The sequence below is a fragment of the Cryptomeria japonica genome, chromosome 3 (assembly GCF_030272615.1).
Source record: "Cryptomeria japonica chromosome 3, Sugi_1.0, whole genome shotgun sequence".
Taxonomy (NCBI): Eukaryota; Viridiplantae; Streptophyta; class Pinopsida; order Cupressales; family Cupressaceae; genus Cryptomeria; species Cryptomeria japonica.
Window position 1 is genome coordinate 135,680,239 of NC_081407.1, and position 72,089 is coordinate 135,752,327.

Here is a 72,089-nt window from a genome sequence, read left to right on the forward strand (position 1 = left end):
TAATAGAACATCGACCTTTGCAAGAACCTCAACTTAACATGGATCAAAGGAGGTCTAATAGTGGAGGCAATAGAGGACCACATTTTGTGTCTGAATCACCGTCATCTTTGTTTTAAAAACCTGAGGTCCCACTTACACATGGTCAAGCTTATGATACTCACCTTCGCAGACCATTATGGAAGTCTTACACAGAAAAATATACTCAAATCACATACCAATGCTAAGGACCAACCACCAAAGCAATTGGATATCCAAAGGCATGCTCAAAATTTGGACACAAGGAAACCCCGTGTCAAATTTAGGGGCAACACACTAGAAAAAACTCATGACATGCCTGTAGAGTATGGTATACATGAACAAAATAGATATTCCATTCCTCATCATGACCCTATACCAAGTGGTCCCTATACGTAGCATCACTATAGACCTCCTCCATATGAAAATATTTATGATCAATACCATCCATATATGCAACATGCTCCTCTTCGACCTAATGCCTAAGGTATGGGATATGGCCCAAGAAGTCGGTCTCCACCTAAGACCAATTTGGAGCAGCAAATTAAGGACTTACAAATGAAAATGGAGGACATAATTACACCAAAGATAGCTTACAAAATGAGAGACATATGTCCCTATCCATTTGACAAAATCATTCTAATTCCTCCTTTTCCTACACATTTCATGACACCTAAGTTCGACAAGTACAGAGGCAAAGGAGACCCTAAGGCACATATAAGACAATTTTTTATGGCTTGCATTCAGGTAGCAGCAGAAGAGACATATTTGATGAGATTATTCCCACAAAGCTTAGGTGATCAATCTATGGAATGATTCTCCCAACTCCCACCTAGAATTAAGTCATGGGGTGATTTAGCAAAGGCTTTTAACCAACATTCCTCATACAACATAGAGATAGATATATCAGTCACCACTCCGTGCAACACCAAGAAAAAGGATGGAGAATGTTTTTCATCATTTTTACAAAGATGGAGAAATCTAGCCAGTAGATGCTCTTGTGAAATTCCATAAAAACAAATGGTATAGATGTTCACCCAGAATGTCAACAAAGACATTGGTTATGATTTAAGGAAAGCTTGCTTGTCCACTCTCAAGGACGTCATTGAAAAAGGCTTAGCAATAGAGAAGGTCCTAATTGAACAAGGAGTAATTAAGGTATTCAAAGAAAACAAAGAGGACTTTAAAGGAAAAGACAAGCCAAGATTTTGGAACAAAAAACAAAAATACAGTAAATGATGGTGTTGTTGATGCTAACATAGTGAGACCCAAAATCATTCTTTCTGGATCAAGTTCTACAAACAACCAAGTGAATACTTAAACAACTTCAAAACCATGAAGGAAATATACCCCATTGGGAGAACCACTTGAATCAACTTTCAAGAAGCTAGTGGAAAACAAGATAATAACAATTCCAGACAATCCTCCATATGAGACAAAGGTCAAACCAAATTGGTGGAATGACTATGAGTACTATGAAGATCACAAGAGCAAGGGACATAAAATAGGAAATTGTCATCGACTGACAAATATTATACAAGATCTTATTGATAGAGGTGACATTGAGATCGAAGGACATTCATCCAATCAAGAACATGAGATTTTTAAGGAACCATTCCCTAAACATGACAAGGGAAAATCCAAAGCCACAGATGAGAAAGCCAACTATACCAAAGTATCATATAACTATGATTCAACTGTTAATCACATTTCGATGGACAATTATGTTTCTACTAATATCATAAAGGACAAAATGCCTGAAAATTCTACCCAAAGACCCAAAGTTGTCCTAAAAGAAATTGGACCTTCTTTTGAATCTACCTCTGAATGTAAAGTCACAACTCGTTGAGGTAAAGTCACCCTGCAAGGTGCTCCAACTAAAACCACTGCTTCCTCAGCAACCAACCCTGAGTACGATCTAGTAGAACAATTAGGGAAGACACCCGCCCTTATCTCAATCCTAGAACTATTGCATATCTCTCCTTCGCATAAAGCCATACTTGACAAAGACCTAAGAGAAACTTCTGTACCCACTGATTTGAACATGGACCAGTTTCAAGCTATGGTGGGATACCTTTCCATTCCACATTCTCTTACATTCACCAAAGCTAACAACGCCTCTATAAGCCAACCACATAATGCGCCTTTACACATTTAAGCCTTCCTACACAAACATCTAATAAAACAAGTCCTGATAGATGGAGGAGTAGGTCTGAACATTTGTACATTGAGCACTATTAAACGATTGGGATATTCTGAAAAAGTTGTGAATTTCTACACATGCAATAACCATTAAGGCATATGATGATGAAGAGTGTTCATCCAAAGGAATTGTCACCTTACCTCTCAGAGTTGGGCCAGTTATGAAGGATGTGGTTTGTCAAGTCCTTGATTTAGATCTCACATACAATATACTCTTGGGACGTCCATGGATTCATGAAATGAGAGTTCTTCCTTCAACATATCATCGATGTATCAAGTTTCCACACAATGGAGTTGAAGTAACCATCAAAGCGGATCCAAACCCATTCATATATTGCAACAATCTACGACCTAGATCAGAAATAACAATCCCAGTCAATCGAGAAGTTGTTCCTTCATCAGCATATGTTGATCCAGAATCCTTGAAAGCTTCTACATCAAAGCAAGGAGAATGAAAAGAAAACTTCAAGGTTAAAGACATGGGATGTGGTGAGTATATCTTTCATATTGATCAACTCCCACTATCTCCTAAGATATTTAGTCAACAAGAACAACCTACAAACAATTTGCAATGCCAAGGAATTGGGTACGAAGCACCTAGTGTTGTGGCTACTAAGTCTAAATGTAAATCTCCTCTAGTGGTGCAAGCAACTCTTGATATCAATAGTCATAAGAGTGGTTCCAACAAAGAATCTATTGAATATATCGCTAGTCGTCTTGAAAACTCACATAGGCTTACCATTTCATCCACTCATTCCATTTCCACTCCTCTCCTAGACTTGGATCAATAGGAATCACAAAAACCCTTACTCATTTGGGATAAAAAAATCAAGCTATGAAAAAAAAAATCTAAAAGTAAAAAATAAAGAGAAGTCCTTAAGTCCAAATCAAAATCAAAACCTATTGGACTCTGTAAAAATCAAAGTCAAGGATAAAAATCCAATGAAGAAAAAAGAACAAGATTTGATCTCCCCTATTATCAAAATAACTAGGGGCAAAAGTTATACAATTTTAAGTCAAAAAGAATACTTGTTGATCCTAAGTCTCCATCATGTCATGATACTTTCACTTCTTTTTGCAATCATAAGCCTTCATAACTCATCCACTTGTTCTGCACATCCATTCCCTTCTGGTGATACATCATGGACCTTTAATGGAGCTTCCTCGAAGGACTTTGTTACCAAGGATGCCCAAACTTCTTTAGGTGACATGCATATGGGACTGTGTAGTCCACATACTAGTAATTTTATTTTCAATTCCTTTATCAAGGAAGATAGTCACTTGAGCTACACATCATTCATTCAAGGAATGACACAACTACAATCATAAGGTAAAGCCTCATACATTTGAGGTGGGCAACTTAGTTCTCAAGGATAATCCAAGAAATCAACAGGACCAAGAGAAGAAAGGAAAATTTGAGCCCAATTGGCTTGGTCCTTACATCATCACAACAATATATGGAACAGATGCATATCATCTTTCGACACTAGAGGGAGAACCTTTGGAAGATCCTATCAACAACATGCACCTTCCCAGGGTTTACACATAGCTCTTCAGAACATCCTAATTCAAAATATATATATATATATATATAATAAAAAATAAAAAATATCATAAAAATAAAAAATCGTTACTTGGTGAAAACCTGGCAAACAGGTGCCTTGTGACACAAAAAAATTAATTTTTTTTGAAAAATTCAAAAAAGTAAAGAGAAATAAATCCGTCCAATGGTGAAAACCACTTCGGTGGTGCCCTGGGCAAGTACCATGGTGAAAACCGGGTCACTGGCACCATGTGTAGAGACATTGCTCCTCTCTCCTTCAGGATTCAATCTCATCCTTTCACTTTGCACACACTCACAACCTATCCATCCATAATAAACTTACCCATTCCCATCATGGCTTGTTATTGATCTTCCTAAGATTGGTTAGTCATTCATAATACTCCCTCCTTTTCACCCTTTACATCCATAATAAATCAACTCCTATCTATGGCTAAGGCAAATCCTACATATAGTGATGGGTGTGGAACTGAGAACATCACACGTTTTGAAAAGCACAGTTTCTTCCAGCTTTCTTTAGTCTATCCATGCACAATCCATAATAAAGAAACACTTGCATCGCCAATCCACAATAAATTTTCATCTTCTCTACAATAAAGTATCAGTTTCATGGATTCAGTCAGTTTCAGAAGAGACATGGTAGCAACAATGGGCTTCAACAAATCAAATCTTTCAACAGACTCAGACAACATTATGGTTCAGTACTATCTATCCTTTTGTGAAAGTAAACATTGTGACCACAATCAAATAAGACTTATACAAGTGACAAGAGACACTAAACTTGAGGCTACAGTGGATGTTGGTGTCGAGTCTTGATTTTCTTTTGATTTTTTCTTTTGGTGACATGTCTTTTAGCCTTTCCGGGATGTCTCTGACTAGATATTTTATCTCTAGGATGTCTTTGACTAGAAAGGCAAGGATGGGGTATCGTCACCTATTTTTCTTTGTTGTCTGTGGATTGTCTCTTAGTAATGATATGACTTGTCCAAGGATATGATAACACTGAGAGTCTAGTGTGAACTAGGGCATTCCTTGTTTGCAACTATTTGATCTCCATGAAAATAGGTACAATGACTTTCCGGGTCGAACATATACCTCGATTGTCATAACCTATTTGCCATAATAAAGCTCAATGATGATAATAGCACAAGAAGCTCTTTCACTTCTATATCTTCTATCTTTCATCCCCCTTTCTTGATTGACATCCATTGTCCTTCCCAAGTCTGTGTAGCCCGCTATCACATGACTGAGAATAATGACATGCCAAAAAAATTTGCATTTCATGTAGTTTTGACCTACATTACCACATGTTAGCATTTCATACATACATATAAATATCACAATTGTACCATATCCTGCACACAACACATGTTAGCACATTTTACATTCTCATCATATTCATCTGCATTTCATACATTCACATTTGGATTTACATAACATATAAAACACAAAAGAACAAAAAAATATTGCATTTTATCATGTATATATTTGCATCCATATCATAAGCATCATATAGAAACATGCATCACATAGGTACACATGCATATAGCTTCCGCAAGGATGAATCATCTTATATATATATATATATATATATATATATATATATATATATATATATATATATATATATATATATATATATATATATCATAAGTGTCATGATACAATGATGTCAAAAACCATATGGCTACAATCACCCAAAGGTGTCATCATACAAAAGGGTACAACACTGATACATAGGGAGCCCTCTAAGGCTATGATGAACTCCCTCCCTCGGAGTCAGCTGGCCTTGATGGAGTCTGAGCCCTAGAAGGACCCACCCTAGGATCATCTCTCCTTCCTCCTCTATCTGGTGGTGGTGGAGGACCCATGACCCCACCACTAGATTCTTGTCTCTTGTCTCTCCCTCCAGTGATCGTTGTCATCCACGATGGTCTTTGGAAGCTCCTAGCCCGCTGATCTGGTGGCATGACTCCATAGTACAGGTCTCGCTAGTAAGTTATCTCCTTCCCTGCGCACAAAACATAGGCGTATATGGCCCCTGTGTCCTCTATTTACTACCTCCATGCCCTTAGTGTTGTCTTAGCCTCTGTATAGTGCTGAATAGCATGATCCCTCTCCTGCTCAGTGTCCCTCAGCTATCTCCTAAGCCTACTCATATCCCTCTCCAGATCCTGGATCTCATCTGCCTATCCATGGTAGATCTCCCTCAAGGATAGTAGCTCATCCTCCTCCTCTCTCCCCTCACTCTATCCTTATGGCTTCTCATGTCCCTGTCGTCATCCCTATACCTATCTGGGAACCTCTGCTACTGGCACCTATAATGACAATCCACCTCTACCCCTCACTACATGCACCTGTCTCTCATATCCTCCATCTCTACTCTAAAACACTCTCCTCTCTACCACTGCGCCCTGCCTCTGCCATCGACCTTTGCCTCCATCATCCCCACTATCATCTCCATCACCTCCACTGTCTCCCTCTATTGGTTCTCCTAGAATCGTTAGTCATGGAAATGGATGCTCTACCCAATATGCAGTATACTCTACGTCCATCCTTGCATCCTCTACATCTTCCCATATGTCCCAAGGCATGGGAACCACTCTAGCAGCTATGTCACTACCCGATCATACAATAATAATGGCCCCAAATGCACCTGATCCCTCATGGTCCACGCATAGATCCCCGATCCTTGTTGCATCCGTTGTATCCTGCCAAAATTCTTGCATATCATGTCTATCAACTGCCTCTCAATGACATATGGTGTCCTCCCTATCAGATACCTACTCCTGAACACATATGGCAGCTCCACTACATCATCCTCCCACTCCTCATAATCCCAGTAAGGCCTCCATATCACATTGTCTATCTCATCGATCACTCGACGCCAATACTCCAACCTCCCAATCCGTGGCTGGGAAGTAATCATATCATACAGGTGTACATAACTACGTTGATGTTCTCTACCTCTAAAGTGTATCGGTCGTGTAATAAGAAGATTCTCGTATGCCCATACCTGCAACAATGTTACTCCACATCCCAATCCTATCAATCCATGATACACAAATTGATGCAGCTCATAATACAAGTGTGCCAACAGACACGGCCCCCATGCAAACCTGGTGTGCTCTATCACCAATTTCTCCAGAGTCTTGCCCCATCCCAAAGCCAACCCTCGTGTCACCCTGTCTAGATAGAGGAATCCATTGATAACTCCTACTAGCACCGCCGGTAGAGCCAATCTTGTAGCTGTCATGGTATCCCAAGCCATATGTCCCACCCTCATCTCTAGTCCTAGATCTTGAAACACTCATCTAAGTGCATCCATGTCCCCCTCTCTATCATAAGGAACTAACTCCCCAACGATCGGTATCCTTGGTATCCTGTATACATCCTCTAAGGTGACTATCATCTCACTCATTGACAAATGAAAAGTGCATGTCTCTGAGTGCCATCTCTTAGCTAAAGTAGTCAGCAATCCCATGTTCGCCTGAAACTCAGGCACATACATAATATATCGCAAGCCCATAGCCTCAACTTCTACCCTATCCTTGAATGTCAGCTCTGGTCATAAACTCTGAGTTGAAGGGAATCTCTCCCGTGACTCTAGAATAGGTAGTTCCTCTTGCACTCAAGCAAATCAACTGTGTCAATCTTAGTAGTACTCCCTTTTCATCACAAAGTGTTGGTTTTTATCCTAGTGCTTATATCTATCATATGACATTCTAGTCTAGTAGTACTCCCTATTCATCACAAAGTGCTGCTTTTATCCTATCTTTTAGGGTACCTACTTGAGTGTATCCTCTTGAGTAGCTTATCCAATTGACAACGTATTCTCTATCACATAATTATCAATTTCAGCCTTATCCAATTGACAACGTATGTTCTATAACAGAATTGTCAATTTCTTTGGTACTTCTTGTTCATCACAAAGTGCCTCGCCCTATCATATCCTGGGGCCTTTGCTTGAGTATATCCTCTTGAGTAGTTTCCTGATTGGCAACGTATGTTCTATCACAAAATTGTCAATCCTAGCCCTATCTGCTATCTCAGTCTTCCCTAGAGGACCTATTTGAGTGTATCCTCTCAACAACTTATCCAATCGACAATGTGTTTATCACAAAATTGCTGATTAGACCTTGAAGACATAAGCGCACATTCGACATAGATGCGCCTGGCACCAGTGCAGACGCACCTTCCCGTCTTTTGACCCACTTGACATTTTTGCAACATACCTAATATGCATTTATTACCCTACCTAGCATGCATTTATGACAAAAATTAATGCACCAAGGTACAAGGAGGTTTTGCGGTAGTTACCGGCTCTCCTGCATCTGCTGGCCTCTAATATCGGCGAACGCGATCAAATCTATGCACCAATGCCATCGTTGTTGACTGCTCTCTGCTCTCTCTGCACTCTGATCTCTTAGGTGTGTGGATGATAATGAGGATGTTTTCCCTTGTAGTCTATCTTATAGACTACCGTAGCCCTCATTTCCCAAGTTAATCTTCTTTATCCCGTGACTCTGTCGCTCTATCTTGTCAATCCTTTCTAGCCTTTCTTACTTATCGATAGATTGTGTGTGATCTTTTCAGACATTTTCATCCAATCTCTAGAGGGGGCATATCATTCCCATCTTGGGCAACTTTGTATCAGTTCATCTTATCTTCTTTGAAACAATGCGACAAGTTGCATTGTCTCAAAGAGGGGCAAAATGTTGACACCTAAAATTGTCCTGTCTAATTAAATAAATATCTTTATTTATTTAATTATTTAAGCCTAATTCTTCTATTAATTAAATAAATCTTTATTTATTTAATTAATTCATTTATCCTCTTCTAGCCTTATTTCTCATTTAAATAAATACTTTTATTTATTTAAATTACCCTTTTCCTAAATTAAATAAATACTTTTATTTATTTAATTGATCCCACTTCCTCTATTAATTAAATAAATCTTTATTTATTTAATTAATTCATTAGCCTTTTCTACTCATGACACATGTCATTCATCTCTTAATTCCTACACTACCTACCCTCTCATTGATTTCTTATTTCCTCTACCTACCCTCTAATCCTATCCGACCATTTATCTTTTACACCTCTTAATCTTATCCCTCAATTTCTTATAGTGTCTTCTATATAAGGAGATACTTCCTTCATTATCAACCCTAATCACTCTAATCCTCCCAAGCATTCTAGCATTCAAACTTTCATATGCGATCAAACCTACTTACAACCATATTTCCATTCTTTGTTGAGCTCTTGTGCACACATAAAATCTGAGAGCAAATATATCAAGCAAGATCAATGAAGATAGGAAGAATGGAGATTCAAACCCTATTAGACATGTGATGGTATAATCTTTGTGATTTTGTTGATTTTGCATTGTCTTAGGTAATCTTCATATGTTATGGTGGATCTTTTGTTGTTGTTAGGCTAGGGTTTCGTGGTTGAATCTATTCAATCTTTCAATATTGTTGTTTCCATTTTTACCATAAACACTTATCATGTGTGATAATACAAGTGTTATAAATATTTCCAAGAATTCACTAATGCATTCAAGGACTAAGCACATTTCTACTTGATATCACTTTTTAAGAGAGAAGGTTGCAAAGCAAGAAGTCAGATTGGAATGTTCCTACAAAGGATTAGATTTGGTGCAGTCATGGTTAGGACAGACTTCAATGAGATCTATTTGAACCATGTAGAAAGAGTAAACACAATGAAAGCAAGACAAGATGATGGAGGAAATGAAAAACTGATTAATTATACCATGAAAATTGTTTATAATCTGCCGACAATATATGGGCTACAAGATTAGGCCCTCTTGCTTGATACAAACATGCTCAATTACAGTCTCAGTCTATACCAAACCTCTTAACCTCAAGATAGATCTTCCTGGTTATCAAAACTTACTACTACAAGCTAAATTATGTTTATTTATATGTTCTAAAGGGATCCACTCAGCCCAAGAAGAATCAAACAATGATGAACATGATGAAATGTGCAAAATCATCAAGGTTGGCCTCCACCAATGAAAATCCTCCAAAAAATCCAAAGGAAGAAGTGCGGATCAAGAGGAAGGTCGGCCACATGCCAAGGAATGTTGGAACAATGAACTGGGGTTCCGCAAGCTACAAAAAGAATCTACAAGATTCACCAATACAAAATAGGTCCAAGCGACTCTAGAGTTCTAATCCTAAAAAACTATTTCAGAATCCAGAAGCGATAACTTACCGGAAAGAGACCCAAACGTCTCACGGTTCAAGAATAAGGAAGATAATCAGGATTATAAGAAAAATCCAACCCCACAAAATCCAATGAGTAAATGCAAGAAAGTGCAGATAGAAATGTTGAAACTGCAAAACAGAAAACAAACTGAAAATAAATGTTTTTTTTGGTTGATGCAAGATTGCCAAGAATCGATAATGCTCCTGCATCAAACATACAAGGTTGTTGAAAAAAAGTGTGTCTCTCACTTTGTTGGACTCATAGGAAAACCAAGGCGCTCCACCTTTGCCTGAGAAATCCAAGATGAATCTTAAACTAGTTTGTCCTTCCATTTCACAAGATACTCCTTGTACTGACTTCTTCAGGTACTACGCCCAATCTCACTATCCAAAATGTCTTCAATCTAATCCAGTTCCTTTCGATGTAGCTATTTTTCCAAGTCTATAATATTGCCTTCACTGAATTTTGATTCATGACATGTTGGTATTATGGATGTGTTGTATTGGTTTTGTCATTGATGTCAACACTTGTCAACACTTATCAACACCTATCTTTTTGGAGATCTTTGGTTATGTTCATCAGTATGTTCAGTGACTTATGCATAGTCACTGATATCTTGTTCACTGGCAGGTTATATTGTTCACTGACACTGAGGATGATCTGTTATCATTGAGAGATTACTTGGTTATGTCAAAGACATGGTTTGGACACTTGGTTTTGGTGATTTGGTTATTGATCTAATTGAGTTGGCATATTTTCTATTACCGGCAAATTGGTCTAGGTTATGGACTGACATGCGTTATCTATTCCAGATCAGCATGACACGTTATGGAGATGATTTATTGATTGGTTATTATTGTAAATGCATTGAGCCGACATGATGCATCGCATATTGATTCATTTGTAATTGATTTATTTGTAATATTCTTAGTGAGATGACCTACACATTTGGTCTTAGGTTTTGGTATATATGTAAGATCTCATTTGTGAGATTAGCATGGTAGTGGTAGAGGAATGTAACAAGGTATATGCGAATATAAGCAGAGATACTCATGCGGACATCATTTGAATATTCAAGGAAGGTATGAAGGAGATAATCTGAGCCTAACCGGTACTGAATCCAGCATATGAAGATGCTATTTTGAGCAGTACATTACCTAGGATTTAACCATCCTATTGTAGTCAGTGTGACTCTCATTTTGTGATTGAGAAGTGAGCTCTAGGCAGTTGGCCTTTCTGCATGTGCAGACCCCATTTGTACACACATACTATCTACAGTAGTATCATCTGATTGTGGGTAAGGTTTCTCACTGTGGTTTTTCCCCTTACAGGGTTTCCATGTACAAATATATGTGTTGTGTGTTGTGGATGTTATTTCTCTTTCTGTTTCATGCATTAAGCTTCACCAGTATTGTTATTAACTGTTAAACTGTCAACCAACATTAAGTTTGGTTTACCGGTATTATGCATCAAGTTTGATTAAGTTAGATTTGGGTTGATATTAATAGACAACTGATTCACCCCCCCCCTCTCAGTTGCCTTTGGGTCCTAACATGACACTGATGTAGATCTGCAATATTGAATATAGGTGAAATACTCAAACTATCTGTTAGCTCCATTTCATATGCATTTCTAGAATTGAATCTCCTCAAGATCTTGCAAGGTCCAAACTTCCTCATCTGCAATTTGTTATAGGTTCCAATTGGAAATCTTTCTTTTCTTAGGTATCATCACTTCATCGCCAACTTCAAATTCCTTATGTCATATATTCTCATCTTCTTTCTCCTTATACTTGTTCATTTCCTCTAAATGTTTCTTAACCTGAATATGTAAGGCCTTCATATGATCTGCAAATTCTTCTGCATCTGCACTCCTCTTGTCTTCATGACTGATATCTCTCAATTTTGATATACCCCTAGGGTGTGCTCCTGTAACAATCTCAAAAGGTTTTCTTCGGGTACTCTTGTTCACTAAATTGTTATGGGCAAACTCTGCTTATGCAAGGATCAAATCCCAACTTCCGGTCTTCGCTCCAACTAAGAATCTCAACAAATTTCCCAAACTCTTGTTTACTACCTCTATTTGTCCATCACTCTGTGGGTGAAAAGTAGAATTGAACTTCAAATATGTCTTCATCTTCTCCCAAAGTGTCCTCCAAAAATAACCAATACACTTAGTGTCTCTATTTGAAACTATGCTCTTAGTTAATCCATTTGTCTCTTTTTGCAAAACTTTAATAGCTTGAGGAGATTCTATGGCAACTAACTATTTCAGGAAAGACAATTTGAAACTTGATGGAACTAACTATGGTATATGGAAGATCACAATGGAGACACATATGAATTGCATTGGAAGAGACATATGGGATGTTACAAAGAATGCCTATGTTGGTCCTACATAGAGTCAACCTAATCCACCAAACTTGGCTAAAGATCAGGAGAATGATTGCAAAGCAAGAGAAGCACTTCTTAGCGCATTGTCAGATTAGCAAATCATGGGATTATCATACCGATCTCCTACTAAAGCTATTTGGGATAAATTGGAGACATTGAATGAAGGTGATACCACTATCAAAATTGCAAAACTGGAATGCTTCAGGGTCAAGTATGAAAATTTGAAAATGGAAGAAGATGAAAGAATTTCTGCTTTTATGGAAAGAGTTGATGAAATTGTTTTGGGTATACAATGTTGTGGAGGATCCTTAAATGAAGATGAGATTGTTTCTAAATTTTTAAGAGCATTTCTACCAGCATACAAAATGAAAGTAACTGCTATCAATGAATTAAGAACAATGCCTAATACATCAGTATCTAGAGATACCTTGGTTGGAAAACTTTCAGCTTTTGAACTTGAAGAATTTGGTCTTGTTGCTACAATTAAAATAGATTTAGGTTTCAAAGAATCATCATCATCATCATCATCTGAGAAATCTGATCGGAAAGCACTTTATGCAAGAGAACTTGAAGACATCAAAAGAGAAAATGAAGAACTTGAAGAGCTTGAAGCACTATTTGCAAGGAAAATGCCTAAAGGTCCAGTTGGAAGTAAGTATGAAGGTAAAGCACCTTTTAAATGTTTTAAATGCAATACAATTGGTCATATGGCATCTCAATGTCCTGATAGACATGCAAGACTGAGAGAAGAAGCTAAAAGAGCATATAGGCCTAACCCTGAATATCAGAGATACCGATTTAAGAAGAATAAAGACAAATCATGTTACTATGTTGATGAAGGAGTTACTAATGATTCTGATGAGGAACCAACAGGCAATGGATGGGCTTTTGTTGGAATAATAGAAGATCAATCGGCACCTACTATACAACCGGTAGAGCAGGCCCTGAAAGCTAAAATTGAAGAAAAAGATGAATGAATCATTGATTCTAGATGTTCACATCATATGACTAGTGATAAAAGTAAATTCTTAACTTTTCAGGAATACAGTGGAGGTCTAGTAAGATTTGGGGATGATAAAGCTTGTTTGATCAGAGGAAAAGGCACTATATCTTTTGATGGTAAGCACAATACTGACAACTTTTATTATGTTGAAGGTTTGAAGCATAATCTTTTGAGTGTTGGTCAATTAGTTGAAAAGGGATTTCAGTTACAATTCAAGAATGGTAAATACAAAATCATGAATAGAACTAGTTTGGAAATTGCAACCGGTAATCAAACTAGAGGTAATATCTTTCACTTGAATAACAATGATAAAACATGCTTGATTGCACATATTGATGAAAGTTGGTTATGGCATAAGAGACTTTGTCATGTGAATTTTGATTGCATTGTAAAGATTAGTACAACTAAGGCAATAAGGGATTTACCTAAGATTATAAAACCTCACAATCCGATATGTAAGGAATGTCAACTTGGAAAGAAAGTTAGAACAAATTTCAAGAGTATTCCAGAGAAATCCAATAATATTCTTGATTTAATTCATACTGACTTATGTGGTCTGGAAAGAACTAGAAGTCTACAAGGAGATAGATATTTTATGCTAATCATTGGTGATTATTCTAGAATGTGTTGGGTTACTTTTCTTAGGGAGAAATCAAAAGCTTTTGGGAAATTCAAACTATTCAAGGCAATGGTAGAGAATGAAACCGGTAAGAAAATCAAATGTTTAAGATCATATCAAGGAGGTGAATTCACATCTAAGGAATTTAATATATTGTGAAGTGAATGGAATTAGAAGACAACTATCAGCACCTCAGACACCCAATCAGAATGGATTTGTGGAAAGGAAGAACAGAACTATTCTGGATGCGGCTAGAAGCATGATATCAGAAGCAAACCTACATCATATGTATTGGAGAGAAGCAGTGAATATAGTGGTTTACACATTCAACAGAGTTGGCATCAAAGGTGAAACCAGTAAGACCCCTCATGATCTATGGTTTGGTAATACTCCTACTCTTAAATATTTCAGAATATTTGGAAGAATATGTTATATTAGGAGAGATGAGTATATTGGTAAATTCTATCCTAGAAGTGATGAAGGAATATTTCTTGGTTATTCATCTAAGAGCAAGGCATATAGATGTTTTAATAAAAGATTACAGAAAATCATTTAGACTGTAAATGTGAAGATTGATGAACACTTTAGAAGAGATTCAAGGTCTATGGACTCTGAAGTGACAGTTGAGATAATCACAAATGCACCGATACAAAATGTTGATCCAGTCAAATCGGCATCATTAGATAATTCCACGGTGACTGAAGAACAACAACAAGTGAATACACCCAGGTATGTAAGATTGAATCACTCTGAAAGTTAGATAATTGGGAACAAGTATCAAGGAGTTATGACAAGAGGAAGATTGGAAAATAAAGAGGTATGTTTAATTTCTCAGATTGAACCAGCATCAGTTAATGAGGCATGTGAAGATAAACATTGGATTAAAGCTATGGAAGATGAATTGGAACAAATTGAAAAGAATAAAACATGGACATTGGTTCCCCAGCCTAAAAAAAAAATGTAATTGGAACTAAATGGGTATTCAGAAATAAACTTAATGAAGATGGTTAAGGTAATCAGAAACAAAGCAAGATTAGTGTGTAAGCAATATTCACAGAAAGAGGGAATTGATAACAATGGAAGCTTTGCACTATTAGCTAGAATTGAGGCAATCAGACTATTCCTAGCATTTGCAACACACAAGAACTATAAAGTATATCAAATGGATGTTAAATGTGCATTTCTAAATGGTGATCTTGAAGAGGAAGTTTACATTGAACAACCTGATGGATTTTCTTTGACAAATGACAAAGATATGGTTTGCAGGTTAAGGAAAGCTTTATATGGATTGAACCAAGCTCCTAGAGCTTGGTATGCTAGATTGGACAAATATCTTTTGAAGCTTGGTTACACTAAAGGTAATACTGACAACAACCTATATTTCAAAGTGACTAATGATGACATCTTGGTTATTGAAGTTTTTGTTGATGATATTATTTGGAGAAGATGGATTGTGTAAAGACTTTTCTAATAAGATGCAGGAAGAATTTGAAATGTCTATGATTGGGGAGATAAAATTCTTTTTAGGATTGTAGATTTCACAGACTAATAAAGGTATATTCATATGTCAATCTAAGTACTTGAAGAAACTACTAAATAAATTTGGTATGGAAAACTCTAAACCGGTAAGCACTCCTATGACTACAACTGACAAACTATCATTGAAGGATGATTCAGCACCTGTTAATCTGACAAGATATAAATCTATGACTGGAGGTTTACTCTATTTGACACAAACAAGACCTGATATTATGAATGTAGTATGTATTGTTTCAAGATTTCAGAGCAATCCTAAGGAAAATCATGAATCAACAGTGAAAAGGATTTTCCGGTATCTACAAGGCACAACAAATATTGGTTTATGGTATCCTAAGATGAAAATTTTGATTTATGTGCATACACGGATGCAAATTGGGCAGGGGATGTAGATGATAGAAAGAGCACCACTAGCGAAGAAACCTTTCTTGGTAACAGATTGATTTTATGGTTGAGAAAGAAACAGAGTTGTACATCATTATCAATAGCAGAATCAGAATATGTTGTAGCAACAACTATTTGTACTTAGGTATTATGGTTTAAACAAATGTTTAAGGACATAAAGGTAAAATGCAAAGAACCTATAATCATTTACTATGATAATATGGCAGCAATTGATATATCTTAGAATCTGGTATTTCACTCTAAAACTAAACATGTTTCTATCAAATTCAATTTTCTGAAAGAGAATGTTGAAGCAAAAGAAGTGAAACTGGTTTATGTGAATACTAAAGAGCATATTGAAGATATCTTTACTAAGCCTTTGCCTAAGGAAAATTTTGAATATCTCAGAGAGCAGCTTGGGGTAATACCCTCACCGGTAGAGACTTAGACAGTTGGAGAATGGCATCAGACCGATAGGAATTAACAGAGAAACCTTTTTCTGGATTTGATGGAGGAGGGCTACTTCTCAGGGGGAGAAGTTGGTTATAACAATTATTATTTTTAATTAGTTCTATGAACTGGTTGTATCCAATTTTTTTATTACTTTGGCATTTGATGTCAAAGGGGGAGAGATATCTATGGAAAAACACATGATCTTTTGGGGAGAGATTATTCATTAGGGGAGAGATATTCTGTATTTTGATTTATGTTTATTGATCTCTTTGGGAGATTGTTGGTTTTTGGTTTATTGGCATTTCTTCTTTGGCACTTAGATGGCTTTTCCATCTTGTGTTGCCATCAATGCCAAAGGGGGAGATTGTTGGTATTATGGATGTGTTGTATTGGTTTTTTCATTGATGTCAACACTTGTCAACACTTATCAGCACTTATCTTTCTGGAGATCTTTGGTTATGTTCACTGGTATGTTCAGTGACTTATGCACAGTCACTGATATCTGGTTCACCGGCAGGTTATATTGTTCACCGGCACTGAGGATGATCTATTATCATCTAGAGATTACTTGGTTATGTCAAATACATGGTTTGGACACTTGGTTTTGGTGATTTGGTTATTGATATAATTGAGCTGGCATATTTGTTGTTACCAAAAAATTGGTCTAGGTTATGGACCAACATGCATTATCTATTCCAGATCAGCATGACACGTTATGGAGATGATTTATTGATTGGTTATTATTGTAAATGCATTGAGCCGACATGATTCATCGCATATTGATTTATTTATAATATTCTTAGTGAGCCGACCTACACATTTGGTCTTAGGTTTTGGTATATATGTAAGATCTCATTTGTGAGATTAACATGGTAGTGGTAGAGGAATGTAATAAGGTATATGTGAATATAAGAAGAGATACTCATGCAGACATCATTTGAAGATTCAAGGAAGGTATGAAGGAGATAATCTGAGCCTAACCGGTAATGAATCCAGCATATGAAGATGTTATTTTGAGCAATACATTATCTAGGATTTAACCATCCTATTGTAGTCATTGTGACTCTCATTTTGTGATTGAGCAGTGAGCTCTAGGTAGTTGGCTTTTCTGCATGTGCAGACCCCATTTGTACACACATACTATCTGCAGTAGTATCATCTGATTGTGGGTAAGTTTTCCCACCGTGGTTTTTCCCCTTACAGGGTTTCCATGTACAAATATCTGTGTTATGTATTGTGGATGTTATTTCTCTTTCTGTTTCATGCATTAAGCTTCACTGGTATTGTTATTAACTATTAAAATTTCAACTGGCATTAAGTTTGGTTTACTGGTATTATGCATCAAGTTTGATTAAGTTAGATTTGGTTTGATATTAATAGACAACTGATTCACGCCCCCCCTCTCAGTTGCCTTTGGGTCCTAACATGAAACTGATGTATATCTGCAATGTTGAATATAGGTGAAATACTCAAACTATCAAGTAGCTCCATTTCATATGCATTTCTGGAATTGAATCTCCTCAAGATATTGCAAGGTCCAAACTTCCTCATCTGCAATTTGTTATAGGTTCCAATTGGAAATCTTTCTTTTCTCAAGTATCATCACTTCATCACCAACTTCAAATTCCTTATGTCGTCTATTCTCATCTTCTTTCTCCTTATACTTGTTCATTTCCTCCAAATGTTGCTTAACCTGAATATGTAAGGCCTTCATATGATCTGCAAATTCTTTTGCATCTGCACTCCTCTTGTCTTCATGATTGATATCTCTCAATTTTGATATACCCCTAGGGTGTGCTCTAGTAACAATCTCAAAAGGTGTTCTTCCAGTACTCCTTTTCACTGAATTGTTATGACAAAACTCTGCTTGTGCAAGGATCAAATCCCAACTTCCGATCTTCGCTCCAACTAAGCATCTCAACAAATTTCCCAAACCCTTGTTTACTACCTCTATTTGTCCACCAATCTGTGGGTGAAAAGTAAAACTGAACTTCAAATATGTCTTCATCTTCTTCCAAAGTGTCCTCCAAAAATAACCAATACACTTAGTGTCTCTATCTGAAACTATGCTCCTAGGCAATCCATCTAATCTCCCTACTTCATTGAAAAATAAGTCAGCTACATGTATTGCATCTAATGTCTTCTTACAATGTATGAAATGAGACATCTTCGAGAATCTATCCACCACCATAAATATAGAATCATTTCCTCTTTGTGTCTTAGGCAATCCAAGTATGAAATCCATGCTTATGTCCTCCCAAGGTCTCTCCAGAACTGTCAAAGGTTTATACCGTCCCACATTCTGACTATTACCTTTTTCAACTTGACAAAGTCTACAACTCTGCACAAATTTCCTGACATCCTTATGAATCTGAGGCCAAAATTAATGTTCACTTACCAATGTAACTATTTTGTCAACACCAAAGTGTTTGACTAATCCTCCACCATGCTTCTCCTTTATTAGATTCTCCCTCATAGAGATCTTAGGTATACACAACTAAACTCCTTTGAATAAAATTCCATCCTGAATGAAATAATCCAACCACTTACTTCTATCTACAATAACTGGTGCTCTACATGCTTTGGTTATGCAAAATCCAGGTCATCATCATACAAGGTCTTCAACTCCTCAAATCCTAATATTGTCACTCTCATCTCTATCAACAAATTACTTCTTCTAATCAATGCATCAACAACTTTGTTTGAATTCCCACTTCAATGCTTCAACACAAAGGTGTAACTCTGCAAAAACTCTACCCATCTCATATTTCTTTGATTCAAATTACTCCGACTGTTCAAATACTATAAGGCTTAATAATCAATATACAACACAAACTCCTTAGGTAACAACTAATATCTCCACTTCTTCAAGGCTTGAGCTATGGCATAAAATTCTTGATCATACATCGAATATCTCCTTCTTGCATCATTCAATTTTTCACTGAAATAAGCTACTGCTCTTCCTTCCCAACTTAACACAGCTCCAATTGCATTCCCACTTGCATCACAGTCCCCTTGAAATACTTTTTTTAAATCAAGTAAAGCCAACACAGGCTGCTCAATCACCTTCTTTTTCAACAATTCAAAACTCTTGTTTGCTCCAGTTATCCATTTAAATTCCTTCCTATCTCCTCACATTGTCTCGGTCATAGGGCTACAAACTAAACTGAAATTCCTGATAAACTTCTAGTAGAAACTTTCCAATCCATGAAATGATCTTACCTCCTTAATGATTTCTGGTGTAGGCCATTCAACAATTGATTTTACTTTCTCAGGGTCCACTTTTAATCCATCCGTAGATATCAAAAATCCCAAATAGACTAACTCTTCCTTCATGAAACTACACTTCTTAAGGTTTATCAACAACTTCTCTTCTCTCAACCTTTGCAAAACCTATCTTAAATGCAACAAATGCTCCTCTTTTGTCTTACTAAAAATCAAAATGTCATCCAATTATACAATAACAAACTTACCCAAGAATTTCTTCAATACCTCATTCATCAATCTCATGAAAGTACTTGGTGCACTGGTCAACCCAAAATGCATCACCAACCATTCATACAATCCTTCATTTGTCTTGAATGGCATCTTCCACTCATCTTCTTCTCTTATTCTGATCTAATGATATCGGCCTTTAAAGTCTATCTTTGTCTAGTATTTGGCTCCACTCAAACAATCCATTATGTCATCCATCCTAGGAAAAGGAAACTAGTACTTCACTATAATCATGTTTATTGCCCTGGAATTGGTATACGTCCTCCATTCTCCATTCTTCTTAGGTGCTAACATTGTGGGTACTATACAAGGACTCAAAATTTCTCAGATCAAACCCTTCTTCAACAATTCCTGCACTTGTCTATTCAACTCTTCATTCTCTATTGGTGTCATCCAGTGTGCAACTTTGTTAGGAAAACTAGCTCTGGGAATCAGGTCCATGCAATGGTTGATACTCCTTACAGGTGGTAATCCGTCAGGCAGATTATCTAAAATAATGTCTTCATATTCTATCAGCAACTCCTTTATCTCCTTTGGTTGTTCTTCATGCTCTTGGTTCTCAGTTTTCTAAGGAACTAAGGAAAAACACACGTTCTCATGTCTTATTCCATCCAGGAATTTCCTTTCATCCACCAAACGGATTCTAGGATTCATACAAACTTCACTCTTTAGGGGCTCCTCCAAGGGTAACAAGGTTTGTTTCATCCCATTTGCTACAATAGTGTATATGTTATTTCTCCCATCATGTATTGCTTGTCTATCAAACTATCAAGGTCTACCCAACAAAATGTGACAAATATCCATAGGCATAATATCACACAAAACCTCATCATGATAATTTCCAATTTTTAATTTTACCAAGCACTAATCATTTACTAAGAACTTATGGTCATCTTGAATCCATGCTATCTGATAAGGCTTAGGGTGTCCTAACCTTTCCAACTTCAATTTATTCACCATCTCTTCTAAAACAAGATTATCCAAACTACCACTATCAATAACTACTTTACAACACTTACTGGATACCTTACATCTGGTCTTGAACAAATTTATCCTTTACAAGGTCTCTTCATCCTCTCCAGTATGACACAAGGCTCTCCTCATCATCAACAATTCTCCATCTTCCAGTTTGTTAGCTGATTTGGTATGGTCTTCTTCTACCAATGTTATTCTCCCAGTATTATTTGTCTTCTTGCATTCAAAAGCATGATGTCCTCCTCCACACTTAAAGAAAATTCCTCTAAACACTCTCTTATCTTTTCTTCTATCATCTTTTCCATAACTTTAATTTCGGTAACCATCAGGTTCTCTTATTTGATAGAAATTTTTGTCATCCTTCTAGTATGAACTACCATCTTTTATTACTTGTTTTTCCTTGTTCTGATCTATAAAGGTTCCTCTTCTTCCTTGAAATCTTCCTCTGAAAAACCTTCCACCTCTACCTCTCTATCTCTGCTCATGTCTTTTGTTGAACTTCTCTTCTTCTTTCAGGGCATATTGATAAGATTCTTCAACACTCTGCAACTTGATCAAACTGAGTTCATCTTGTATATACATCTGCAATCCATTCAAATATCTCACAACTTGTTTGATATCATCATCGACATGTTTGGATATGATATTCAACTTGTAGAATGCTTTGATATACTCCTTCACACTTGATTCTTTCTGCTTCAAGTTATGTAACTTTCAAAACATATTTACTTGGTAATCAGCTGGCATAAACTTTGATTTCAACTTGGCAACCATCCGCTCCCATGTTTTGATCTTCTCTTTGCCTCTTCTCTATCTATCAACCTGCAAATGGTCCCACCAAAGAGATGAATGACCTTTCAACCAAGTACATGCATACTTCACCTTTCTTTCTTCTAAGATGTACTCAAAATCAAAATACTTCTCCATCTCTGAGATCCAATCCATTAATTCATCCGAATCTAACTTTCCATCATACTCCAGTGGGGTAAAATGTGGTTTGGTGTTCACCCTACTCAAAACCCTTAAGAACCTCTCTTCATCTGATTCAATCGCCGATGGATTTGCTACTTATTCTACCAGTGCTTCTTCTTCTTCATCATCTTCACTCACATCTTCAATATGTCGACCTCTTTTCTGGGTTGTTTCAACAGCTTTCAACTAGGCTACAATTCCTCTCAACATTTCCATCACAACAGGGTCTGCATTCCCACATGCTCCATCATTCATACTTCCTCTTCACACCAATCCTTTGCATGTACATGTCAAATCCACAATCTTCCATCCTACAACAAAATATTCAAGACAACACAATCTTCGAAATGAAATGTCGCTCTGATACCACTTGGTGTAGTCACGGTTAGGAAGGACCTCGATGAGATTTATTTGGACCATGCAACAAGATTAAACACAATGAAAGCAAGACATAATTATGGAGGTAATGCATAACTGATTAATTACACCATGAAAATCATCTACAATCTGCTGACAACATGAGGGCTACAAGAATAGGCTCACTGGCCTAATACAAACATGCTCAATTATAGTCTCGGTCTATACCGAACCTCTTAACCTCAAGATAGATCTTCTCGGTTATCAAAACTTACTACTACAAGCTAAGTTATATTGATTTATATGGTCTAGAGGGATCCGGTCAGCCCAAGAAGAATCAAACAATGATGAACTGATGAAACATGCAAAACTATCAAGGTCGGCCTCCGCCAATGAAAATCCTCTGGAAAATCCAAAGGAAGAAGTGTGGATCAATAGGAAGGTCAGCCACATGCCAAGGAATACTAGAACAATGAACTGGGGCTCCTCAAGCTACAAAAAGGATCCACAAGATTAACCAATAGCAAATAGGTCCAAGTGGCTTCGAAGTTCTAAGCCAGAAAATTGTCTCAAAATCCAGAAGCGATAACTTGTCGAAAAAGATCCAAACATCCCATAGTTCAGGAATAAGGAAGATAATCAGGATTATAAGCAAAATCCAGCATCACAAGATCTAGTGAGAAAATGCAAGAAAGTGCAGAAAGAAATGTTGAAACTGCAAAATAGAAAACAAACTGAAAATAAATGTTTTTTTGTTTGATGCAATATTGCCAAGAACCGGGGATTCTCCTGCATCAAGATTGCAGATATTTTCACAAAGGCTCTTTCAAAATATATATTTGGGTATCTTGGGGAGAAGCTAGGGCTTATTTCCCCTTGTAAATAGATGCATAAAATGGTGCATTTGTCTAGGGGGAGATTCAAGGCATATCTTTTGTCTTCTGGATTGATGTGGTTTACCCCTCAGATGGAGTAGGTAGTTGGTTAGTTGTTGCTAACAAAATAAGTAGGTGTAAGGGGGACTAGGTATGACTATTTTGGGAAAGTGGAGATGAGAGAGTGCAAATAAATGGTAAGAAAGGGGGAGAGGACAAAACAAAGAGAAGAAATGAGAGTACAAGTGACTATCTTATTAGTTGAGAGAAAGTGCAAATTTTAGTGAAGACATTTTCCCTTTGTCCTTGATGTCAAAAGAGGAGAGAAAGTGCAGGAAGGTGTGTTAAATAATGAAGATGCACAATTTTGTATGCGTGTTTCCATTAATAACAAGGGGGATATGGTGGCAACTATTGTCATTGATGGCTAGGTGTAGTCATTTATGCCAACCCTCAGCTTGTGTGTTGTTATTGATGATATTCACAGTTTTGTGTTTATAATATTGTGGGGAGACTATTAGAAATTGTTAAAGAATGAAAATTAATGATGGTTGAAGATGTTATTTGGTTGTGCATGTCCACCTTCTTGGTGTTTGATGTTTATACTCATTATGTTGTATTGGTGCATATGATGATTATATGTGAAGTTGAAAATCTATGATGGTGTTGAATATTGGATAGTAGAGATGGTATCATGATGATATCATATTAAGATAAGGATTACAAGCATTGAGAAGAGGATGAGAAGTATTAAGATGAGGATTAGAAATATGATGTGATGGTGTTGATCTTGTGTGTGCTACAAGCTATTGTATTGTCTATCTTGTTGCTCCTGAGTGAGTAAATGATGTTACAAGGACATTTTGATCGTTGCAAGTTGGTGAAGTGTTTAAATGTAGGAAAGAGTGTTAAAGACTATATGGAATAATCCTCTACACTCGTCTACTCTTGGAGATGTGGTCTTGCAGTTTGGGATTTAATGCATATGTTTTGTGGATGTTGCACTCCTATCTTTTAAGTCCTTGATGTTGTAACTAATATTTCTAGTGAAGACAGTATGTTGGTAGTTTGCTTGCTTATTGGTATTGGTCCAAAAAATGCTCCACATTTCTCCACATTGATGTTTCTATTGTTGTAACTTGGGGAATGTACTTATTATTTATATGTTGTGTCTTAGTTCAAATTTCAAGTGATGATGTATACCACAAGTGTGATTGTTGATGTTTTATTTCATGTTTGTGTTTCTTGGCCTTTCAAGTATGAAGAGCTTTGTATCAGTTGTGTAGCACCAACTTGTTTTGGCTTGACAATACGAAAGAAGTATATGGAAGTGTTTTTGGATGCTTGAGGGATGTCTCTATGTGGTTTGTATTATTATTTTTTTTTATACCACATGTTTTGTATTGGTTTTTAAGGTGATTTAATTTTTGTTAGCTACCAAGGCTTGTTCTTTTTCTTGTGATGTACTTTTTGGGGTCTATGTCAACATTGAACTTTGCGATGAGGTGTATTTGGGCCTTAATATCCCTTATGGGGATCCACATTGAGTATAATCAATTGGAAGATATGTTTTTGGGTTGACTAGTTAAGGGCTACATGTTTCATCTATACATTAATTGAATGATGTATTGAGATATTTTAGGTTTTCTCTATCTTCTAGATTGGACCACTTTCCCCATAATTGTGTTTTAGTGGCCAACTTGTTGGGATAATTATTTGTTCCTTGTTTTGGCCCACTTGATTGGATATTTGAGATGATGAGGAGGATATAAATAGAAGATAAAATCATTGTGAATTTGGGTGAATCATGAAAGATATGAAATTGCGATAGTAGATGTGTGTGGTAGAAGTTTTGGAGTTGATTTGTCAAATGGTTGCTTTAGAGATCAGCTGCATTCTAAGGGAGATTGTTGGTTGTTGTGATGCTAAAGGCCTATTAATTGTAATTCAAATTTTTATGTAACTTGCAATGAGGTAGTGAGCCTCGGCCTATATGTCCTTTATTTATTTTTCCCTAAGGAAGTGATCTTCAACAACAAGTCCTTCTGGGAGTAGTTTGCTTCCCTTGGCAGTGAGCCTTAAAATAAATTTGTAGTATTTTCATATATTGTGAAATAACTCTCATCCATCTTTTTCCCTTTGTGGGTTTTTCATGTAAATATAGTCATGTTGTGCATTGGTGTTTATTGCTTTATATTTCTTTGTTGACTAATCATAATAAAATTTTAAAATTTGAATTGTGCTTAAAGTTCAATTTTTTGAACAAGACTGATTCACCCCACTCTTAGTCTTGTGGTGTGTTCAACAAAAATAATAAATAAAATACAAGAAATAAGTAAATATAAAACATTGGAATGCAAGGTTAAGACACATTTCCCAATAATATTAATGAGGATTCACATGCTTTAACTATTTGATGCTCATATAGAATTAACTAAATTTTTATGTTACATAAAATATGATATTACTTAATTTTATTATGCATATTTCTCATGTAACTATTGATATAATTATTAAATTCATTGTAGACATAGTTTATAACTTTTTGGTTCCTATAAAAATTATATTTTTTTAGGTTTAAGTTTGAATATAAAATTAACATTGTTCCACATATCACATATTTATTTTAATCAAATATTCATCCATTGAATATTGGATCTATTTGTACCAAAAATAAATGATAGAAGCATATAAACTAAGTATGAGGCAACAAAATTGAACATCTAGAAATATAATGAAGTAAAGAATAATATGAAAAGGATACAAGGGATTATAAAAAGAAGAAGAAATAATTAAGTTGAATCTAATTAGTAGAAAACCAATCCATCCATGGCTTGACAACCATGTATCAATAATCACATAGATGTTTAAAAGGAAGCTACAAACATATAAGAATTTTTAGAAATGGATAAAAAGGGGCCATTAGAATAACATATAACCAAATTTTGAATAAAAATCTTTAGAAATGACTAATGGTGATATGGATTAGTGGACACATTTTATTCTTGTTTATGAAAAAATATGGATAATTTTATGAATCCTCTTCAAAAAGAAATTTTTTTGGTGAATCTTGTTTTTTTAGAAAAAATATTAATTTTTATTGATAAATTTTCTGTTTTTTCAAAAGAAATATAAGTTTTCTTGACACATTTATTTACATCACAATAATTTTGTAGAAAATCTTAGTGAAGCTTCAAAAATAATAATAAAATGTGTTAATTATCATGACGAATCTTTCTATTGAAAACAAAATAAATTAAAAAAAAATTAAAGACTTGAAGATGGAAATCATTGATGAGTTTAAGAGGTAGACTATATAATATTTGGTTGCTACCATTAATTTAAAATACAATCTAATAGCGTCTTTGTATTCTATGAGATAAAATATACCCATAGTTTGTAATACTCATGGAGCCCAAAATTTAATTTATATCATTGATTTCCATTAAGATCGAAAATCCAAAACCAATTTTAGCCCCATGACAATTATAAATTGTAAGTACATTTTACTTCACGGAATACAATTAAGCCATGAGTATATTTTAAATTAATCATGACAATTAATAATTGGTGATATGTCCCTAAAGTAACCAATAATTATGATATATTATTGACAAATTAATTTAGATTTTTAGAATAATTTGTAAAATTTAGGTGAATATGATCTAATCATGTATCAAATATTGTGGAAATTTTTTGAGTTAAGAAGTAATAAAATAAATGCTCTAGTGATTTAAATAAGAGAAACAAAAAATTTACAAAATGTGGCAATTGAGGTCACCTTAAATCTTGAACTATTAGCCAAATTTTTATTCCCATATTTCGACTATTAATTGATTAGCAAATATTAGCCACTAAAAAAATCATTGCAAGAAAGAAATCCTCGCCATTTTAAGTAATCAATTGTAACATTTCAATATTCTACTTGGAGTTATGAAATATTTTTGATCGAAGTATAAAACCTAAATTCTTTCAATGGATCACTTAATTATATCTATATAGATTTATAGGAAGGAACATAATAATCTCTTTTACAAGTTTGATTTAACTGGGTTAACATTATTACTATTAGAAATATATATAATTACACATTCATCATTATTAGCTAATATTTTAGTTAGATGTAACTAAATTTGACATGAAAAGTTCTAATAATATATCTTTGTAGTTCTAATAATTATCAACTTACCATCATTTCTATTCCTCCTCTTTCCCCCTCTACTCCTCCCCCCAAACTAATCCAATGAAAACCATGTTTGAATCACACTTCCTATTAATAAAGCCATGACCTATGTATAAGAACAAAATGATCCATATTCAAACTATAATAAGGATTTGCCACACCATCTAATTTGAATAAAGGTTTATTTAATGATAGAGGACCCCAAAATGTAAACAAGAGACCTTGGATTCATGTCCTGGTTAGTCCAATTTAAAAAGTGTATCAGAGCCAACTAAGTACATCTAGGATCAAATTTTACCTCAAGGATAATGCTAGAAAAATAAAAAACACTTGGATAATAATTAGATGCCTATGATAAATGAGAGACCTAAAGGTCAATACTTATGAAGAGGATCCAATCGGTGAGTGTTATTTAATAGTTGCGAGTGTATTATTTGGCATCAAATGACTGTGTTCTTTTAGTTTTACCTATTAGTCGTGAAGTTGATTACTAGAAACTTTGTAAGTTTTAAACTAATAAATGACATAAAAATAAAATAAAATAATAAACCATGTTAAGATACATAAAGTGCGCAAAACACATGATTTGATGCACATATTTTGGACTATATTTATATTTTATTAATACCAAGGCTGAATCTTATGGATGCTATTAGATATGTTGTGTAGTGCATTTCTAGATTTAGTAGGATTGTTGATGCAGGAGCATCCCCGGTTCATAGCAATCTTGCATCAACCAAAAATATTTTCCTTTTTGTTTTTCTTTCTGTTTGCAGTTTCAGCATTTCTTTCTGTGTGTCCTAGTTTTGGCTCACCGGATCCTGTGGAGTTGGATTCTACTTGAAGACCTGATCATCTTTCTTATTTCCAGACTGCATCGCATTTGGATCATTTTCCGGCAAGTTATCGCTATTGGTTTCCATGACAGTTTCTTGCTACTGGTTGACAATTTCCTGGACCTATTTGCATTTGTGATCTATCAGAGCCCTTTCGTAGCTTGCAGAGCCCTAAGAGTTGATTTCGATGTTTCTTGGTGTGTGGCCGACCTTTTCCCATGATCTAAACTTCATCCTTTGTATTTTTTGGAGGAATCTCTTGGCAGAGGCCGACCTTGTTGGTTTTACAAGTTAGGTCTTGTTCTTCGGGTTTTGATCCCTTTTTGGGCCGACCGGATCCCTTGGATCGTATAAATCATTGTAATTGAGAATTAGAATGTAACAATCGATCAAGAAGGTAGTTATACTGAGCGTAGAAGATAGATCTTAAGATTGAAGGTCCCTGTTGTGACCTATTCTATACTTTGAGCATGTGTTTAGCAGGCATGTGAGTCGGTTTCTATAATCCGATTGTTACCGGTTGGTTATAATCAATTTTCATGAAATTAAACAATCTGTTATGCATTATCTCCATCATATCTTTGTGTTTCCATTGTGTTTACTCTTGCTGACCGGTTCGGATTGATCTCTTTGAGGTCCCTCCTAACCGACGACTGCTTCAAGTGGCATCAAAGCAAGTTTTCATTCCAGAGGTTGTGTATCCTAAGATTTTGTTGTAGGGTGGCGGACTATGGATCCAACCTGCAACTGCAGAGGATTGGTGTAAAAGATGGCGCGAAGAGGAACTAGGAAGGGTGGAGCACATGGGAATGAAGACCTTGTTGTGATAGAATTTTTGCGAGGTATAGCAGCTCGGTTAGAAGCCATGGAGATAGCCCAGAGAAGAGGCTGACGCATTGAAGATGAAAGTGAAGATTCAGGAGAAGAAGCCTCGACAGAACAAGTGAACCCACTGGGTGTTGATCCGGATGAGGAAAGGTTTTTGAGGGTTTTGAGTAGGGTGAATACTAAACCTCATTTTACCCCACCAAAATATGATGGAAAGTTGGATTTAGATGAATTGATGGATTGGATCTCAGAGATGGAGAAGTATTTTGATTTTGAAAACACTGCAAAAGAAAGAAAGGTGAAATATGCCTGCACCCAGTTGAAAGGTCATGCATCTCTTTGGTGGGAGTATTTGCAGGTTGATAGACAGAGAAGAGGTAAAGAGAAGATCAAGACATGGGATTGGATGATTGCTAAGTTGAAGCCACAATTTATGCTAGATGATTATCAAGTGAACCTATTCCGAAAGTTGCAGAATTTGAGACAAAAGGAATCTACTATGAAGGAGTACACCGAGGCATTTTACAAGTTGAATATCAGATCCAGACATGTTGATGATGAAGTTGAACAAGATGAAAGATATTTGAATGGATTGAAGGTGTCTATACAAGATGAACTTAGTTTGATCAAATTAGAGAGTGTTGAAGAGGCTTACTAGTATGCCCTAAAGGCAAAAGAGAAGCTAAATAAAATACATGAGCAGAGGCAGAGAGGTAGAGGTGGAAGGTTTACTAGAGGAAGATTTCAAGGAGGAAGAGGATATATCGAAGGTAGAGGAACTTGTATAGATTAGAACAAGATAAGGAAGTGAACAAAGAAGGTAATTCATACCGGAAAGATGATAGAAATTTCTAGTGGAGGAGAGACTTGGATGGCTACCAGAATGAGAATTTTGGAAGACTTGAGACGAGAATATTTAGAGGAACTTTCTATAAGTGTGGAGGAGAAGAAAATCGTGATTTTGAGCCTAAGAAGACAGAGAATATCGGTAGAGCAGTAGTGGTGGAAGAAAACCCCACCGGATTAGACAATAAATCGAAAGATGGAGAACTGTTGCTGATGAGGAGAGCTTTGTGTCATACCGGGAGAGATGAAGAGCCCTTGTAGAGGAAGAATTTATTCAAGACCAAATTTAAGGTATCCAGTAAGTGTTGTGAAGTTGTTATTGATAGTGGTAGTTTAAATAATCTTGTTTCAGAAGAGATGGTGAATAAATTGAATTTGGAGAGATTGGAACATCCTAAACCTTATTAGATAGCATGGATTCAAGATGAACATAAGTTGTTAGTAAGTGAGCATTGTTTGGTGAAATTGAAAATTGGAAATTATAATGATGAAGTCTTGTGTGATATCCTGCCTATGGATATTTGATATCTTTTGTTGGGTAAACCTTGGTAGTTTGATAGACATGCAGTACATGATGGGAGGAAGAATACATACACTGGTGGCCAATGGGATGAAGCAAACCTTGTTGCCCTTGGAGGAACCTTTTAAGAATGAAGTCTATACGAATGCTAGAATTTGTTTGGTAGATGGAAGGAAATTCCAAGATGGATTGAGACATGAGAATGTGTGTTTTTACTTAATTCTTAAGAAGACTGAGAATCCGGAGCATGAAGAGGAACAACCAGAAGAGATAAAATATTTTCTTACAGAATATGAAGACATCATTTCAGATAATGTACCTGATGGAACTAGTTTGCCTAACAAAAGGAGAGCAAATTTATGTTCTCGAAGCTAGTTTGCCTCATAAAGCTGCATTCCAGATCACATTGACAGAGAATGAAGAAATGAATAGACAAGTGCAGGAGCTGTTGAAGAAAGGTTTTATTAGGGAGAGTTTGAGCCCTTGTGCAGTGCCAACATTATTAGCACCTAAGAAGAATGGAGAGTAGAGAATGTGTACTAATTCCAGAGCAATAAACAAGATCATAGTGAAATATCGGTTTCCTTTGCATAGAATGGATGACATAATGGATTGTTTGAGTGGAGCCAAATACTTTACAAAGATAGATTTGAAAAGTGGATATCATTAGATCAGGATCAGGGAAGGAGATGAGTGGAAGACAACATTCAAGACAAATGAAAGACTGTATGAATGGTTGGTGATGCCTTTTGGGTTAACTAATGGACCAAGCACTTTCATGAGGCTAATGAATGAGGTATTGAATAAATTCTTGGGTGTTTGTTATTGTATGTTTGGATGGTATTCTAATTTTTCAGTAAGACAAAAGAGACATTTTTTTCATTTAAGACAAGTTTTGTAGAGGTTGAGAGAAGAAAAGTTGTTGATAAATATCAAGAATTTTACTTTCATGAAGGATGAGTTAGTCTATTTGGGATTTGTGATATCTAAGGATGGTTTGAAGAAGGACCTTGAGAAATTAAAATCAATTGTTGAGTGGCCTACAATGGAAAGCATTGGAGAGGTAAGATCATTTAATGGATTGGCTATTTTTTACCGGAAGTTCATCAAAAATTTCAATTCAGTTTGTAACCCTATGACTGAGACCATGAGGGGTGATCTAAAGGAATTCAAGTGGACCACTAGAGCAAACAAAAGTTATGAACTATTGAAGCGGAAAGTGAATGAGCAACCTGTGTTAGCTTTACCGGATTTCAATAAAGTGGGTCAAGTGGATTGTGATGCAAGTGGAATAACAATAGGAGCAATCTTGAGTCAGGAAGGGGGAGTAGTAGCTTATTTCAATGAGAAATTGAATGATGGTTGGAGGAGATATTCAGTCTATGATCAAGAGTTTTATGCCATAGTTCAAGCCTTGAAGAAGTGGAGACATTACCTATTGCCTAAGGAGTTTATGTTGTATACAGATCATCAAGCTTTGCAGTATTTGAACAATTAGAGTAAGTTGAATCAGAGACATATGAGATGGGTAGAATTTTTGCAAAGTTATGCCTTTGTGTTGAAGCATAGAAGTGGAAAATCTAATAAAGTTGCTAATGCATTGAGTAGGAGAAGAAATTTGTTGATAGAGATGAGAGTGACAGTATTAGGATTTGAGGAATTCAAGACCTTGTATGATGATGACCCGGATTTTGCAGAACCTTGGAAAGCATGTAGAGAACCGGTTATGGTAGATAGAAGCAACTGGTTGGATTACTTCATTTAGGATAGGATGATATTCAGAGGAGTTCAGTTGTGCATACCTAAGAGTTCTATGAGAGATAATTTGATAAAGGAGAAACACAGTGGAGGATTAGCTGGACATTTTGGTATTGACAAAACAGTAGCATTGGTGAGTGAGCAGTACTTTTGGCCCCAGATTCATAAGGATGTTAAGAAATATGTGCAAAGTTGTAGAGTTTGTCAAGTTGCAAAGGGTAGTAGTCAGAATGTGGGATTGTATAAACCTTTGACAGTACTGGTAAGACCTTGGGAGGATATAAGCATGGATTTCATACTTGGATTACCTAAAACACTGAGAGGGAATGATTCTATATTTGTGGTAGTGGATAGATTCTCGAAGATGGCTCATTTCATACCTTGTAAGAAGACATCAGATGCATTACATGTAGCAGACCTATTTTTCAAGGAAGTGGTGAGATTACATGGATTACCTAAGAGCATAGTTTCAAATAGAGACACTAAGTTTGTTGGCTATTTTTGGAGAGCACTTTGGAAGAAGATGAAGACAGATTTGAAGTTCAGTTCTACTTTTCATCCACACACTGATGGACAGACATAAGTAGTTAACCAGAGCTTGGGAAATTTGTTGAGATGTTTAGTTGGAGATAAAATCAGAAGTTTGTATTTGATTCTTTCACAAGTAGAGTTTTCCTAAAACAATTCAGTAAATAGGAGTACTGTAAGAACACCTTTTGAGATTGTTACCAGAGTGCATCCTAGAGGTATATCAAAATTTAGAGATATTAGCAGTGAAGACCAAAGAAGTTCAGAAGCAAAAGACTTTATAGATCACATGGCAACCTTGCATATTCAGGTTAAGCACCATTTGGAGGACATGAATAACAAGAATAAGGAGAAGGCAGATGAGAAGAGGAGACATAAGGAATTTGAAGTTGGCGATGATGTGATGGTATATCTAAGAAAAGAGAGATTCCCGGTTGGAACTTATGACAAATTGAAGATGAAAAGGTTTGGACCTTACAGGATTTTGAGGAAGTTCAGTTCTAGGAATGCATATGAAGTGGAGCTATTGGATAGTCTGAGTATTTCACCTATGTTTAACATTGCAGATCTTCATGAGTATCATGAACCAGAATTTAGTGAGGACAACATTACAGACTTTGAGAAATAGTTTCCCCTGAAGGAACTAGATCAGATTGAAGAAATTTTGGATAGTAGGATTGAACGTTGTACTCGGAGTAGACAGTATAAGGAGTATCTTGTGAAGTGGAAGGATAGACCATTTGAATATTGATCTTGGATTTCTCAAGTAGAGGTAGACCACCTTGGTTTTCTTCTGAACCCAACAAAGTGAGAGGCTCACTTTTTCAATAACCCCATGTTGGGGCTTCAAATTTCCAAATAATTTCAAGCACCCTACTATTAAAAATGGTGGTCACTTCATGGAAATGACACATAATGGATGATTAATGATTTGAACAACTAGAGTAAAGGAGGATATGAATAAATTAATTCCAATGGACCCCACGAAAGACTAGTGTTTTTGATCTGTAGAAAAGATGATATGAACAGAGAATTAAAATGAAAGAAAAATGAAAATATAAGAAATACCCATTTCATAAAATCAAGTTTCCAAGCTCTAGTAAAAATATTAGATCTGTACAATGTGTTTTTGGCTATAGACCATACAGAAGACCGTAAGAAGGTTGAAAAGCCTATTATTTCGACCTGCATGAAAGAAGATGTCGACTTGGAATTAAAATGTATTCAAATGTAAAATCTTATGAAGACCCATTTTATAAGTGGATGCTTCCTACCACCACAAAAAATTTTAGATTCTTATCTTAATTTTAAGGCTCCCGACCAAATAAAAACCCGAAAGATAGCTTAAAGCAAGGTTATTGACTAACTAGTTTGCATATTAATTTCAAACGGTTTTGTTAATTTTAATGTAAAATGGTGACTTTTTACCCCAAAAGGAGTATGGTGCCCATTAAACCACACATATAAGTGGTTAAATAGAATACCTGACAAATACTATAGCCTCTGGAAAACTATTGTACTATTTTGAAACTCTAATAGAATCAGTTGTTTTCTCTGCATATGTGTTGTGGATCATCTTATCTTCTATAGGAATTTGTTTGTGATATTATCTAAAGTAGATAAGGTTATTCATATTCTTACAGTGAAGTTTATGTTTCTATGTTATAAATTTGGATTAAAAAGATCTACTCATGGATTGTAATTGTTCCTTGTAGTTCTTCCTTGAAAGATCCCTTAAGGTTAGGGTTAAATTCATTCAGGTGGTTTATAATATAAATATTTATCATATCTCATAAGAAACAATAACTGACAAATTTACCAAAGGGGGTAGGTTTAAAAATTGTCTCACAAATCATACATTAAGTCCTAGAGAAATATAAGACTCTGTAGCCCAAACAACAAAGAAGGCACTGGTCATCCGTAGACCATAATTACCATTATATGAATGCACCTTTACATTAAAGCAATAGGGATTAGTTGAGTAAGATGTATAGAGTTAGTTAGTAATAGTGTACATATATAGCAATTTCAAGCACAAAGATTGAATAGCTTCCATAAAAACAATCTTAAACTCATCTAAAAGACATCTATTCCTAGAACCTTTGCCATTCTGAGATAGGGATCAGTTAGATCAAAATAATCAATCTTCTATAAAAAGCATTAGTTATCAAAAGCCACTAGTGAATAGGTATACCCGATTGGGTCTTGCAGAGCCTAAAGTGAGAGAGTTAGTAACCAAATAGGTTTACTCTATAAGTTGGCCAAGTCAAATTGGAGGGCTTGATCATAGGAGTTGGCATTTCCTTAGAACCTATCCAATCTGATGATTTGAGATCCAACACCCCAGATGTTTGATGCAGGAGCATCCCCGATTCATAATAATCTTGTATCAACCAAAAATATTTTCCTTTATGTTTTTCTTTCTGTTTGCAGTTTCAACATTTCTTTCTGTGTAACTTGGTTTTGGCTCACCAGATCCTATGGAGTTGGATTCTACTTGAAGAATTGGTCATCTTTCTTATTTCTAGACCACATCACATTTGGATAATTTTCCGACAAGTTATCGCTATCGGTTTTCATGACAGTTTCCTACTACTGGTTGACAATTTCTTGTTATCGATTGCCTAGACCTATTTGCATTTGTGATCTACCAGAGCCCTTCCATAGCTTGTGGAGCCTTGAGCGTTGATTCTGATATTTCTTGGCATGTGGCAGACCTTTTCCCATGATCTACAATTCATCCTTTGTATTTTCCAGAGGAATCTCTTGGCAGAGGTTGACCTTGTTGGTTTTACACGTTAGGTCTTGTTCTTCGAGTTTTGATCCCTTTTTGGGCTGATCGAATCCCTTGGATTGTATAAATCAATTTAATTAAGCATTAGAATGTAACAATCGATCAAGGAGGTAGTTAGACTGAGCGTAGAAGATAGATCTTAAGATTGAAGGTCCTACTTGTGACCTATTATGTACTTTGAGCATGTTTTAGCAGGCATGTGAGCCGGTTTTTGTAACCCGGTTGTTTTTTATTATGAGAAAAACAGGTTTAAAGGATCCCGAAACCCTTTACAAAATATCCTTAAAAGATAATAGCATTAAGAAATATGAAAAGACATACTGCCAAAAAACCAGCACAGTTCTGGGCAAAAATCAGCATAAAAGCCCAACTAAACCAACAACATCTAACCATAAAAGAAAAAAAAAAGACAAATTACTTAATGTTTTTCAGGGCATTAGCCAAATTTCCACTAATCCCTTGCAAATCTTTAATATTATCCCTGAGCATAGGGGTATCCTTGGAAGAGGCCAAAGCAGCTTTTTTCAAGCTCGCCCTTGTTCTTTTTGCCGCACCACCAAGAGCACTTTCCACTATCCCTGTCTTAATAGCATCCTCATCAATATCAAGGTCCATAACAGGTTTGGAGGTGTTGGAGCCATCAAGGAACTTGGTAATTTCCTTTAAATTCTTAGTCACAAATGTAAGGATATCCAGAATCATTACCAAAAAATTTTTCATGGCAGTTTTTCCTTCCTCCAGTTTACTAATCCGAGTTTCCAGTTTCTCCACTACTCCTAGTTATTTTCAGCTTTCTTTCCCTTCTCTTCCTATTGCTTATCCATTTTTCCAGATTCTTGATTCCTTCATAAACCCACCTGTCAAAACCCATTCGAGCCTCAGACTGGATTTTGAGTTTATCCAGAATGATCCCATCTCCAGCTTTATCGTGATCCATGCTCGATTTCTCCTTGTCCTTCTCCTACTCAGTTTCCATTTCCCTTTCCTCATTAATTTGATTGTCCATCTCCTCCATTGGTTGGCTATTAACATTACCTATACTCACACTATGGGTAGGGCTATGTTGATCAAAAACATCCTTTGCTCCCACTTCCTCTTCCCCCACTTCCTCTTCTTTCCATCTCTCCTCTCCTTTAGACTCATCAGTCTCCATCTCGCTTCCATCTTTTCCCATGTCCTCTGACTCAATTATCTTCATATCCTTTTGGTTCTCCACAGTGGCTTTTTTACCCTTTTTGCTCTGTGTCAACTCATCCTTGCTAGGCCCACCTTCCTCCATCTTCCTCTTTCCTTTCCTCGGTGACACCAACAATCTCTTGTTTTCCTAGATAGCCAGAATCTTGGAATGCTCATAAATGAGCAAAATAAGGTCGTAATGAAGCACAGGCGAAGAAGGGTTCTTGCTATGTTTATTCAGAGACCGTGACAGAGACCTAAAGAGGTAATAGGGCAAAGAAATCCTCTTCTCATGTCTAAAATGATTTAAAAGCACAAAATGGTATGTGTGGACCCTGGTAAAACGACCCTCCACAGTAATATATTCCACAATTGCATTAAGCACATAGCCCCAATTTTTCTTAATATTGGAAGCATCATAATACACCCCCTCTGTGGCTTTTCCTAATTTTGCTCTCTCCTTCTCTTTACGTGAAAAAAGCTTAACTGCATTATTAGACACTTTTAGGTCTCTAAAGAAGTTAAGACCAGAATGAGGCATACCTGTGACCGTCGCAATGAGGTCCGCATCCAGCTTAAACCTAACTCCATGAATTTTGAAGGAGCCATTTATCCAATTTTCAGTAACTTTGGTGACCACTAGGTTAACTCTGCCTTTATCATAGTCGACCAGCTTTTCCATGAAATTCGTCATGAATCCTTTCTCCAGCTTAGTCCAAACCTTAGGCATCTCCCGCCATCTGGAAATATTATCAGGTTCCTCTCTTCTTAGATCCCCTCCCCCCCCATTTTAGATTTCGTTTTACAATTTCTCTTCTTCTGCAACTTCAGAGCTTTCTTCCAAATGACACTCGACTTTTTGAAAATGCATACCCACAAAGTGTGCGGAAAATTAATATTCTTGATTAGTACTCTGCCCTTCTAATGTGTCATCATGACCTTTCTAAAAGTGTAACCCGGTTGTTATTGGTTGGTTGTAATCAGTTTTAATGAAATAAAACAATCTGTTCTGCATTGCCTCCATCATATCTTTGTGTTTTCGTTGTGTTTACTCTTGTTGACCAGCCTGGGTTGATCTCTTTGAGGTCCCTCCTAACCGGTGACTGCTTCAATTGTTCTATGATGTTGCCTATGTAGTGTGTAGATAACTATTATATTTGTATACTAGGTAGAGGATCCCAAACTCTAAGGTTTGACTTGGAATATAGGATTGTGGATCTTATGTTTGGCTTGGATGTATTACATGGTATGATTATGATTGGCAAAAATCCAAGTCATTTAAGGCTAGAAAGCTCATTCTAGCACCAATGATGAAGGCAATGGGTGGATAAAAGGATGGGATTATTGATGGTTAAAATAAAATGAAGGATAAGATTGGAGATGTAATTGGAGAGGGGATGTATAATATAATTTTTAAGGGCTACATCACATAGGAATTATATGCTCCTACTATAAGTATTCCATCATCTATAACACTATTGTCGTAGACATTAAATGACTGCAAATATCTATTTCAATATTTTTTTTATATATTTTGACAATTCATCTAAAATATTATTGATGTGGTATAATCTTTGATGGCCTGGACCCAAAAAAAACTTCAAACAATTAACTTGCAAACTAAGATGATGTAAAAATGCAAGGGTCATTCTACTCACCATATATAAATTTAAGGGGTGCAAAATTACCCTAATAGTCATTGGGTCATCTCTTCCAATTTGCCAATGAAAAATAATTGTAAGGAAAAATAAAGTGGCACTTTCCTATTACAATATGGTTTAGCTTTAATCGAATAATAATAATAAAATGAATAGCAATAAGATCTAAATCAAATAGTTGATTACTTGGAGAGGGATGAGAGAACTTGATTTTCTTAATAAGATGTCAATTTGATCTTTGACACTAATTTATTATTGCTACTATGATAAGTTATGTGGATATAGAACAATGATTGTAATGTTGTGATAAGAATTCTTAGATATTAACATTGACGAGGATAGGGCCATGCTATTGGCTTAGTCATGGACAAGATTGCAATGTGTGACTTGGTCATAGATGGGGTCATATCACGTGACCATCTCACATTGATGTGATTTATAGAATTTTTTAAGCCTCCATCTTCTAATATGTCACTAAAAAGCATTGAAAAACACAATAGGGTTTTCTTTAGAGGAAAGAGGTGGAGGTCTACACTTATCCTAGTCACAAGTTGAAGCCTATAGACATTGATGTACAATATTGGTGTTATGATAGGTGATTGAGATCTAGAGTAGTGATTATGATGTTGTGACAAGGATGCTCAAAGATTAGCATTGATGAGGACAGGGTCATGTTATTGTCTTAGTCATGGATAAGATTGCAATGTGTGACTTGGTCATAGATGGGGTCACATCATGTGACCTCAAATTGACGTGATTTGTACAATTTGTTAAGCCTCCATCTTCTAATCTATCACTAAGAAGCATTGAAAAACACAAAAGGGTTTGCTTTCAAGGAAAGAGGTGGAGGCCTACACTTATCCTAGTCAAAAGTTGAAGCCTACAGACATTGATGTACAATATTGGTGTTGTGGTAGGTGATAGGGATCTAGAGTAGTGATCATGATGTTGTGACAAGGATGCTCAAAGCTTAGTATTGATGAGGACAGGGTCATGCTATTGGTGTAGTCATGGATAAGATTGCAATGTGTGACTTAGTCATAAATAGGGTCACATCATGTGACCATCTTACATTAATATGATTTGTAGAATTTGTTAAGATTTCATCTTCTAATCTATCACAAAAAAGTGTTAAAAAACATAATAGGGCTTGATATCAAGGAAAGAGGTGGAGGCCTACACTTATCTTAGTCAAAAGTTGAAGCCTATAGACTTTGATGTACAATTTTGGCATTGTGATAGGTGATGAGGATCTTGAGTAGTGATTATGATGTTGTGACAAGGACGCTCACACACTGATTAGGATAGGGTCATGCTATTGGCTTAGTCATGGACAAGATTGCAATATGTGACTTGGTCATAGATGGGGTCACATCATGTGACCATCTCACATTTATATGATTTGTAGAATTTGTTAAGCCTACATCTTCCAACTATCACTAAAAAGAGGCTATGTTGAAAAGCACAACAGGGCTTGCTTTCAAGCAAAGAGGTGGAGCCTATACTTATGCAAATCACAAGTTGAAGATAGACATTTATGTACAATATTGGTGTTGTGATAAGTGATGGAGATCTAGAAGAGTGAGTATGATGTTGTGATAATGATACTCAAAGATTAGCAGTGATGAGGATAGGGCCCTGCTATTGACTTTCATGGATAGGATTGCAATGTTTGACTTGGTCATAAATGGGGTCACATCATGTGACCATCTCACATCGATGTGATATGTAGAATTTGTTAAGCCTCCATCTTCTAATCTATCACTAAAAAGAGGCTATGTTGAAAAGCACAATAGGACTTGCTTTCAAGGAAAGAGGTGGAGACCTACACTCATCCTAGTTACAAGTTGAAGCCTCTAGACATTGATGTACAATATTGCAAACATCACATACAATTAATACATATGAAGATCCATAATTGAAAACATGTATAATATAGATACATAACTTTCAACATTCTATGATTCTCTTTACTATATGATGATTTCAATAACCGACAACAACTAATTAAATCTAAATAAAATATACTCAATCACACCTTTTAACTTGATTTCAAATAAAAAATCATTAAGAATAATGAATCTTGAAGTAAAAATAAATCAATATTCCTAGAACCGACACATTGTAATCAAATACAAAATATGTACTGCTTGGCCTTTGCTTTATCCATATGGTCATTTCAGAGGTGCGTGCGCATTGAAGAAAATAAAGTAAGATGCTGAAGAGGCAGCTTGTCAACATCTACTAGTCAGATCGTTATCAAGAAGCAAAAGGAACGTACCCCTTCAAAACAGCGCCGACATTTGTATTGTATTTTGCCGTTGTTGATAAACCCCAAGCTTCTCATAAAGCCAACTTTATTGTAATCAAGTAAAAAATTCAAAGAATCAAGGAATCCAGTACCGAGGCGTGCTGTCCGGACAAGTACCATCTCAGTTTTTAGGAGTTCCGTTTGTATAAGTATACCTCCGAGGTCTAAGTCATTGACTACTATTTATTTCTCTATTTCTCTATTGTCAAAGATTAGGGGAAAGAATCTAGTAGTCCTCCATCTTAATTTTACATAATTTGATATATGCATGTATTCAATTTTGATGAGGAGTTTATATCACTCGAAGTCTTTGTCATTGACTTCTATTTGATTCTCTATTGTTAGAGATTAGGGGAAATAATCTAGTAGCTGTCTATCTTAACTTTACACATTTGGTTATATGTTAGGCGATTCTTTTTGGATTTTTCAATGTGTGATTAAAGTATGAGTAATTACGAAGATGAATGCAAGAGGATTCTTTATGTGCATAAAGGTCAAAAGGTGGTCATTTAGAAGTGATGCACAATGCCTATTCATAGACCTCCCAATAACTAGGAGAAGAGCACCCGTTATCGCCCATGTTCGCATACAAAGACAACAAGAAAAAAGTCGTCGAAACTCGGTGTACCATTTATGATCTATGGGAGCTCAAAATTAGCTATAACAACTACTGGTATGCTTCCCTTATGTGCTACAATCACCAAAAAAATTGCATAGTTGATCTAATAAATATTCCTCTAATAAATGTTTTTAACAATACTTATCCATAGATGACCCAATAACTGTGCACCATGGTTATCGATAAGATTGCACAATGCTTCCAATTAGATATTCAATTTTTAACTACTGGGTGTATAAGTCGGTGGCTATTGCTATGTATGTGGAATATTAAAGAGTGAGCTTTTAATTATCATAAAAACAAATACTAGATACATACTTCACTTGAAAGCATCCCATAATGTTGGCAAGGGAGAGGAATGTTAGCTCTAATGAAACTGTGTGTCACCATGTAGTGCATGAAGGAGAGGAAAAAAATATAAATGTGTGAAAAAAAAGTACTTGGAACTAAAAAAAGGGTGTGCAAACCAAGACATACACGCAAAATATAGACAAGGATATGATTGCAAACAAAAAGTTGCACACAACAAAACCCATGCCACTTTATAATGTGGTATAAGTAAAAAATATGGCACAACACAAAGTGCAAAATCTCCAAAAATATATATAGGCGTGGCATTTGATACCAGTGCATCTACAAATGAGATAGTGCATTTAAAATACGACTATTGTTCCTAGGAAGGACAACATTCTAGAAAAACATATAGAACACCTCAAAAGAAGTCATCTCATGCAAACATAAATTTTTCAAGTGCCAAAACATCTAACTAATCATTCAAAAAGTAAAAGCACAAGAGACTAAAATAAAAGGTACATATGGAAAATTTTGGAAAAATTGTACAAGTAGTTGTGTAGAGATTTGAAAGATATTTCCAATGCCACAAGACTAACAAAAAGTGGAGGAACTGGCTAAAAGATACGATCTTGAGAGATAAAAAGGAGATCTAACTTTTAACAGAAATAAAATGAACTTGTAGCAATATCGAAAAATTACTACACCACTAAAATGTTCTTATAACTAGCTTTCAACCAATATCTTGTTTGCCAAAATTTGATATTGTGTGCCCAATTTATGTCAAAATTAAAAAATAACTCATTTAGGTTAAAACTAGGGTTTGATGGTAGGCAAGGGGCTACCTATATTGTTGACATCAATAGATGGAATATCTTGTAAGGTGATTGAATATTCTCTACTCAAGTGAAAATAAACAAGGTCACTAAGAAATGATATTGTCAATGAAATACTCAATTTGTGTGATGGAACAATCTATTGAATTACCAAAAATAGAGATTTCCACCAAAAAAAGTGACCATTAGAGAATTTCTAGTTGTTAGTAATTTGGGAGGTACTACCAATTGGTGAAAATTATTTTGATGAATAAAAAAACGTCACCAAAGAAAAAAAAACCTTGGCCATTATGGGTTTTAAAATATATCCTTGGGTAGATGGGGATAGTGTTATTGATGGTTGAATAAAATGCCAAGTGTTAGTGGCTTGTAAACCCTTCCTTAAATTTAAAAAAAATGGAATTTTTGAAATATGTGGCTACTCCTAGGGTTTGAATATTTATCAAGGAAAATACATTATCAATGGGTGGTAATTTGGTATCATCAATTAGGAAATCCTTCATTAGTGTTGAGCACAAGATGTCACTGAGAGGGGGGGGTTAATAAGTGATTTCCAAACTTAATCCTTTTCTATCCTATGTGTGTGAACCAGTTAACAGATCTAAAATAAAGCAGACATATCGGTTAGATGGGAGCATGACGCAAATGCAACCACACATAAAAGGGGCACCACATAACACCATATGTACGAGGAAAACCCAAGATTGGAAAAACCTCGGTGAGAAGTGTTGATGGAGTCTACTGCTCCAATCCAACCTCACAATAAAACCTCGGTTACAACATTTAGGGCACCAACCCAAGAAGTACCACTCCTACTTTAGGGCACCAACCCAAGAAGCACCAACCCTTAATTTTAGGGCACCAACCCAAGGAGCACCAACCCCTGCACCGAGCTCCAACTCAGTGATTACTGTAGACACTTAAATTAATTATTCTAAATAATTAATTTAATTTCTTTGCATAATTAATTTATTAATTATGCCAATCCCTATAGTTTCTCAATATTAATTAAATATAATTAATATTGTCACTATAGTCTAGTGATTGATTTATTTAAATCAATCTATCTTTATTCTTCCAAAAATCCCTAAAATTAATTCTCTCCAAATCCCCCCTTTAATTAATTAATCTAAATTAATTAATTGATCTAGGTGATTCCTACAAATTACCTTTTCCTAATCCATCATTAACCTAATGAATTCTTCTAGAAGCCCCCTAATCTCACTTATCATTATTCTTCTCATTTTTAATTCCCTCCGCTCATTCTCTCTCCTGGTCAAATCCTCCTACAAATCCCATTTGTCCTAATCCCACCTAATCATTCTTCTAATCCCTCTCCTAATGAGTTGCTAGTGGCTAATCCTCATGATTAGCCACAAAGTCAACTCGCCCACCTTCCTTAAATGCCCTTTTCCTAGGTGAATGTGAGATTTTCAAAATCTCACATTCCTCTAGGTATGTCTTCCTCCAAGGAATTTTTAATTCCTCTTTATCCCTCCAATCCCTATGATTATCCTTTTTGAGGAGTTTTTAATTCCACATCCCCACCTCTCAAGGAATATTTTATTCCTTTCTCTTCCCTATGTACATTGGGAAGTCTTCCCAATGAACCTTGAGGAGTGTGGAGATAAGTTATGGCATATCTCTTGGTCTCCACACTTGTCTTGTCATCTCCTCTTGGGCCATGTGTGGACTCACATGCAAACCTGACCCTTCATCTTGGATCAATCCTAGCCCTCCATTTCTTCTCCTCTTCTCTCCTATAAATTGAGGACTCCATCCCCTTATTTCACATCTCCAAGTTATCTAAGTTTATGCTATCCAATCGAGTCTAAGAAATCATCTATAACATCCAAAATCTACTCAAATTTCCATTTATCCATCACTTAGCCAAATCCCTCATCCATTCCATCTCATCATCTTGTGCACAATCTTGGAGAGCCATCCACATTCAACAAGGGAGCCAATCCAATCAAATCAAGGAGGGGCGCATCTTTGGCTTCATAAAAGACTCAAACCGAAGGAGACGGTAAAGATTGGCAAGGTATAAATAGTTTTTTGTGTTTTATTTGCATATTATCATTGAATCTTGCCTTGCTCATTTTTTCACCTCTTCATTTTGGCACGCTTGGTGGGACCCACGTCCCTAAAATTTAACCTTTTTTGGATTTTTTACGAACTCTTTGATCACAGGTATCAGAACAGCGCGAGTGGTTGCAAATTGACACGAGCGCTACGGGTTCAGCGCGAGCGACATGAGTTTTAGCGTGTTCGCATGCGCTTTAGCGCGAGGGTTCAGAATTAAAAATTTTAACCCGCATTTTCTGCAGGATCCCAGAATAGCGCGACCACCACTGAAACAACGCGTTCGACAACAACATTTTCATACTTGCTTTCAGTTTAAAGTTTTTGGTGCATTTTCTGTTTTATTACTTAATTAGTAGCAAAAAACACTAAAAAAAGGAAAAAGTCCAAGAAAAAGAATTTTTTTTTTAGTTAGTGTAATTTTACAATCTTTTTATAGTAAATTTTCGGTTCAATGTGAGTGCCCAACGAATAGCATGAGCGCTTTAGTGGTTTGGTGCTCATTTTCAAAATTTCAAATTTTAGGGTTTTTGTCTTTTGTTTTTTTTGCTAACCTATTTCAGAGTGCCTCCAACTTTACATCAGCGTGAATTCAGGTATATTCTTTTTTTTAAAATTTTCCATACAGTTCCCGTTGTTTTTAATTTTCTGACCCCTCTAGCGTGTACATAGACGTTTCAGTGCCTACGTAGGCGCTTTAGTGCGGGTGTCTGCTGAACAACACGAGTGTTGTTTCTGTAGATTTACCTTCACTAATCATAATTTTGTGAGTTTTGCAGATTTACCCAGTTGTCCAAGGCTTAAACAAAAACTACTAATCAAATTTTCTGCAAGTTGCCTAAGGAAATCCAACCAAACTTTGTGCTTGTATAATTTTCTAGGCACTTAGTTTTAATTAGGGGGTAAAAAGGATTAAAAAGTGTTTGATCTTGTTTGAGAAAAGCATAGAAGTAGGAGAGTATGATCTTGTCTATTTAGACAATTAGAAATCCACACCCTCTAACTTTTCTAGTTTGATTGTGCGCTTTCCTTTAGCGGGTCTGCCCTCTCAATTTGCTTAAGCATTGGTGAGAGGGGAATGACCCAAGTGAGTACGGCCGGACCTGGGCATTTCGAATCACTATAATAAATAGGCCTCTTGAGATGAACGTTTCGGAGGACGAAGCTATTTGAGAGTTCACTCTCATATTGGGCATTTTGTAGGGCCTTTAGGTCTCAATCACGCTTGCATGACTACATCTTGCTTGGTACTTTGTAGGGCTATAGGGCTAAATCATGCTTGCGTGACTACAAGGAGTAGTCTTTGAATGAAAATCCTTATTAAGAACTCTAGGATTAGAGGCCACCTGATTCACCTCCAAAAGGTGGATAATCTTTGTGCAAGGGAGATAGTAACTCCCCCAAGAGATTTTCCATATCGTGCCCCCATTAGCATTTGGAGTCGGCTAATACGGTGTTGGGAATCCATTACATGAGACCCAATGACTGTATTCTGATTAGCTATTGGGTGTGGACCTGAGTCAGCAAGCAAAGGTTTTTCTCCTCAACCAATTCCTTAGGGTAGCTTGATATGCTTGATGTGCTTATTTGAATTAATGTCCAATGTGTTTGCTTTGTCTTCTTGCCAAGAGTAGAATTAGTCAACATCCTAGTCATTATCATCAAATTCAAGTCTAGTCCACATCATTTTCAAGGTCATGTCCTAGTCACACAAAATTTTTGAACCAACATCAATCAGGTCCAAGTCATAACAAACTCAAGTCTTCCAAACAAGTCCCAAACTAAGTTGGAACTCTGTCCATCTCAAGTTTCATAAGCCCAAGTTGTATAAGCATCCCAAGAAGTCAATCCATCAACCAATCAAGAAGAAGAAGCTCACACAAGCACAACTTATTAGACGTCGGAAGTTTTGGTATACCAACCACAAACTCTTGCTTAAACATAGGACCTTTTTGCACCATTACCACAATTACATCCATAGTCATAGCAATGAGTTTGATGCTAGTGATGAATTAAGAGTCTGTGCCCTCCATCAAGGTTCAGGTTTGTCTTTTAACACCAACTATTGTCAAAATCAGGGTAGTCACATCCCTTCATACAACTTGCCATCCGAACCAATCATCTATTGAGTCATGTTCATGCCAAGAATAGCCTAGTCATCAAATTTCTTCTAATCGTCACTATCACTTCTCTTTGATCAATCATCCTTAATCTTTCCTAAGGACTTAGCACATCAATTGATTGCAAATCGACATCTTTAATCAAATCAATCTTCAAGCATCAAATCAATCCTCAAATCCAACGTCCTCAATCAAATCATCCTTTAATCCAATTAACCTCATGTTAAGGTTTTATGCCTTGTGAAGTTTTATTTAGACCTCATCTCTAATCAATCAATCATTTAGTTTTGTGCTTGAAGAAGAATCCTCTCCAAGTACCTTTTCCCCATCCTTTGAGTCAATCAAGACACTTATCTCACATCTTTACTCTACTTGGGATCATTAGTTGAAATCCTTAGTAGAACAAAGACTTTGGTCATTATCCTAAGGTCTAAATTTTACCCAACTTGGTCATTACCTTGCTTGTGGTTTCATCAACATCCCCCACCTAAAATCCTCATTCAAGCACTAAGGTGAAATCTTAATCAAATTCGTGTCCTAATCCAAGGACTTTACCAATCAATCAAATCCAATTTCATCAAATCCAGATTAAATCCCAAAATCCAAGATCCTTGCTAAGTCCTTTCATCAAATTTCTTCTTCCTCTAATCAATATTTCTAAGGCTATTCTTATATGGTCACAACTCGATCTCAAAATAAAAACATGGACAAACAACAATATGGCATGCCGGACATTAGTGTCCTATATCAAGACTCTACATAAGATCTTACACAAAGTGTGCAACCCAACATCCAAAATCAACCACAAGAGGACCCTAATATGGTTGATCAAGATGAATTTTCTCCACAAGTGCGAACTTTTTTAGAAGACTCTTATAATCAAGAAATGTTGGAGAAATTTATCCGACATAATCCTAGTGCTCTTCTAAAGACTCTTCTTGAAAATGGAGCTCGCCTTCCCCCCGACTTTGATAGATCCATTCTTGATCGACAACCACAAGGAGACCTTACTCCTACTCATATCGTCACACCTGTTCTTCAACCACAATCAATTGTGCCCCCGCCCATCATTCAACCCCAATAAATAGTGCCCATGACATCTATCCCCATGGTCTCCATTCTGCCTTCTTCCTTCTTAGCATCTATTCCAATATCAAATCCAAGCTCGTCCATTATCCAACATGCTTCTATGCCATATTCTTCTACTCGACCACACATTTCTATTCCATAATCCTCCATTCCTCTCAACAATGTTGCTAACCTCATTCGAGCTTTGCTTCCTCTTGTCACAACAATTTGTGGGTCGCAACCAACTATCACTCAAGTCCCCATGACATCAGTCATCACATCTCACATCCCCACTTCCTCATCATATCAATAAATTAGTGGTAGTGGTTTTGTTGGCATTTTTGATGATTAATGTTGTGATTGTCATTGATGGACACACACTTGATTTGAGATCACTCTTTGTATGTATGAGTTAAAGCTCAACTAGTATTTGTTCCAACCGGTATTCTGTATTATAGTCTTTAGACTATCAGTGTTTTGCAGAAAGTGTTTACTGATTTGAAGCGGTATGAAGACCCCAAGTGGTTCGAGGATCTCAAGCGATATGAAGGAACAAAGCGACACAACTCATATTTCCTAGTCTTCATTATTGTCAAACCGACAACCAGTATTTTGCTTTAATTGGTATTTTGTATGAACCGGTAATACTCTATGATGAGTTACCAACCAACATTTTGTGATGAGTTACCTTCCACTGATTATTTGGTGGTGCCGACACTTTAATGGTGCTTTTTGTGTCGTGTTACAGAATATGTCTAGATGCATTGAACCTAGGAAATTGTAATGTAATATTATTGGACCAACATGAAATCAGATTCCTTTATAAGGACATCATGTCTAGGGTTTTATGTTTTTGCTAGGGTTTAAGGTGGTTGAAGAGTTTTTGTGAGCATGAAGATAGAAGAAAGTTCAGGTCTGCGAGAAGAGGCAGAGAGTGAATGTGTTGAAGACTGAAGTAATGCTAGAATGCATTAGGAACGAGCTATCAAGGATCTAACCAAGCAATCTGTGCTATTTACTAGATCACTCACTTGTTGATTACTTACATCTTCGACAAGTCTGAAGCCCTTAACCGAGTAGGCCCAAAAGCCTTTTGTAAATCCTCTAACAAGGTGGTTCACATCTGTGGATCTAAAATCCTCTAGCAAGGTAGTCTTTAATCAGACTTATCTCCTAACAGAGATTGAGATTCCTAACAGGATCTGTTCTAGTAAAGAACATTGTATGACCTTAACTGGTCTGGTTCCTATTCTGCAGATAGTTACTTGTGAGTTTCATCTCACCGTGGTTTTTCCCATTTGGTTTTTCACGTCAAAATCTCTCGTGTTATGGTGTTTGTGCTTCTGTGGGTGAATGCATTATTAGCTATTTAGCTTGCATGTGTGCTAACCGGTTTGTCTGCTAAACTATTTTACTGATTTACTGGTAGTCTAGTAAAGTGTTTAAGTACAGTAATTTTTGGCATACTAATTCACCCCCCCCCCTCTTAGTATTCATCAATTGGTATTAGAGCCAACCTTTCTATAAGTCTAACCACTTGGAAAGAGATATGGGAGAATACACTATGAGGAAACTTACTCATCGGCTCACTCAGTCTGAGCAAGCCTATGATGATCTTATGATCAAATATATGGCCTCTCAGGCAAAAAGGAGAGAACATGCTGAAAAACTGATGGAGCTATCTGAAAATAGTTCTTCTGATGAAGCGGACATGGAAGCCCTAATTCAAGAAGTAGAAAAGCTAAATGAATCCAATTCCAACCTGAGAAAAGAGTTCGAAGGACTGACTATTCGAATGTGCCAAGAGCTTGAGAACCGGAGGAAAGCTGAAGATCTGGTAAAAGACAAAGATCATGAAATCTCCAAGCTAAAGCAAGAGATTAGTGCCCTAACTGCTCAACTCCATGTAAGCAAAGTGGAAAAGGAAGACATGCAAGGAGAACTGAACATGACCATCTCCGAGAATGCAAACTTGATGGAAACAAATGCTGCTATTTCCAAAGAACTCTTTGAGTCAAAGGAAATACTTTCTAAGTTCAACAAGAGTATTGTTAAGCTAGAGCAAAAGCTTGAATCTGCCAAACCTGTCAAGAATACTGATGGACTTGGTTATTCCGGTCATGAGGAAGGTGAGACCTTTGGTGCAAATGTTCGAGCATCGAAGAAATAATTGGCATCAAAGGATAAAGGTAAGTGAACGTTTAAACCTATTTGCTTTAACTATCTTAAAGAAGGACATACTGCCAATGTGTGTAGGAGCAAAGCCTACAATAATTTTCCTTAGTTTATAAACAATGTACCTAGATCCAATAAGTTCAATGGTAATTGTTATGCATGCAACAAGTTTGGGCATAGAGCATCTAAATGGAGGTCTGTTATGAACAACACTGGAAGATATCCTCAGAGGACTCAAGGAGTTGGTCCGGAACCTTTTGTGAACCAGAATCACAACTAGTTTAACATATTTAATCATCAGTCAGGAAGCAGTGGCTATCAAGCGGCAACCAGATGGAGAGAAAACTATTTGATCTGTCATTGTCATGGTCACACTGCTGCAACATGCAAGGGGAAGAACGGTAACATGAATAATGGACCTTGGAGAGCACCTAGAATGGTTTGCTATCATTGCAACAAATCGGGTCACATTGCCAGATTCTGCAGAACAAGAAAGAACATATCGGATGACATACCGGTCACTCCGGAAGGAAAGATTGATATTGAAACTGTTGAAGCGAATATGAACAAAACCTGGAAAAAGAAACCAGTGGTGTTGCATAGTGTGGAAATCATAGGACCGACAAACTAAGCATCAAAAAAGCTTAGGGGGATCAAATGGCGAAATACTTCGAACCCCTGGTTTACACTGGTAAAAGACCTTAACTGATATGAGATACCTGTCAGTTGGTAGAAGACCAAAAATGGTAAAAGGAAAATTAGGGTTTATGCCCTAATATTGGAGCATTTATTATGGTAGGTGGAGAACCTGTTTAAAAGGAATTTTGAAATAATTTCTCACTTACCATTTTTTAAGCGAAGAAGTTTTTCAAGTGCAGAGTGAAGGAAAGTGATTTACACTGTGAATCAAAGAGTTTATCAAAAATCTGGAGAAGAATCTAAAGCTATCATCTGTTGAAGAAGTGAAGAATGCAAAGCGGTATCTTTGCAACTGAAGGAGTGTGAAGTGAAGTTCAAATTGCGAAGCCCTAAATTTCAATTTGTGAAGGCATTTCTCATAATTCTTCGTTTATCATGGCTTCCGCATCTCATGATAGTTCTAGTGCAACTGTTGATTCTATGGACTTCATACAACGAAAGTTGAAATATAATGCCTTGTCTCAAGTACCGACTGGTGTTATAGTAGAAGAAGGGATTTTTGATTACATAGACTACAAAATCGAAGACCTAAGTCTCTTGTGATCCATTCCCAGCTGAGCTTATTCTGCGGAAAGGATAAGAAGATTAAACCAGAATTCAACATTCTGGAAAAGAAGAAACTCCAAAATGCGGTTTACTTTCTTGAAGAATTTTTGGATGATCACATTCACATTATTCTAAGCAGGGTACACAGTGACAAGATGTACCTAGAGTGGACACATGATATCACACTGGAAGCAATTCATGTCATCACCGGTTGCGATTCATGTCATCACCGGTTTCTGCAATACAGGGGAAGTGCCATCCCTAAGGAAGGTCAACAAGATTGAAATGTCCAAGATCATCGGTTTAGTGAGCAACTCACGTGGCATGACCATCAACTCAATCAAGGACGATCTTGTCAAGTATGCCTGCATGGTGATAGGTTACCGGACGTTCTCTACTAGCAGAATTAATTTTGTCTATGTTGCAGCGGTAAATGCCACTTATAGGATGATCAAGGAGGATGCATCGTTTGATCTATGCACTTGTATGCAAAGACAACTTATGTTGAATCTTAAGTCAATCAAACAGGACAATGCACTGAGATTCAAGTTCGGACAACTACTAGTTGGGTTGTTCTTTTACTTTCAAGGCTACTTTCTAGGAGTAGGTAATATTCAGTGGTCTGCCAACCAACTGATAACAAAGAAAATCAAGGAGAGCCTACAAGCAGTTGGAACCGGCTATTCGGAAGCACTGAACAAATACTTTGATGAGTTCAGACACAAGATGAGCCAAAGGATAATAATATCTGGTGATTTAGTTAAAAAGTATAAGGAAGACATCTGCTTCACCATCAAAGTGGATGAATGCTTAATAGAGGTTGTTGAGCCTAGGCATGAAGAAGTAGAGCCTATGGGCTATGAGGTAATGAATGATATGTTGGATGGGTATGCTTCTACCCTAATCGCCTCACCCCTTGATCCTAAGGCAAAGAGAACCGACACCTATTTGGAAAGGGTTGCACCAGTTGTAGAACCTTCTGAAAAGAAAGGAAAGGTAGTGCCTTCAGCATCGGTACTGGTTACTACAGCCAGTCCCAAAGTGACCAAGCGGTCACCAGTTAAGAAGAAACCGAAAGTGGCACCTACAAAAGTCTTCGAACGGAAGTGGAAGACAAAAAGCAATACACCTGACTCAGAAGAAACTATGTCAGAAGAACCGCCTAAGAAGAAGACTAGGCAAACAAAGAAAAAGATAAAGAATGAACCGACATCATCTGCACCGGTAAATATTGACATTTCTTCTGACAAACCTTTGACACATTGTCAAATAACTATAAAGAACATTAGGAGAAAAGTGTTGAATGATTTAATTGATTGTTTTGATGATTTCAATGATGATGAAAAGGAAGTAGTTGAACAGGAAATCATTAAGTATCTGTGTGTTAATGACCGGTTGCCTTCAGAAATTAGATCTGAGACATCGGATTCTTTGTATAATTCTTTAGACAATAAATGGTGCATTTCCATAGAAAAGGAACAAGAAATGAGGGAGAAAATATTTGCTCAACATTTTCCTGATGTATCTAATTTAGAACTTTTCGAAGTTATAAATAAATACAAAGGCCTCTTCTTCATCAGAAGAAGAAGACTCTTGTTATTGGAAGGAAAGGGTCAAGAAGTGATCAAGGATACGCATACTCATGCTCAAGAAGCTCTTAAGATGCATCAAGTGGCTGAAGCCAATAGAAAAGCTGAGTGAGAACCAAAAATTGGCAAATCGGATGTAGTGTATGATAGTGAAGAAGAACTGGTCACAGAACAAATGGACCCCATTGATGTAGATGCCTTAGATGGTGAAAATGTTGCTCAGGCTGCACCATCAGAAGGAACAGGACAGGAAAAGAAGCAGAAGATGAAAAGAAGCAACAGAAAGCTAAAAAGAAGAAATAGGCAGATGAAGAGGATAAGAGAAAAGAAGAGGAAAAGAGGAAAGATGAAGCAGATAAGAGAAAAGAGGAGAAAAGAAGAAAGGGGAAGAGGATAAACAAAAATAAGAGGAGAATAAATAAAAAGAAGAGGAGAATAAAAGAAAATAAGAAGAGAAGAAGAGGAAAACAAGAAACAAGAGGAAGAGAGGAAGAAGAAGGAAGAGGAAAAGAAAGAAGATGAGAAGTGGAAAGAGGAAGAGAAGAAACAGGAAGAGGAAAAGAGGAAGAAGGAAGAGAAGAAGAAGAAGGATGAAGAAGAGAAGAAGCAAAAAGATGAAGAGAAGAAACAAGAAGAAGAGAAAAGAAAGAAAGAAGAAGAGGAGCAAAGGAAGGCTCAAGAAGACTAGCAAAAAGCCAGGGACAAGGAAGCAGTGGAAAAGAGTACACAGGTGGAGACTCCAATGGCAACTAGTAGTCAGGCCAAACCGGCTACAATTACCAGTCCTATTGATCTCCAGTCTGCCAATGAATCGGAGCTGTTGCATAGTATTAAGCTCGCTCAAGAGCGATTGGATGCTCTAAGGAGGAAAAAGGAGGAAAATGTTATCCAAACTGTGGTGGAAACACTTACCAATTTGATACCCGGTATGAACCTTCCTAGTACTGATTCCTCCCTTGCTCAATTGAAGTTCCTATGCTTAGTTGTAGAAGAGCAAGTACAAAACCTGGAAGAGGTCGCATAAGCAAATGCCAAGAAGGCACATCAAAAGGCTTTGGAAACTGCAATGGTGAAAAAGCTAACAGAGCTCCGGTCTGATCTCTAGAAGGCACAAAAGGCCATTAGAGATGCAATGAATAAGGGCAATCTTCTACTCAACAAAATTTGCCAACCTCATTTATTCTGTGATGATGTGCTCATTGAGAAGAACAAACTACAATCTAATATGCAGTCATTTATTAGCACCTTCAAGATGCCATATGATTGTCTTTCCACATATGGTCAAACTGTTCACTGGCTTCAACTATAGTTTGCAAGACTAGAGGCAGAGATAAGCAACCAGACACGAAATTTGCAGGAACTTCAACTGGTCCTACTGCCAAGACTGCAAATTTTCCAGAAGTGCTACCTAAATCTTGATGCCCTAATGGTCACTCAAGAGATGAGCATGATAGATGCCATGGAAGAACAGGTCTCCCAGATGCAAACAAAGAAAGAGGTGGCTATATCCCTACTTGACTCATGGTCCTTATCCATGAAGCAATTTTTGCAGGACTTCAAATCAGTTTTTGACAAGTTTTACTCTCTACTGTCATAAACACTTATTCTTTTAATACTAATGAAATAGGGGTTGGTCTGTAATATTTTTTTTGTCATTGTTGGCAAAGGGGGAGAAGTATAAATTTTGAATGTTTTGATGTATACTTTCTGTAGACACCCAAAAATGGTCAACACTTGCGAAGTCATACTTTAACATTTGCACATTGCCTCATTTTAGGTTTTTGCGTCGCATTAACATTTCTCCTATGTCACGCACTTGATTTTTATCATTTGCGAACATCGAGTCATTCTTCTATATTCTTCAATCATCTCGTCCTCGAATTTGGTCTTGTCGACAGCATTATCCAGTCATGATTTTGATCGATTTTATCTTGTCGCATCAATGAGCATGCTTATTTGTCATCATTTTGGACATCATCAATCCTAATTAGGGTTTTGTCCTCTTTTCAATCTTGTCATCATGTGATCGATTTGTCATCGATCGTTGTCACTGTTTGATCTTGTCATCTTGCGATCAATTTGTCATCGATCGTGGTCCTTTTCAATCTTGTCGTCTTGCAATCCATTTTGTCATCAATTCTTGTCTTCTTGTCGATTTTGTCATTTTGCGATCATATTGTCATCAATCATTATCTGTCTCAATTATGTTAATTTGGATCAATTTGTCATTGTTCCTCATCGATTGGCACATTTAATCAAATCATTTATCACATTGGTCATTTGTCAATCCAAAATCAAATCAAATCGAGTCAATTATCTTTTAAGACCTAATTCATCTTCCAGGGTTTTGTGATTTAATCATTTAACCTTGTGTGTCATTTCTTCCTCTAGGATTAAATAATTTATTTATTTATCCTAGGTCTTCGTGTCGCAATTAAATGTTTCATTTAATTGGCTAATTAATTATTCTTCTCTTTATGAGTTGATTAATAAATGAAAAATTATTAATTAATTTCCCAATCTTTCATCAATTATTCCTCTTATTATAAATTAATTAATAAATGAAAAAAGTATTAATTAATTTATCTAATTTTCCTAATTTTTCATTCCCTCTTTGTGAATTAATTGATAAATGAGAAATTATTAATTAAATCACTAAGTTCCTATTTTCCTCATTTCTAATTTTTCTAATTTTCATTAATTTTCCTAATTTCCTAAATTCTAATTCCTAATTTCCACCTTTTTTCTAATTTTCCAATTCAAATTCCACCTAATTAACTTGTCTTTAGTTCTCCCTATTTTTGTGCTTCATGTGTCATACTCTTGACATAGAAATTTGTCATAGAGTCTTGTCTTGACATAGCAATTTGTCATAGAGTCTTGTCTTGACATAGCAATTCATGGAAATTTGTCATAAAATCTGTCATAAAATTGTCACAAGCCTCTTTGCATAGCAACATGTCATAACTTTGCTATTATTGATTTGAATTTCTATTCGAATCTATTTCATGCTAATTTGTCTTTTTCTCCAATTTCTCTATAAATTGGATGAATTTCTTCAATCAAAGCCCCTTGATTCTTAATCCCTTGGAATCCGAATTTTCTATCAAACTACCGAACTTACACTTCTAGTACTCTTGAACTTTTCATCAAATCTTGCTTGCAATTGTGTGTGCACTTGTAGGTGAGATCCACAAACCCATTGAAGAGGAAAGAACAACAATGGAGCCGCATGGAAGGAGTGTTCAATTTTACATCTGGTTTGTGTAATATTTTCATCTTTGAATGCTTTGTTTTCATACCTCCATTGAATGTGCTTTGGAATTAGGTTCATTTCAATGAGTGTTCTTATGATTAAGTTATCATGTCTTGCGTTTTGATTGATCTACTTATCTTGTGATGAATCATAATTTCTACGCTACACTTTCATGTTATTTCTGTTAAGGAGTAGTATACATTGTATTTTCTACAAAAGGGATAGTGTATATGCTTAGGGGGAGTAATTTTGATTATGGCATATTTTTGTTGTAAAACACTTAGATGTCAAAATTTTGCCTAAGTGTTGCCATCAAGGACAAAGGGGGAGATTGTTGGCATTTTTGATGATTAATGCCGTGATTGTCATTGATGGACACACACTTGATTTGAGATCACTCTTTGTATGTATGAGTTAAAGCTCAACCGGTATTTGTTCCAACCAGTATGATGTATTATAGTCTTTAGACTATCGATGTTTTGCAGAAAGTGTTTACCAATCTGAAGCGGTATGAAGACCCCAAGCGGTTCGAGGATCTTAAGCGATACGAAGGAACGAAGCAACATAACTCATATTTCCAAGTCTTCATTATTGTCAAACCGGCAACAGGTATTTTTCTTTAACCAATATTTTGTATGAACCGGTAATACTCTATGATGAGTTACCAACTAACATTTTGTGATGAGTTACCTTCCATCGATTGTTTAGTGGTGCCGACACTTTAACAGTGCTTTTTGTGTCGTGTTACAGAATATGTCTAGATGCATTGAACCTAGGAAATTGTAATGTAATCCTATTGGACCGACATGAAATCAGATTCCTTTATAAGGACATCATGTCTAGGGTTTTATGTTGTTGCTAGGGTTTAAGGTGGTTGAAGAGTTTTTATGAGCATGAAGATAGAAGAAAGTTCAGGTCTATGAGAAGAGGCAGAGAGTGAATGTGTTGAAGACTGAAGTAATGCTGGAATGCATTAGGAATGAGCTATCAAGGATCTAACCAAGCAATCTGTGCTATTTACTAGATCACTCACTTGTTGATTACTCACATCTTCGACAAGTCTGAAGCCCTTAACCAGGTAGGCCCAAAAGCCTTTTGTAAATCCTCTAACAAGGTGGTTCACATCTGTGGATCTAAAATCCTCTAGAAAGGTAGTCTTTAATCAGACTTATCTCCTAATAGAGATTGAGATTCCTAACAGGATCTGTTCTGGTAAAGAACATTGTATGACCTTAACCGGTCTGGTTCCTATTCTACAGATAGTTACTTGTGAGTTTCATCTCATCGTGGTTTTTCCCATTTGGGTTTCCATGTCAAAATCTCTCATGTTATGGTGCTTGTGCTTCTGTGGGTGAATGCATTATTTGCTATTTGGCTTGCATGTGTGCTAACCGATTTGTCTGCTAAACTGTTTTACCGGTTTACTGGTAGTCTAGTAAAGTGTTTAAGTACAGTAATTTTTGGCATACTAATTCACCCCCCCCTCATAGTATTCATCAGGTTCACCTTCCATGTCTCATCCAATTCTAGGGGCAAACACAATTCATCATATCCAAAATCCACAACAAGACCTCATTAAAGAAATCCAGGAGAATGAAAAACATCATCAAAAACATGAAGGAAGGGACTAACAAGAGGAAACCTTACTTGTTTGAGGAATTTTGTCCTTGTCCTTATGACCCATCTATATTAGTTGCACCATACCCACCAAGGTTTGAGATGCCTAAGTTCATGAAGTATGAGGGCAAAGGGGACCCCTAAGACCATGTTCGTGAGTTTCACATCTTATGTCAAGAAGTCTCCTATAGTGACTTGTACCTCCGAAGGCTCTTCCCTAAGAGTCTCATGGGAGATACTCTTGCATGGTTCTCGTCCTTACCTTGAGGTTCTATCACCTCCTTCCCGGACTTAGCAGAAATGTTTGTGGCTCATTATGCCTACAACATTGCCAATGATGTTTCCATGATGGACCTTTGTAACACGAAACAAAGGCTTGAAGAGACTTTCGCTAACTTCTTGCAAATATGGCGACCTCTCATTAAGAAATTCCAGTGGGACATGCCAGAACAACACCAAATTGAATTATTTCAAAAGAATTTGGTACTCGAACTATCAAGACCTTTGACATCTCAATGTATCAAATCTTTCCAAAAATTGATTGACAAGGGACTAGCTCTTGAACGTGTCTTGTTAGAGGAAGGAACCTTAAAAAATTACCAAAAAATCAAGTCAAAATTATTCCTCTTATCATAATGATAAACCAAAATTTTGGTCCAAAAACAAGAACGTAGTCAATGATGGTGTGACTGATGCAAAACAGGTCCAAACCATGGTTGATCCTCCAAAGCCCACCACCACCAATCGCCAATTCAACAATCAAAATAATTAAAATCAATCTCAAAAACCCCCTAACAATGTCTTAGTCTAGGGGAGACCACCCTGATCCAATAACAAGACTCCTAGAGACTTTACTCCTCTTGTCGAGCCCATTCAAGTTGTGTTTCAAAAGCTTGTCCAAGCAGGCACAGTGGTCTTCCCGATAACTCGCCCGTTCAACTGATAGATGGAAACCATGATCATTTTTCACATGAGTGTTGCCATCAATACCAAAGGGGGAGATTTTTGGAAATTGACACTCAAATGGTTGGTTTCAATATGTTTTCATTGATGACAACATGGCAAGTTGTTTCGGCTTCATATTTTGGTTCAGTTGTGTACCAGTAGGCACTTCATAGACACTTCACCGACACCGGCACTGACAGGTTGGATAGATTTCTTTGGTTACTAGCAATGCAGGCCGACATGGTTTAGAATCAGGTTATCGGTATTGGAAGCCAACATCTTTTGGATCCGGCATCGACAATTGTTTTTGATATTCATGTATTTATGTTATTGAGCCAACATGTATATTCATATTATAATTATCTTTGTAAGCCGACATAAGGCATGATGAATTGTAAAGGGTATATGGGTCAGTTGATTAGATCATTTTGTAATATGGATTGATAGGATAATATGATAATGTGAAACATATGAGAGAGATCATGTATGTGAGGATATTTATATAAGGGTTATTCTGGTAAGGGTTTAGGGTTTCGGATCGAAAGAGACAGAGCTTAATGGGAACTGTATTCAAGCATAGAAGATGCTATCTTTGCAGTTCAATCATTTCTCTAGATTGTAGTCTAGATTTGTATGTAGTCAGTGAGGCTCCTTTTGTGATTGAGCAGTGTGCTCTAGGCTGTAGGCCTTCCTGCAAGTGCAGGCCCCTATATTTTGTAATATCTCTTCATATGGCCAGTGGATTGATATTGTGGGTCACAAATCCCACCATTGTTTTTCCTCTTTGAGGTTTTCCACATATAATTATGTGTGTTATGGTATTCATTTATGTGATTGGCTTATTGTTTGTTTTACTTCTTTCAATTCTATATGTATCGGTAATACTGGTTGGTGTATGCATGTTTTAATAAGGTTAAAAGTGATCATTCTAGTAGAACACAGATTCACCCCCCCTCTCAGTGTTCTTAGATTCTAACAGTTGCTTTCCAAAACATCCTCTTCGAAGACATCAAATTTTGACTTGATGCCATTTGTCTAGCCTTCACCTAACCCTGGGGAGGAAGTTCAACCTAAATCACCAAGATTAAAAAATCTTAAGAAAAATGATGGTTCATGCTATTTTCATGTTAGAGATTCTTTTTATATTAATCTATATGATGATATGGATGATGATGTTGTTCATGCTAACAATATTTATTCTAATGGTTTGGCTGATATGTATGAGCTTATTGATATTAATAATCATTTCTCTTCACATTTTTCAAAAGCATTAATTCTAGATCCTAGTGACAAACAAAGTAACTCATCATTAGAGAAAGGTCCTTGTTTGGAACTTGTAGTAGCTTCACCTGTTATTCTCAAAGTGGATCCTCGTGTATCTTGTCCACCTTCCCTAAATGATGCTCAACAAGATTGGGGGGTAGATGATTTTCTTAATTAGCTTCATTCGTGTCGTAAATCCTCTCTTGTGTGTTTGATTGTTTGTAATATGTTTCCCCCATGATGTGTTTTTGTGTTATGTTAGGTTATCTTTGGATTACTCTTATTACTCTGTTGGTACAAGGCAATACAGAGGTCAAATATATTGTGACATTCTTCTATTTGTATCTCAATTCTTCTATATGTTGTCCTAGGGACGATGCAAAGTGTTGAGATCTCTTTTGGTCTCTTCCATGTTGACTCAAAAAGACACATGTTCCTTTCTTCCATTGTGTTTGTAGTTACACTACCTTTAGGGGATGAGGTCAATTCAAAACAAATATATTTGATATACATCATTTATCATAAGAGTGTACAAACCCCAAAGTTAGTGGATCCCTTATGTGATTTTTCATACATGTTTTGTGGCCATTATCCTTTTATTTGTCCTTTCTCAAGGCATCTCATTGTGGTAACATGATTGTCTTTTGGATGTATGATCCCTTAAAGAAACTGTTCTCGATAAGGCATATGTAATCACTTTAACATGGGGGAATACACTCCGCTCAATGTTACACTATGACATGTTTTCATACTCAAGTTACTTTGCAAACTAAGCCTTTTTCTTTGTAATTTGTTTTTTTTTTCACGACTCATAGTAAGCAAATCTTACTATGCTAGTGTAGTCATGTGTTCTCTCTCCTCCTTTCTTATCTTTCCCCTTTTATCTCAATATTAGAGTAGTGAGATCCTAAGGTTATTGGGGTCTTAGTGTGTCTTATCTCTTTGATATCTTGATAGAATTATTTCAATGCAACTTTGTACTTTACCATGAGTATGCATAGTCTAATAATCCTGCTAAAGTGGGGGCTAAATGTAGCATCCTAAATTGTATTTGCCTATAATTTATTCCTCACCTAGGCCTCCCTTTGCCAGTCCATCCTCCAATGCTTAATTCCAATGCTGATTTTTCTCACACCACTTACCTATTCCATATTTTCATCAATTTCCTAGTTCAACCCCCAATTCAGAGTCTCGATTTCCAGGACTAGGATGTACCACACCCTGGTCCAAAATCAAGACTAGGGTGTACCACAACCTAGGCCTCTTAATTGGGCCCCAAATTACACCCCTTTAATGGTCATCATGAATGAGCAGGAATTTGGATCCCATGTTGACCTATTGTGGAAATTTAATTTGATTTTCGGTAGTCAAGTATAAAAGGAGGTCTACCCCTCTTATTTTAAACCTAATTGATCAATTTATCATCCTACACTCTAGCAAATTCATGTGAGTAAGCAATCAGTCATTCATCAAGCATTGAAGATGACATTTATGAACCATGTTTTATGAAGACATCCTACTTAAAACCCTAATTTCTTTGTGTGAAGACAAACAAAACTTTATCAAGGTAAACATTGTGGTTTTCAAAATTACATTTTAGATTCAGTCTTTCTCTCAAAAGGAATGTACTTTACTTCAGTATTTCATCACATCTAGCAATTCAATTTTATGGTTAATTCCAAAATTGGGGTTTGACCTAAGGAAAAAACCTATTCCCACCATATTTCCCTTTCATTCTGTGTGCAGGAAACAAGTGTGGAGTTGTACTCGATAAATCTAGCAGAGTTGACAGTGACAAATAGGTTCACTTTTTGATGATGGAAAATTTAGAGGACTAGGGAAAATCTATGTTACCTGGCCCTAAAAAATTAGGTCAAACTTTTGGGAACATGTCTGACACATCTTCTTTTACCCAGATCCAAGTTTGTGGCTTAGTGGGATATCTGTTGCTTATTGTTTATGTTAGATTGCTTCAATATTTCATTGTTTTTCTCTAATTTCATAATCAATATAATTCAACTTAAGAAATAGGCTAATCACAACCATAACCCAATTGAATCCAATTAGAATCTCGGTCTCTTTCTTACAATGATTGAGGCTAGATCTATTGGGTTCAACCCTCTTTTAATGTATATGTGTTAATTGATCTATTTTATGGTTTTATTATCTTAAATCCTAATTCTCAATTTCCATACATTACTGGGGTAACTCCTTTTCAAGATTGGACTTGTCAGAAACCCATAGTTAAGCACTTCAGAGTGTTTGGTTCTCTTACATGGGCCCACATTCCAACAGAGAAATGTGAGGCTATGGATTCTCAGATCAATCCTTGCATATTTGTGGGTTATCTAGATGATGTCAAAGCATACAAACTTCTCCATTCAACCACTCATGATTTTTTCATTGAGAAGAGTGTTCATTTTGAGCCTGAGAGTTCTTCCAGTTCTTCTTGTACCACTTCTCCATCCACCATCACATTGGATACATGTGTTGGTATTTTGGTATGGTTTTGTCATTGATGTCAACACCTACTAAAACACTAGCACTTTGGAGATCCAGCAACATTCACCGGTAAGCAAGTAACTATTGCACAGTTACTGGTATATGGTTCACCGACGGGATATAATGATCACCGACACTTGAAATGATATGGAAGACACTTGGTAATATCGAAGACATTGTGTGGAAATCTTATCTTAAAGAATTAATCATTGGTATATTCATATTTGCATATTTTCTTTTACCGACAAATAGGTTTAGGGTTACCTAGGGTTACACCGGCATGTTTATCTTTTCCAGATCAACATGGCACGCTAGGGAAATGATTGATTATTGTTGTAAATGCATTAAGCCGACATGTTCAATCAGTTATTGCATCGAATATTATATTATTTGTAAAAAAAATTTATTGTAATATCTTGTAGAGCTGACCTACTAAAATTGGTCTTAGGTTATGGTATAAAGGTAAGATCTTATTTGTAAGATCATGTGTGGAATGTGAAAAAGAATTGTGTGAAGGTATATGCAAGATTAAGCAGTGCAATACACACAGACATCATTCGAAGGTGAAGCTAGGTTTTTGTGAAAGCATATCAGCATTACACCGGTACTGAATCCAGCATATGAAGATGTTATTTTGTGCAGTACATTCTTATTGGATTTAACCATCCAACTGTAGTCAGTGTGACTCCCATTTTGTGATTGAGCAGTGAGATCTAGGTTGTTGGCCTTTCTGCATGTGCAAACCCCATTTATGTACACTTACTATCTGTAGTAGTATCATTTGATTGTGGGTAAGTTTTCCCACTGTGGTTTTTCCCCTTACAGGGTTTCCACGTACAAATATTGGTGTCATGTGTTGTGGATGACTTTGTGTTTATGTTTCATGCATTAATATTTACCGGTATAGCAATTAATTGTTAAAACTGTTTACCGACATACTTAACTGGTTTACCGGTATTAAGCACTAAGTTGGTTTAAGTTGTTTTTGGTTTGAATTTATTTGACAACTGATTCACCCCCCCCATCTTAGTTGTCTCCAGAACCTAACAATTGGTATAAGAGCCTAGTCCTCTTTTGTAGAAGTTTAACAGCTTGAGGAGATCCAATGTCTACTAATTATTTCAGGAAGGACAATCCTAAACTTGATGGAACCAACTATGGTATATGGAAGATCAGAATGGATACACATCTAAATTGCATTGGAAAAGATGTATGGAAAGTTACAAAGAAAGGTTACACTACTATTGTACCTGGTCAACCTAGTCCAACTACCTTGGCTAAAGATGAGGAAAATGATTGCAAAGCAAGAGAAGCACTTTTGAGCGCATTATCAGATCAACAAATCATGGGATTATTAGATAGGTCTACTGTTAAAGCTATTTGGAATCATTTGGAAACACTGAATGAAGGAGATTCCACAGTCAAAATTGCAAAACTTGAAAGCTTCTAGGTCAGGTATGAAAATTTGAAAACGGAAGAAGATGAAAGGATTTCTGCTTTTATGGAAAGAGTAAATGAAATTGTTTTGGGTTTTAAATGTTGTGGAGGAACCTTAAGTGAGGATGAAATTGTTTCAAAAGTTTTATGAGGATTGCCACTAGCATATAAAATGAAGGTTACTGTTATAAATGAGTTGAGAACAATGCCTAATACATCAGTAACTAGGGACACATTAATTGGGAAACTTTCATCTTTTGAAATTGAAGAATTTGGTCCTGTTGCTACTATTAAGACTGATTTAGCCTTCAAAGCATCAACATCATCAGCTCCATGATTTGACAAATCTGATTAGAAAGCCTTTTATGCAAGATAACTTGAAGAAAGAAGGAAAGAAAATGAAGAACTTGAAAAACTTGAAGCACTATTTGCAAGGAAAATGCCTAAAGGCCCAATTGGAAGTAAATATGAAGGTAAAACACCCTTTAAATGTTTTAACTACAATAAGATTGGTCATATGGCTTCGAGATGCCTTGATAGACATGCTAGACTAAGAGAAGAAGCTAGAAGAACATACAAGCCTAATCCTGAATATCAGAGATACAAATTTAAGAAGAACAAAGACAAATCTTGTTACATTGCTGATGAAGGTGTGATTGATGATTTTGATGAGGATCCAACAGACAATGGATGGGTTTTTGTTGCTATAACAGAAGATCAACCGACACCTACTATTCAATCGGTAGAACAAGCCCTAGCAACTAAAGTTGAAGTAAAGGATGAATGGATCATTGACTCAGGATGCTCACATCATATGACAAGAGACAAAGGTAAGTTCTTGAACTTTCAAGAATACAATGGAGGTTTAGTAAGATTTGGAGATGACAAAGCCTATTCAATCAAAGGTAAGGGTACACTATCTCTTGATGGTAAGCATAACACTGACAATGTTTACTATGTTGAAGGATTAAAGCATAATCTTTTAAGTGTTGGTCAATTAGTTGAGAAAGGATTTCAGTTACAATTTAAAAATGGAAAATGCAAAATCATGAATAGAACTGGTTTGGAAATTGCAACCGTAATCAGACTAGAGGTAATATCTTTCATTTGAATAACAGTGAAAAGACATGCTTGATTGCACATATAGATGAAATTTGGTTATGGCATAAGAGACTTTGTCATGTAAACTTTAATTGCATGGTAAAGATCAGTACTACTAAGGCAGTTAGAGATCTACCTAGAATTGTCAAACCTCAGAATACAATATGTAAGGAATGTCAATTTGGAAAACAAGTTAGAGCTAGTTTCAAAAGTATTCCAAAAAAATCCAATAATGCTCCTGATTTGATTCACACTGATTTAGGTGGTCCCAGTAGAACTAAAAGCTTACAAGGTGATAGATATTTCATGGTAATCATTGATGACTATTCTAGAATGTGTTGGGTTACTTTTCTTAGAGAAAAATCAGAAGCACTTGGAAAGTTCAAACTATTCAAAGCAATGGTTGAAAATGAAACTGGTAAGAAAATCAAATACTTAAGATCAAATCAAGGAGGAGAATTCACATCTAAGGACTTTAATACATTCTGTGAAGTGAATGGAATCATAAGACAACTATCAGCACCTCAAACACCATAGCAGAATGGAGTTGTTGAAAGGAAAAACAAAACTATGTTGGATGCAGCAAGAAGTATGTTATTAGAAGCAAATTTACCACATGTGCATTGGAGAGAAGAAGTCAGCACAATGGTCTATACATTCAACAAAGTTCACATCAAAGGTGAAACCGGTAAGACCCCTCATGAACTATGGTTTGGTAATACTCCTACTCTTAAATATTTCAGAATTTTTGGAAGTAAATGTTATATTAGAAGAGATGAGTATATTGGAAAATTTGATCCTAGAAGTGATGAAAGAATATTTCTTTGTTATTCATCTAAGAGCAAGGCATATAGATGTTTTAACAAGAGATTGTAGAAAATTGTTGAGAGTACAAATGTAAAAATTGATGAACAATTCAGAGGAACTTCAAGGTATATAGACTCTGAACCGGCAACAAAAATTGTGACAAATGAACCTACACTAAATCCACCAGTACAGAATGAAGATCCAGTTACCTCGGTACCATCTAAGGATTCCACAATAATTGAAGAACAACAACAAACAAAGACACCTCGGTATGTAAGATTAAATCATTCTGAAGATCAGATAATTGGAAATAAATTTAAAGGAGTTATGACAAGAGGAAGATTGGCAAATGAAGAGGTATGTCTTATTTCTCAAATTGAACCATCATATGTTAATGAGGCATGTGAAGATAAATTTTGGATTAAAGCTATGGAAGAAGAATTAGAACAAATTGAGAAAAATAACACTTGGATATTAGTTCCCCAGCCTAAAGATAAAAATGTAATTGGAAGCAAATTGGTATTCAGAAACAAACATAATGAAGATGGTAAGGTTGTCAGAAATAAAGTAAGACTAGTGTGTAAGGGATATTCTCAGAAAGAAGGAGTTGATTACAATGAAACCTTTGCACCGGTAGCTAGAATTGAGGCAGTCAGATTATTCTTGGCTTTTGCAGCACACAAGAACTACAAAGTTTATCAAATGGATATTAAATGTGCATTTTTGAATGGAGATCTTGAAGAGGAAGTATACATTGAAAAACCTGATGGATTTTCTTTGACAGATGACAATGATATGGTTTGCAGGTTAAGAAAAGCTTTGTATGGATTAAAACAAGCTCCAAGAGCTTGGTATGCAAGATTGGATAAGTATCTTTTAAAGATTGGTTTTACTAAAGGAAATACAGACAACAATTTATATTACAAAATAACTAATGATGACATCTTGATTATAGAAGTATTTGTTGATGATATAATCTTTGGAGGAGAAGATGGTTTATGTAAGGAATTTTCTACTAAAATGCAGCAAGAATTTGAAATGTCTATGATTGGAGAAATAAAATTCTTTTTAGGATTGCAGATTTCACAGACTAATAAAGGTATATTTTTGAGTCAATCCAAATACTTGAAAGAGTTACTAAAGAAATTTGGGATGGAGAACTCTAAACCGGTAAGCACACCTATGACTACAAATGACAAATTATCTCAAAGGGATGAATCTACACCTATTAATCCAACTAGATACAAATCTATGATTAGAGGTTTACTGTATTTGACACAAACCAGACCTGATATTATGAATGCAGTATGTATTGTTTCTAGATTTCAAAGTAATCCTAGAGAAAATCATGAATCAACAGTAAAAAGGATTTTCCGGTACTTACAAGGCACTATAAATCTTGGATTATGGTATCCTAAAGATGAAAATATTGAATTATGTGCATACATAGATGCAAATTGGGTAGGAGATGTGGATGATAGAAAAAGAACCACCGGAGGAGCATCCTTTCTTGGAAACAGACTAGTTTCTTGGTTGAGTAAGAAACAGAGTTGTACATCTTTACCAACAGCAGAATCAGAATATGTTGCAGCAACAACTAACTGCACATAGGTACTATGGCTTAAGCAAATGTTGAAAGACATAAAGGTAAAATGCAAGGAACCTATTACTATATATTGTGATAACACTACATCAATTGATATATCTAAGAATCTAGTACTACATTCTAAAAAAAACATGTTTCTATCAAACTGAATTTTCTAAGGGAAAAAGTTGAAGAAAAGGAGATAAAACTGGTTTATGTGAATACTAAAGAACAACTTGCAGATATTTTCACAAAACCTTTGCCTAAGGAAATTTTTGAATATCTCAGAGATCAGCTTGGATTCATACCACCACCGGTAGAGACTTAGATAGTTGATGATTGTCATCAACCGACAGAATTAAAAGACAAATCTTTTACTCCGGTCTTTGATGAGGAAGCTAATTCTCAGGGGGAGTAGTTGGTATATTAAATTGATTGGTATTTTGTATATGAACTTGGTTTTATTATAACTTTGGCATTTGATGTCAAAGGGGGAGAGATATATATGGAAAAACACATTATCTTTTGGAGAGATGGGTATGGAAACTTTGGATAACACATGTTGCTCCCAGGGGGAGAGATTGTTGTTTGGGAGAGACTATTACTCTCTATATTCTGGTTATGATCTTTTTGGAGATTGTTGGTTTTTGGCATTTCTATTTTGGCACTTTGATGGTTTTTCCATCTTGTGTTGCCATCAATGCCAAAGGGGGAGATTCTTGGTATTTTGGTATGGTTTTGTCATTGATGTCAACACCTACTAAAACACTAGCACTTTGGAGATCCAGTAGTATTAACCAGCAAGCAAGTAACTATTGCACAGTTACTGGTATATGGTTCACCAATAGGATATAATGATCACCGACACTTGAAATGATATGGAAGACACTTGGTAATATTGAAGACATTGTGTGGACATCTTATCTTAATGAATTAATCATTGGTATATTCATATTTGCATATTTGCTTTTACCGACAAATAGGTCCAGGGTTACCTAGGGTTACACCGACAGGTTTATCTTTTCCAGATCAGCATGGCACGCTATGGAAATGATTAATTATTGTTGTAAATGTATTAAGCTAACATGTTCAATCAGTTATTGCATCGGATATTATATTATTTGTAAAATGTTTTTATTGTAATATCTTGTAGAGCCGGCCTACTAAAATTGGTCTTAGGTTATGGTATAAAGGTAAGATCTTATTCGTAAGATCATGTGTGGAATGCAAAAAAGAATTGTGTGAAGGTATATGCAAGATTAAGCAGTGCAATACACACAGACATCATTTGAAGGTGAAGCTAGGTTTTTGTGAAAGCATATCAGCATTACACCGGTACGGAATCCAGCATATGAAGATGCTATTTTGTGTAGTACATTCTTATTGGATTTAACCATCCAACTGTAGTCAGTGTGACTCCCATTTTGTGATTGAGTAGTGAGCTCTAGGCTATTGGCCTTTCTGCATGTGCAAACCCCATTTATGTACACTTACTATCTGTAGTAGTATCATCTGATTGTGGGTAAGGTTTCCCACTGTGGTTTTTCCCCTTACAGGGTTTCCACGTACAAATATTGGTGTCATGTGTTGTGGATGACTTTGTGTTTATGTTTCATGCATTAATCTTTATCGGTATAGCAATTAACTATTAAAACTGTCTACCGACATACTTAATAGGTTTACCAGTATTAAGCACTAAGTTGGTTAAGTTGTTTTTGGTTTGAATTTATTTGACAACTGATTCACCCCCCCACTCTCAGTTGTCTCCAGGACCTAACAACATGACATCATGATATTTCTTCAGAGGATCTTAATCCTCCTAGTCTTGATGAGGAGTCTTCGTCCTACATGTTAGATGGCAACAATGATTACGAGGATTCACATTCCTTTCATAGTCATCATTTAGAGGTTTGTGATTCCCCCTCTGACTCTCCAGCCTCAAAGCCTCTTTAGGATCGATAAAAATTTGAGTCAATAGTTGATAGGTTGGGTGATCCATTAGATACAAGAACAAGGTCAAAATTTCAATGGGCTCCACATCTCTTCATCTCTTCAGCTTCTGATCCATAATCTTTTCAAGAAGCTTTAGGTATTCCTATGTGGGATGTTGCAATGCTGAAAGAGTTCAATTCCTTAGAAAGGAATTACACATGGGATTTAGTGCCTCTTTCTAAAGGAAGGAAACTTGTTTGATGCAAGTGTATCTATCAAATAAAATCAGTAAATGGATTAGTTTATAAGTATAAATCTTGCTTGGTAGCAAATTATTCTCGCAATTTCTTGAGATTGACTACTCTAAGACTTTTGCACTAGTCACTAAGATGAGTTCCATTCAAATTGTCCTTGCTATAGTTGTAGCCCATGATTGGGAAGTTCATCAGATGGATGTGAAGAGTGCCTTTGTTCATGGGGACCTTCAAGAGGAAATCTACATGGAGTAGCCACAAGGGTTTGTTCAGGATCTCTCACTTGTGTGTTGACTTTGCAAGTCTCTCTATGGTCTCAAATAGTCTCCTCGGGCTTGATATTCCAAGATGGATTCATTCCTTCTGACAGTTGGTTTCACTTGATGCCATTTTGATCCAAATGTATACATTCTGCAATAGGATGAAACTTTCATAATTTTGGTTCTCTATGTTGATGACTTGTTGATCACAGGGAGTCACTCATCCATCATCAAGGCAATAAAAACTGCTCTACATGATAGATTTCTAATGTCAAACTTGGATCTTTTACATTAATTCTTATGGATTGAGATCACTCAATCATCTTCAGGTATCTTCCTTGGACAACCCAAGTATGAACTTGATATGCTCTCTAGATTTCTCATGGATGATTGTAAGCCTGCATTGGCTCCATTTTTGTCAGGGGTCAAACTTGAGGCCAAGTGATCTTCACCCTTGGTTGATGGCATTTTATATTGAAAGCTTGTTGGGAGTCTCATCTACTTGACTCATACAAGACCTGGCATTTCATATGTTGTGGGCATGGTCTCTTGATTCATGCAAGAGCCACATGAGTTCCATTGGAAAGAAACTAAGTGGATCCTCTATTACATTCAAGGTACTCACAATCATTAAATCTAGTATGTAACGGGTGTGGATATTGACTTGGTGGGATATACAAATTTAGATTGGGCAAGTGATTCTCAGGATCGCAAGTCTACTTCTGAATATTTTTTCTCACTTGGTTCTAGTCCAATTTGTTGGTCAAGCAAGAAGTAGTCTGCAATTGCTCTTTCATCAATAGAGGTTGAGTATCGAGGGGCAGTTAATGCTACCACAGAGGCTATTTGGCTTCATAATATTCTCACTGAGTTTGGTATTCTAGTAAAAAATCCTACCATCATCTTTTGTGATAATCAAAGTGCTATATAGGTATCAAGAAATATAGTTCAACACCAAAGGACAAAACACATTCAGATATATATGTACTACATTTGGGAGTTGATTTAGAAATGCATAATTGATCTTAAGTATTGTTCTACATTGAAGAAGACTGCAAACATCTTCACCAAACCCTTCACAAAAAGCAAGTTCCTTCATTTGTGAGCTTTGCTTTGGATGTGTTTAGTTTCTACTTCAAGAGGGACTTCTTAGTTCTTCATTTTTCTCTCTCTATTTAAGGGGGGGTAGTATTCCTCTTATGGGGGGTCTTATTCTCTTAGGGGGGATTTCTATGCATAGGGTAACCTAACATGGCCTCATTTACTTGGACACATCTTTCCTCCCACCTAAGTAACGCTTAAGGTGGGGTGTTAGTGTAGGGTTTTATTTTTCCTTATGTTAGGGGGTATTTATTTTTCAACACATATTATTTAAGCTTTCTTAGCTTATTAGGAGTGGTTAATGTGAGGACATGTGGCGAAATACTTCAGCTACATGTGTAACTCCTACCTACTCATGGGTAGGTGAGTTATACACCCTCTTTTGGCTTTATGTGTTACCTTTTAAACTCATTTTTTGTTTTCATGTAAGGAGGTTATGCCATATGTTTTGGCATTTACCAAGTAGGTAAATCCTCCCACTTTTTATGGTGAGTGGAAGTTAATGCTTCTCTTGGATGTATATGTTATTATTTTTTAATATAATAAACACTATACTTTCACCTTCACTACTTCAGTGGCAGCTTGATGAGACTCTTCTCAAAGTTATCTTCTTTGTATCTATTTTTCTCTTATTTTATATTTATCTTCATTCAGCTATTTTGATCTTTGATCATGTATCTCTTGGAGTTGCATGTGATCTATGACCGACATTAGATTCTTGCTCGATTCTTGCTTCTCACAAAATCTAACACAATCAAACCAAAAGGAACCTTCTACCCAACACTTATTGTTGGAAGAGTCACTCTTCAATCAACTATACCTCTTGCAAGACTCTAAACTATGATAAAATTAATATGTCAAGGTTGAAGGATCCAATCAATGATTATCTAAACAAGAAACTAAAACAAAATACTCAATCAATATACACAACATGACAACAAAAATGATTAAGAACTAAATGTTATTGATTCATAATAAAGTAACTTCATGAGTTTGATACAATATAGGGATAAATCATGTAACCACCAAATAGATCTCAAATATCTCATTATCCTCATCTATTTCTTCTTCTAAAACATGTACTATATTACATGCTTTCCCTCCCTCAAATGGTGTCAAAATTATCTTTATTTAGAAGCTAGAAACATGATACACCATTGTAGGCAAGTGTGATAAGTATCACTAACCCTAAAATTGTATGATTTGATTATTGGTTAGCCTTGGATATAGGCACATTTCCTTACATAGAACTTGCATTCACTAGTAATGTTTAGAATCACCATGTATATGGTGTATCTTAAAATTCAATTTTGTATAATGCATGACCCCTCTTGTGACAAAAGATGATGTAGGTAACAATTAAAAAATGATGCAAGTTTTAAATAGATTTTGCAATCTTAAAACAAGGTATTTATATCATGATTAGCCTAGTCTTTGTCTACTTAAGGTCCTTTTGATGTAGAGAATAAATGTGGGTGGTAAAATCACA